Source organism: Lactuca saligna, chromosome 9 (assembly GCF_052625555.1).
Source record: "Lactuca saligna cultivar CGN05327 chromosome 9, ASM5262555v1, whole genome shotgun sequence".
In the NCBI taxonomy this organism is placed as follows: Eukaryota; Viridiplantae; Streptophyta; class Magnoliopsida; order Asterales; family Asteraceae; genus Lactuca; species Lactuca saligna.
Genome location: NC_136425.1, coordinates 92,840,991 through 92,913,079, shown reverse-complemented (window position 1 = coordinate 92,913,079; position 72,089 = coordinate 92,840,991). Strand labels below are relative to the sequence as shown.

Genomic DNA, 72,089 nt, shown 5'->3' with positions numbered 1-72,089 from the left:
AAAGTTGCATATGTAGAGGGACTACAACATAATCTCATCAGTGTATCTCAGCTTGTTTGAGGTACTGGTCTCAAGGTCTCGTTCGATGATGAAGGTTCGGAAATTATTGAGAAGAAGACGAACAAAGTTATTCTCAAATCAAATCGCAAAGGTGAAATGTTTCCCCTAAATCTCAAACCAATCAAAGGAAACCCAGCCATCTGCCTGTTATCCAAAGCACAATCTAATGAAAGCTGGCTATGGCAACGAAGACTCTCTCATCTCAACTTCAAAGATATCAACAAATTTGTCACTGGAGGTCACGTTAGAGGTCTTCCATTGCTCAAGTTTGATAGAGACCATCTATGTGCTGCATGTGAAATGGGGAAGCAGAGTCGTCAAAGTCATCCATCTATAATAAACACTAAAGTTGTTGAACCACTAGAATTACTTCATATTGATTTATATGGTCCATCTTCTATAGAAAGCATTGGTGGTAGCAAGTATATTCTTGTTATTGTTGATGACTTTTCACGTTTTACATGGGTGTTCTTTCTGAAGCTTAAATCTGAAGCGACTCACAAGCTAAAAGTGTTCATCAAGCAGATTGAAGTACAGCTGAAGAAGGTCGTTCGCAATATCAGAAGCGACAATGGGTTGGAGTTCAAAAATAAAGAATTTGAAAAATTCCTGGAAGAAAAGGGAATCAGTCACAACTTCTCAGCTCCCTACACACCTCAACAGAACGGGATTGTCGAAAGACGAAACCGATCCTTATGTGAAGCTGCCCGAACAATGCTAAGTTTTGCTTCCTTACCTTTATATTTTTGGGCTGATGCTATTTCTGCTGCTTGTTTTACACATAACAGGTCGTATCTTAACAAGCGCTTCACTCTCACTCCTTATGAGATCATCAACAACAGGAAGCCAAATGTGAAGTTTTTCCATGTGTTTGGTTCCAGGTGTTTCATCTTCAATTCCAAAGAACACCGCAACAAGTTTGATGTCAAAGCTGACGAAGGGATATTTCTGGGTTATTCTCTTACTTCCAAAGCATACAGGGTGTTAAACAAGCGTTCAAGGAAAATAGAAGAAACTTACTACGTGACTTTTGATGATAGCTATGTTAAAAAGCTAAAGGCCAACGAAGACACAGCTGGAGAAATCTTTTCTCAAACTGGCCAAGTCACAGCCTCGATCGCTAATCTATTCGAGAACTTCATGGAGCTTTTTGATGAACCAGAGAAGGCTACTCTTTCTGAAGCCAGTGCAACAGACAACAGGGTAGATCACTTGAAGCAACTTATTGACGATGCTGCAAGAAGAATGAATGAAGAAGAATCAGGTTCAAAAGACCCTCCCCAACACAATGCGTCAGTCGAGGGGGAGTGTCCACCATCAGTTGAGGGGGAGGATCCACCTTCATCCCAGCCAAGTTCACAAGTTGAGGGGGAGCTAAGGTCTCAACCTTCAACCGAAAGCACATCACCAACCGAAAGTGCCTCACCAACCGAAGGTGCATCAACTCCCGAATGCCCAACACCACAAGATACCAATGTAGCTCAAGATTCACAAGACATTCCTGTAAGATCATTTGTTGAGGACGAGCATACGGATATGTCATACGACTTCAACAGTCTGTCCGAACCAGAAGAAATGATAAATGCTGAATTAGATCCATCTTTTGATCCAAACTTCCCTCCTCTCACCAAATGGACCAGAGATCATCCTGTCTCTCAAGTTATTGGTAATATCTCAGAAACAGTTCTGACTCGATCACAACTCAAGGAAAAACAAGCATCCTTGTTCTCAAAAGTCGAATTCTGCATGTTTAACTCATTCGTATCAAAAGTTGAACCAAAGACAGTTAACACTGCTCTTGATCACTCCGATTGGGTTCAAGCTATGCAAGACGAACTGAATGAATTTGAAAGGAACAAAGTCTGGCGTCTTATTCCAACTCTTCCAGATGCATCGGTTGTTGGTCTCAAATGGGTCTTTAGGAACAAACTTGACAAGGAAGGGAATGTTATAAGAAACAAAGCACGTCTGGTCGTAAAAGGATACTATCAGGAGGAAGGCATTGACTATGAAGAGATTTTCGCTCCTGTAGCTAGGGTGGAATCAGTGAGAATATTTCTTGCCTATGCTACTCACAAAAACTTTGAGGTCTTTCAAATGGACGTCAAGTGTGCATTTCTCAATGGCGAACTCGAAGAAACTGTGTATGTGGAGCAACCTCCTGGATTCGTGAATGAAAAGTATCCCGATCATTGTTACATTTTGGATAAAGCCGTGTATGGTCTGAAACAAGCACCGAGAACCTGGTATGAAACGCTGACTAAATTTTTAAAGATGTCTAAATTCAAACAAGGTTCGGTTGACCCAACCTTCTTTCGCAAAAAGGAAGGTAACCACCTTATGATCGTTCAAATTTATGTCGATGATATCATCTTTGGCTCCACGAATCCTACCCTAACAGCTGAATTCAGAAAGCTGATGGAGACTAAATTTAAAATGAGCTCGATGGGTCCCATTAACTTTTTCCTTGGTTTAAATATTAGACAGGGACCTGAAGGCATCTTTATCAACTAGGAAGCTTACACAAAGAATCTCTAAGCAAAATTTGGCATGATGGGAGATTCAAACGTCAAAGTCCCAATGGCGTTCGACACTAAGCTCACTCCATCCCTGGATAAACCAGCTGTTGATCTTACACTTTATCGTCAAATGATAGGCTATTTAATGTATCTTACTGCTAGCAGGCCTGACATAATGTTTTCTGTTTGTTACTGTGCTCGGTTTCAGGCAAATCCACGGGAGCCTCACATGCTTGCAGTGAAGAACATATTACGTTATCTCAAGAGAACTACCTCTTTAGGCTTGTGGTACCCTTCTAACTCAGGCTTCTTCGTTCAAGCCTACTCAGATGCAGACCTTGGTGGTTGTGGTCTCGACAGGAAAAGCACCACTGGCGGCTGCCAATTCCTCGATGGAAAGTTGGTTAGCTGGCAGTCAAAGAAACAAACGTGCATATCTTTGTCTACTGCTGAAGCAGAATACATTGCCGCTGCTTCCTGTACCTCTCAAGTGATTTGGATCCAAAGTCAACTCCGAGACTATGGACTCAATATGAAAAAAATCCCACTATATTGTGACTCTGAAAGTGCAATTAGGATTTGTCATAACCCAGTGCAACACTCCAAGACCAAGCACATAGCACTGAGGTATCACTTCATCAAAGATCACGTGGAAGATGGAAACGTTGAAGTACACTTTGTTCGAACCACTGATCAGTTGGCCGATGTCTTTACCAAAGCTCTTCCTGAAGCGACTTTCAACAAAATTCTACAAGGCTTAGGTATGATGGTAGGAGAGTCGGTCCTAAATCAGGCTATTTTCCAACACTCGGTCTAGAGCTACCTTACTCTTCTCATTTGAAACATGAGTTACTCTGCTTTGTCTCACTTCTGTAGCAGAAGGTACATTCGGTCTCTTAACCACCTCCTCAAATTCTACATTTACCTTCGATTCCCTAAAGTAACCCTTGATGCTTTCGGTCTTTACCACTGAAGCTTATGGTTACACAACATCTGTGTTCATGATCTTGGATTCGCTTACCACGTTCCAAGTGAAACCCAACATCCAATACCTAAAATGAATTGACAGTGCATGATATACTCAAGATGTTACTTGGAAATCTCATTTTCTTTTTGCGTGATCTTTTATGAAATCGTCTCTACCTAAGACATTTCTTCCCAAAGAGGTCTAGTTTATTTTTTCTTTGAGATTTCTTTTTATGCCATGCTTGTCACAAGATAATTCCCACCTACCTATTCAACATATCACATCGGTCTCACAGGTACCTCTGCCAACACTCAATTTTGTGTTGAGACTTGATGTTCGGTTAGAGGATAGCCACCCCACAGCTTATGATCAAAAGATGCCTTTCATTGTTTATTGACAGAGAATTGATCGTATTTCTCGGGAAACCACAAAAGCACTTCAAGTCTCTCTTGGCCTTGAAGGTAGTGATTCTTGCCCGGAATCCTCCGCCTTATGTCTTCATCATAGACATCACTCACATCTCCAACACCTTTGATTTATTTCTTTATCTTTCATACTCTTATGCACGGAAATTAATTTTTCCAACATTCTGATTGCTGTTTGGTATGTGGTTTTAAGTTTCAGTTGTAACCAAACAAGGGCACAAGGAATTTCAAACGGTACAAAAATATGATTTGGGCGCGTGCAGTTGATTGGTTTCACACCCACGTGTGCTGACGTTTTCCTGGGATAAACCATAACATCCAATCGCGCTTTTTCAGGCGACGTTTTCGCTCCATAATCATCACGATTTTCTCTCTCCAGTGAACGGTATAAATAGAGGTGATCGTGTTCCTTGTCATTACCACACACGTATCTTCTCTCTCTGAAAAAGTTTCCACTGTTCATCTTCTTCTTCGATTCAACAATGGCGACTTCTTCTTCTGTGCATGATCAACTGCATCTTCATCTTTGCTTTCCATCAAGCCTAATCAGAATATGATTATCGAGATGACCCCTTTCTTATATGATGCGTACATGCTCCATGTGGTGGAATGTCTGAAATATTCCCCATTACTGTTGGCTCTCACGCAGGTGGAAGCCGTTCCGATGTCCCTGCTTTCTCAAGTCTACACATCAGCAAGTTATGACAAACACAAAGATCGTATCTACTTCACCATCCATGACAAGAAAACCTCCGTCTCCAAAACCAAGTTTTGCTCTCTTCTAGGGCTTGCCGTTGATTCTTCCGTCATCTCACCGGATTTTGTCTCAACTACCCAGCTTTTCTCGATGATGTACGAGATGGGTTATACCGATGTTCTTACTGTTAGGTTTTATACAAACAATCCTATGTGTGCATGCAACCCTAGTTTGGATCTATGTTTTCACTATAAGACATACAACTTTATGAACACAAAATAAACCCTAGCATGCTTCTATAATTTTCGAAATTTACATAGAAGTGTAGAACACATACCTTTGTTGTTATATAGCAATAACAACTAGTTTCCTTGATCTCTTGAACTCTCTAGAACTCTTGAAAGCAAGCACCACAATTGTAGTGCCTCTAATGGCTCACAAACACCTTGAAGCAAGAAGGCAACTAAGAGAGAGAAGGGAATGATGCTAATTTCGGCCCTAGGGTTCCCTTGGAATCAAGTGGCCTTAAATTGAAGCATAGGGTATGTATTTATACTATAGGGTGCTAGGGTTTCAGTCAAAACCCTAATGGACAGCTTAGCCACCAAGCAGCCCAAGAAACCTTATGGAATGAGGCCTTGGACGAAAATATGATGATCCTTCATCATAATTTCGTTCCCCCTTAGTCCATTAGGTTTCCTAGCCCAAAACTCAACTATCACACAATTGACAGTTTATACCCCTTTATTTAATTTGTCTCTTTTAGTCACCAAATTAATTCCTAATTAATTTATGACTAATACTAATCAAATAAATATGATTTCTCCTTTAATATATTATTCTTATAATATATTAATAAATCATAATATCTCCTCTCTCATATCAAATTACCTTGTCAAGTTGCTTTGGTGAAGGCAACCCAAAAGGACCATGCACACTCGGGTCAAGTATATACCAAATATGGTTACTGACTTAGACATTAATCCAACAGTCTCCCACTTGGATAAGTCTAGTAACTATATCTCACGTATTACTTCCGAACCCGATAGCAATCGTAGCTTTCAATAGCCGCTGTCAACTCTGACCAATAACTTGTCCTTTAGATAAGGGATCGTATAATCCTCTGTTCTAGATATCATGCTAACAATAATTATTGTCTAGCATTTTATTTCTTGATCTCTGATTCGTTCGACATAGAACTCAGTTGAACACATCAACTTCATCTTGACCGGGCCCGGCACATAAGTCAAACCAAATCATCAAGTGGCCGAGATATCGCTTTTATCCTCATAGAATAAAAGGAACAGAAAAACGTCGACTAATATGCCTTTATCATTTACCAGTTAAACCATACACAATAATGCGTTTTATGACAACAAGTTACTGATGCGTTTTCGCATTATCAATGTATAATCAACTAGCAAACAATAACCATATCTCTAGGTTTAAAGATTATATGATATTATCATCTTGCGATCACTTGTGATGACATTCATGAAGTAATACCAGCAAGTGTGGGTCTGTTCCAATGCTCAATACTAATTTCATAAGCACTCATAAACTTTGTAGCAAACCTTTGCTATGTCTAAAACTTTTCAGACAATCTACAAACAAATTTATGACAATCTTTCTTCATATCTACTTCCAACATATGAGCGATTGTGGACTGTTCGAATAATCTCATTATTCAGGAAGTCAAAACATGCAAAAATCGGAAAAATAGATAAATAATCAACACATGATAGAAACTTTCTTATAAATAACACACTTTTATTTAATCATCAATTGTTGAGTATGACATTATCTATTACAAGTTTCCTACTTATCTAATCTGAACTAATATCGTCCTTCAGCCCTACGCTTCTAGCGTGCTGAAAATGCTTGACCCTACTCAGTCCCTTCGTAAGGGGATCTGCTGGGTTATCTTCTGACGATACCCTCTTCACAACGAGGAGTCCCTCTTCTACCCGATGTCTAATAAAATGGTATTTCCTGTCGATATGTCGAGATCTGCCATGATCCCTTGGTTCCTTGGTTAAGGTAACCGCTCCTTCATTATCACAGAAAATTTCCATGGGCTCCTTTATGGATGGCACAACTCCAAGGTCTCCAATGAAGTTCTTCAACCATATAGCCTCCTTTGATGCTTCACTCGCCGCAATATACTCTGATTCGCACGTTGAATCAGCTACGGTCTCTTGTTTGGAACTTTTCCAAGTCACTGCTCCTCCATTTAGGGTAAAGACCCAGCCCGACTGCGATCGGAAGTTATCCCGATCCGTCTGAAAACTAGCATCACTGTACCCTCGTACCCTTAAGTCATCACTCCCACCGAGGACTAGAAACCATTCCTTGGTCCTCCGAAGGTACTTAAGAATATTCTTAATTGCAATCCAATGTGCTCTACCAGGATTCCCCTGATATCTGCTGACCATGCTTAAAGCGAAAGCCACATCAGGGCGAGTACAAGTCATAGCATACATGATAGAGCCTACTGCGGAAGCGTAAGGTACTCGGCTCATATCAGCTATCTCTGTCTCTGTACTTGGGCTCTGAGTCTTATTCAGCTTGGTATTGCTTTGGATTGGCAACTCCCCTTTCTTGGAATTTTCCATACTAAAACGCTTTAGCACCTTTTCCAAGTATGTATCCTGACTGAGTCCTATCATTCTCTTTTCCCTGTTTCTTACTATTCTTATTCCCAGAATATAAGCAGCTTCTCCGAGGTCCTTCATAGCGAAGCATTTCCCAAGCCAGGACTTGACCTCCTGCAAGGTTGGGACATCGTTTCCTATGAGTAGTATGTCGTCGACATACAATACGAGAAAGCTTATTATACTCCCACTGGCTTTGACATACACATAAGATTCATCTTCGCTTCACAGAAAGCCAAACTCTTTAACCTTCTCATCAAAACAAAGATTCCATCTGCGAGATGCTTGTTTCAATCCATAAATAGATCTCTCAAGCTTGCATACTCTATTCGGATGCTTCACATCGACAAAACCCTCTGGCTGATTCATGTAGACATCCTCAGCCAACTTTCCGTTAAGGAAAGCGGTCTTTACGTCCATCTGCCATATTTCATAATCATGAAACGTAGCTATGGCAAGCATCACCCTAATAGACTTTATCTTCGCAACTGGTGAGAAGGTCTCATCATAGTCAACTCCGGGAGTTTGAGTAAAGCCCTTTGCAACCAATCGCGCTTTATAAGTATGCACTTTCCCATCCATGTCCGTCTTCTTCTTGAAGATCCACTTGCACCCGATTGTCTTACGACCTGGTACATTATCAACCAAATTCCAAACTTGGTTGTCGTACATGGACTGAATCTCGCTGTCCATAGCCTCTTTCCATTTTGCAGACTCTGGGCCTGCCATGGCTTCCTTATAGTTGCTAGGTTCATCCAAATTTACTAGTGTACTATCACTAATAAACGTATCCCCTTCAGTAGTAATATGAAAACCATAAAACTGGGGTGGAACACTAGCCCTAGAGGAACGTCGAAGAGGTAAGGACACGTCAACAGGTTCAACAGGAGTTTCCTCCTCAAGTTGAATGCCAGTGTCAGAGGTTCCTTCATCGCTTTGATCTTGAATTTCTTCAAGTTCAATTTGCCTCCCACTGTCTTCTTGGCCTATCAATTCCTTTTCTCGGAAAACTCCTTTTCTAGCAACGAAGACAACATTGTCACTCAGTCTATAGAAAAGGTAGCCAAAAGACTTCTGTGGATAGCCGATGAAATAACACTTCTCACTACGAGGTTCAAGTTTGTCGTGAGTCTCTCGTCTTACGAAAGCCTCACAACCCTAAACCTTAATATGTGCCAACGAGGGAGCCTTCCCTGTCCACATCTCGTGAGGAGTCTTGGAAACCTTCTTAGTGGGAACTAAGTTAAGTATACGGGCGGCAGTCTCTAAGGCATACCCCCAGAAAGCTATTGGTAACGAAGTCCGACTCATCATAGAACGAACCATGTCCAACAAGGTCCGATTACGTCTCTCAGCCACACCGTTCAATTGTGGCGTTCTTGGAGGCGTCAATTGCGAAACGATTCCACATTCTTTTAGATAGTCGTGAAACTCAAGACTTAGGTACTCTCCTCCTCGGTCTGACCGAAGCATCTTGATTTTCCTGCCCAGCTGATTCTCCACTTCACTCTTAAACTCTTTGAACTTTTCAAAGGTTTCCGACTTTTGCTTGATCAAGTAGATATATCCATATCTGCTATAATCATCTGTAAAAGTCACGTAGAAGCGGCAAGCATCCCTTGTGGTGGATCTAAAGGGCCCACACACATCAGTGTGTATGAGATCCAATAAACCCTCACCCCTTTCACAAGTGCCAGTAAAGGGTGACTTGGTCATCTTCCCAAGTAAACAAGATTCACACGTATCATCGTCCCTAAGGTCGAATGACTCCAACACTCCATCCTTTTGGAGTTGGGCTATGCGTTTCTTGTTGACATGGCCAAGGCGACAGTGCCACAAGCATGCTGTGTCTAGACTAGTAGACGAATCAATATTCAAAACATTATTTCCGAAATTATCAACAATCATCACAGATTCATAAATCCCATTACAAGGTAATGCATTGAAATAAAAGACACCATTCAAATAAACATTAATAGAACCATTACTATTATCAAAAGAATATCTGAAACCTTGTCTAAACAACCCGTGAAAAGAAATAATGTTTCTTGCCATATCTGGCGAATAACAGCAATTCTCTAAATCTATTCCTAACCCATTTCTCAACACTAAAGAATAAACACCGACTTTGGTCACAGGCGATGATCTTCTGTTTCCCATAATCAGGTTCATCTTCCCATGCTCCATTTCCCTACTTCTTTTTAGGCCCTGCAAATCAGAACAAATGTGGTAACCACATCCTGTATCAAGAACCCATGAAGTAGCAAATGATGAGTTATTAGATTTAATAGAATACATACCTGCAAATGTGGGCTTGATCTTCCCATCTTTTATGTCCTGCAGATATTGTGGGCAGCTTCGCTTCCAGTGGCCCTTTTGGTGGCAATAGAAGCACTCTGCTTCTTTAGGATCGGAAGAGGGTCTAGCGGGGCCTACTTTGGTTCCCCTTGAGGACGAACCATCACGGGGTTTCCCCTTATGGTGGCTCTTACATGGAGCCTTCCTCTTTTTACCCTTTCCTTGACCTATCGCCATCACAGGAGCGGCCACAGCAGGGGACGGTGCAACGGATTTGTCTTTGAGGTTGCTCTCAGCAGTCCTCAAGAGTCCTTGGAGCTTGCTCAAGGAGACCTCCTCTTTATTCATATGGTAGGTCATCCTAAACTGATTGTAGCAGGAGGGCAAGGAGTGGAGGATTATGTCGATAGCCAAATCCTCATCAAACTTAACATTAAGTTTGAGAAGACGATCAACATATCTCTGCATTTTCTGCAAATGAGAGGTTAGGGATTCTCCACTCCCCATCTTAGCGGTGATCATGTTAGTAATGATCTCATAGCGCTCTTGCCTCGCGCTCTGGTGATACCTGTCCAGCAAATCCTGATGCATTTCATATGGATACATGTCCTCATAGGACTTTTGGAGTTCGGGGTTCATGGTGGCCAGCATGATGCAGTGAACTTTCGTGGCATCACGCTCGTGGGCCTCAAAGGCGGCCAATTCCTCAGGAGTAGCAACATCTGGGATGATCTTCTCAAGCTTTTCATCGAGGACATATTCTTTGTCCTCGTAGCGTGTGATCATGCGGATATACCTCATCCACTCGGTGAAGTTTGAACCATCAAATGTCACTTTCTAACACAAGTTCATCAACGAGAATGACCCAGAAGCGTTGTTGTTGTTGTTTGTTGACATCTGAAAAGGAACAAAGTTTGATTAGAAATGAATCCCTAATTAAACACCCAAATGAGTAATTAGGGCTAGGATCCAACAACATTATTTACAACTTAGAAAGGGATGCCGTACTCTAAAAGTAAATAATTTGAAGGTAAGTGAATGACGATTCACTAATTCTCACCATGAAAAACGAAAAAGCAATTTAGGTTTTAAATGTATTGAAAACTCCTAGATCTTTGAGATTCATTGAACTTTTCAATGGCATGTTTAAATCTCGATATGCATTTCAAATTTGCGACTAGGATGCCGAGGATCGCAAACAAATTTGTGAATAACCATGCGAATCAACGCGGTGCACTCAATGTCTTTATCACCTAATCAATGTGCCGGTGAACCACACACGCTCCATTGATCTATGACAAACATCGAGTCACCCTTCGCTACCAATGTCATCCCCAAATTGATGTGCCGGTTAACCACACGCGCTCCGTCAACGTTTGACAAGGGTACGAAGTGTAATTCCACGGATTAGCATCATTTTCACATTTTACCCTAAAGTAACTAAGAGTGGGAATTTGTAAAACAATGTAGTTACTTTAATATTTCCATTATACTTTTAATGAGGAATTAAGTGCCCTATCCTATCCGTTCGGCTAACGACCCTCCACCAGTCAAGCAAGCGGTAGATGTGAGTGTACATCCATTAAGCGCCATTTTATAGGCAGCAACCTTATACCCACCTTATAGACTGGCTTCGTGAATGAGGCCTACTAGCGATAAGACTAGCTTATTCTTATACATATATAATAATTAATCTTATAATATCATAATTGTATAAGGGTGTATTTTAAAACATTTCAAAAATACTAGTATCTTAATGTGTATTTAAAATTTTCGGAATTAAGGCTATTTAATTTAAAATTTTAAACACCAAAAAATCTTTGATTTAATAATTATCAAAATCAGACAATTAATTTGAAATATTAAATCTTTAGGGATTATCATAAAATTAAACTATTAATTTATTTAATCCTTTTATTTTTAAATATATGGAAAGGATAATACAAGATCTTCAATTATCTAGTTTAAACAATTAAATTGATAATCACAAAGATAGTATTATCCATATCCCTAAAATCTTGGGATCTTATCTTGGGGACAAGGGATTTTCGAAATCCCTAGGGTTTCATAACCCTAATTTCGAAATTTGGAGGCTAGGCAAAAAGGTTTCAAGAACCCTATCAAAATTCGCCAACTAGGGTTTGGCAACCCTAATTTGCGAAAATCACCAAGCCTTAGGGTTTACTTGCCATAAACCCTAATTTGTCAAGTTCATAATATGCATCAAATCCAATTGAAAACAAAAAACCAATGGCTCTGATACCACTGTTAGGTTTTATACAAACAATCCTATGTGTGCATGCAACCCTAGTTTGGATCTATGTTTTCACTATAAGACATACAACTTTATGAACACAAAATAAACCCTAGCATGCTTCTATAATTTTCGAAATTTACATAGAAGTGTAGAACACATACCTTTGTTGTTATATAGCAATAACAACTAGTTTCCTTGATCTCTTGAACTCTCTAGAACTCTTGAAAGCAAGCACCACAATTGTAGTGCCTCTAATGGCTCACAAACACCTTGAAGCAAGAAGGCAACTAAGAGAGAGAAGGGAATGATGCTAATTTCGGCCCTAGGGTTCCCTTGGAATCAAGTGGCCTTAAATTGAAGCATAGGGTATGTATTTATACTATAGTGTGCTAGGGTTTCAGTCAAAACCCTAATGGACAGCTTAGCCACCAAGCAGCCCAAGAAACCTTATGGAATGAGGCCTTGGACGAAAATATGATGATCCTTCATCATAATTTCGTTCCCCCTTAGTCCATTAGGTTTCCTAGCCCAAAACTCAACTATCACACAATTGACAGTTTATACCCCTTTATTTAATTTGTCTCTTTTAGTCACCAAATTAATTCCTAATTAATTTATGACTAATACTAATCAAATAAATATGATTTCTCCTTTAATATATTATTCTTATAATATATTAATAAATCATAATATCTCCTCTCTCATATCAAATTACCTTGTCAAGTTGCTTTGGTGAAGGCAACCCAAAAGGACCATGCACACTCGGGTCAAGTATATACCAAATATGGTTACTGACTTAGACATTAATCCAACACTTACGACAATCGCAAAGGTCAAGAAATCTTGTCTTCCTTCTCAGTGGAATGGCTTGCTTACCCTGTTAATCAAGGGTTTAGCGGAACGCTGTGGTGGTTCTGATACCACGAGCAAAGGATTTCTCACCATTCTCTATGGGCTTTACAACGGCATCAACTTAGATTATGGCTCCATAATCTGGTCTCAAGTCATTCAGAGTCTAAACACCTCAACCCGGTACTCCGAGATCTCTTGCGGACGTTTTTGGACGCTCATCACGAAGAAAGCCATGGATTCCCTAGAAATCCCCGTGATGAAGGATGCTCTTCTCGCTTCAATAGCTTCTTTCCACACTAAGAAGATTATTGTTTCTGATCCGAGTAAGTTTCTACATTATGGATTAATTCCTGAATTCCTGAATCCATGTACAGGTGTGTCACGCCTCATAGCAAGATCATGGCTGACTACAACACCAGAACTCCCTTGCCTCCAAGGGTTCTGTCTGACGAACAGAAAGCCGCCTTGGAAGCCCTAGATCAACCTGCCAACCGTGGCAAGAGGGCTGGTAAAAAGGAAAAACAAGAGAAGAAAGCATCAGAACCGAAAAAGGAGAGAAAGCCAAGATCCTCCAAGCGAAAACATGATGCAGATGAACCTTCTCAGTCAAAAACAAAGAAGGTTAAGAAGATGGCTAAAAGGGCCAAAGGATCCCCTTCTCCTGGCTCTGCTCCAAATGACCAATCAGACGCAAAAGTTGCTGCTCCTCATGCTTCCCCAACAGAGCCAACTACTACTCAGTCTCCTCAACAACCATCCTCTCCTACGGATACTCATCTTCCCTCTCCACCAGCATCTCCCAAAATTACAAAACCACCCACTCCTCCTAAAATTCCTACCCCACCCCATCACCGAAACAGAAGGTCCCACTTTCTGTTCCTATCATCATCCCTCCCACTACAAAAGAACCAACCTCTTTACCAACTTCAACCATTCCTTTCTCTGTTACTATTCCTACATCTTCGATCCCTACTCCAATCATCACCGAATCTGTTACTACCACTTCTTCCCGACCACCAGTAACTGTCAATGTATCTGATACAGGGGCTACTACTGTCGTCGAAACCCCTGTCATTAACATCCCACCATCACCTTCTCCATCCTCAACCTCCGGTGCTACTTTGGGTGGTGATGATGAAGAGTACGATTCTCTTTATTATAGCCCATACCGGATTCCCACAGATACTGATGCAGATACCCCTATTACCAGTCAGCAGCTTCAAGAAATTCACGACAAACTCGATAGTTTGTTGGCTGATAATAAAGCCTATGGGGGTGTGGTACTGAAAGCCTTTATCGAGTCTGCAATCAAGACATATACTGATGCTCTGGATCGTTCCACCGATGCCATTGACAACTCAGCTGCTTCATGCTCCAAAGCTACAAAGGAAGTCTGTAAGGTTGTTCACACAACTCAGATTTTTCTTGATTCTCTCAAAGCACATGCTGATGCTAATGCGGCCAAGTATCAAACATATGTGGACTCCTTTTCGGCTACCCTTCAGGGTGAAACCTCCAAGTTTGAGGCTCTGCGTGCTGACCTCAAAACTGAATCCACCTCTTTTCTCCAATCTTTGGATTCACGTTTTACTTCTCTAGCAGTAGAGAGCACTTTAAAAGAAGATCTTGTCAAGCATCAGGCAACTATTGACCTTCAGAAGATACAACCGGCCCAGGCACAACAAGAAATCTCTTTGCTGAAAACTCAGCGGGCTGTTCTTCAAGGTTGCGCTGGCGATGTCAAGAATATGTTGACAACTGTCCTCGACACTCATGATCCCTTTCTTACCCTTACCATCAGACAGCATCTCTAGGCTAAACTCCTTCCTACGATTAACATTTTGAGCGAAATGAAGGGTGTCTCGGAGAAGCTTGTTCTTCCAAGACAAGGGGGAGAGGAGGGTACACCAAAGATAGAACTGAAGGTTAATTTAGCTTCGGGTTCTGGAAAACAATTACTTGTTGAGAGCGAGTCAGATACTGATGAAACTATCGCTGAAGCTCTTCAATGAAAGAAAAGAGACAAAGAGCTGGATGAGACACTGAAAATAGCTCGAGAGGCAGAGGCCAAAGAAAGAAGAATCAAGGAGGATGAGGATGCTCTACAGGCCAAGAAGACTCTGTTCCCAGAATGGGACAGAGACACACTCATTAATCAAGCGATTGAGTTTCCCTCCATGTATTGGTTGGAACCGATTGCATCTTTTGAGTGTGAGAATACCAAAGACTTGCAGTTTGACATGCCAATCACACGAAAGGCTTTTACATTTCATTGCTTCGATGTCACTGCTGATGTCCCTCATCCAAACTTGAAGGTTGACAGAGAATTAATAGATTTTTATTTGAAGTATGGTCAACCACAGTACTTGACATGGAGTGCACAGAAGATAATAAAGGTCAAGGTACTGAAACCAACACAGGCTGGGAAATTTGTGAACGTTAACTTCAAAGTCAACAGAGGAACGGCCAACACAGAACATTTTATTTCTCTGGCAGATCTTCCCAGTCTGAATCCTCATGATTGGATTCTACTATACAACATTCTTCTCTCCAATCAAAGAGAGTATGAACCGATTCTGAAACATCTCAAAAGAATGTGGGCTTCCTATATCCATGAGGTTGCCACTATGGATCAGGAAACAACAAAAATAATGAACAAGAAATTGACCGTCAAGCCTACTTCCAAGACAGGAGATGTGCACAAAATGAAGTTAGGGCAAATTGACTCTTCAAATCTGACGATCATGTTCACAAGAGGCGATAGGCACAAGTTTCTGTTTGCTTTGGTAGACAAGCATCTATTTTCAACAGATTGTCTGGAGCATATCATAAACATCATTCACCAATGCAAGCAGAACTCTACAGCTGACAAGAAGAACTTCACTGATATGCTTCGGTGGTATATCACTTTCAGGCATCACATTCTAGCCATTATACCGAGGATTTTTGAGACGGTGAAGAAACCTTCTGCTGTTAAAAGGGAATGAAGCCTCTATGCCAAAGACGCAAAGGGGGAGATTGTTGAAGATTATTGTGTTGCGTCTTGGGCCCTTTTTGTTTTACAGCCGGATTGGGCTTGTCAATCCGTAGTTATCTAGATTAGCCTTCTTTTTCTTAGAAAAACGGTTAGGGTTTTAATATAAATATATGCATGCATGTATGCGTATATCGAAGCGGTCGTCATTCTTATTGATCATTGTAAACCCTAAAATCCTCTACAGTTGATGTTCTTTATCGAGCTCTTCTGAGGATTGTTTATTAATCATTCGACACCTTTTGATCCATTTGCTTGTTCTTATTGTTTATCTGGTTATTTCTCTACCTGTTTCATAGATCTAATCGATCTTCAAGTTTATTTTTAAACTCATCAGAATTCATCATGACTAATAATGAGACGATAATATCTATGATCTTGAAACAGAGATATATGAGTTGTAATTTGCAAGTCGGCTATACATTGGTGATACGAAAACGCATCAGTAACATGGTGTTATAAAACGTATTGTCATGTATGGTTTAATGAGTAAAAGATACAAGCATATGATTCAATGTTTATTCATTCCTTTTGCCCTAACGGGAAAAGCGATATCTATGGTCCCCTCGATGATTTGGTGTTGACTTTTGTGCTGGGCCGAGCCACGACTAAATTGATGTGTTCGATAAGAAGTCCTATATCATCACAAATCATAAATCACGAAACATAGATTCTAGCCAAAGAGATTGATTGTATTCCATGTCTTATGTCTAGGGATATCTAGTAGAACGAAGGGTCATGCGATCACTTATCTTGGGACACGTAACTGACTGGGTCAGAGTTCAACAGCAGCTTTTGGAAGCTACAATTTACTGGTCAAATTTAGAAGTCATACTAGCAATTATAGTTATAGACTTATCTAAGTGGGAGAACGTTGGATTAGGTGTCTAAGAACATAACTATAATTGGTATGTACTTGAAATGATAGCAGCACAGTCCTTTTGGGTTGCCCTCAAACCTAGCAACTGGACAAAGAAATTATGAAAGGAGAGATATTGATTTATTATAAGATTAATAAATCAATATAAATGATTTATTAATATGTTAAAAGATTAATATATTAATTAGGAATCATTATGTTTAATTAATAGTTAGCCAGAAATTAATCAGAATTAATTTTGGGGTTAAAAGTATTAATTATAAGGTGTAGGGACTAGTTTGCAATTATCAGATAGTTGAGTGGAAGGCTCCAGAATCTCCTTAGAAGGAGGTGGACGAAATCTATAGGGGAAACCCTAAGGATTTCATCCAACGGGTTTTAGATAAGGCCCTTGTCTTTGCTTAGGCCCTAAGCAAAGGAGCATTAGGGTTTTCCTAAACCCTAGATCCCTTAACTATATAAGGAGCCTCCCAGCTCCTAAAATCGGGCACTCCTACCTTGGAACAAACCCTAGGCTGAAAATTGCATAATCCCTCCCTCTTTCTCCTTCTAGTTTCCTTCCTGCTAGTTCTTGGGTGTGATTCCATTAGAGGCATTACATTTGTGGTGCTAAGCTTCAAAGAAGATCAAAATCAAGATCAAGAGGATTGTCAATTGTTTGTTATAACAATTGAAAGGTATGTAACTCCTAAACCATATTTTGTAATTTTCGAAAAATACCATCTCTCCTCTAGGGTTCTTATTTTGCAATTCAAAGTTATATGTTCAATAGTTAAAACATAGATCCAAAGTAGGTTGCATGTGAACTTAGGAATTGTTTTTCTAGTTTATTTGTTTTACCTAAAACCCATCACCATGTACTAACGTCTTCCTCCAAACCCTGATTTAATCTGCAAGCCATTACTTCTTTGTTACAACTCCAACTCCCACCATCCTTATACCTATGAAAAGGTATCCAGAAGCCCTACCTTATTCTCAACTCATACCAGCCATAAGATACTCCGACCGAACATCTAGTTCCCATAAAATCCCAATTAACAAATTACTGAAATACCCCTTTAGCTCCACATCACGACCGAATACCCGGTTCACCCAATACATCATTCACCTCCAAATGAGCTCTAAAACTAACTTCTTCGATGATTCTAACCCTTCTAATACCCAATCTTTGATTGTCGTTTCGAGATGAAAATGACCTGAAATAGGATGTTACAATTAATCATCATCTCTTTCTGGAGTTTTGTATCTTGATTTTCCTTAAGTCTTTATTTACTTTGGCTAAATTACTTAGATATATCTCCATAGATCCTTACATTTTGTATGTTTCTTATTTCTCTTATGTCTTTCGTAGCGAGCAATTCTTAAACCAGGACAAGTTTTTACACTTTACAAATTAAAATATCATTTCCTATGAATTGTATATTATCTATGTATAATATAAGGGTAACAATAGTGCTCCCACTAGCATTGACATATATATATATATATATATATATATATATATATATATATATATATATATATATATATATATATATATATATATATATATATATATGGTTCATCCTTGTTTCTTGAAATTCAAACTCTTGAATTCTCTCATTAAAACAAAGATTCAAATTTCCCCTACTAGCTTTGACATATATATGACTCATCTTAGTTTCTCAAAATTCAAACTCCTTGAATGCTCTCATTGAAGCAAAGATTCCAATTGCGAGATTCTGGTTTCACTTTATAAATGAACTTCATATGCTTACACATCCTTCATAATGTTTCTTTTTTTCAATATGTTTTTGTTCCTATCTATAGTTGTCATCTTCTTAACCATCTACTTACACTTACTATTTTAAGGCCAAGTGTTTGATCAACCAAGTTCTAAATGCACGTTGACCAGATCTCACTCTCTATAGGCTCCTTCTATCTTGCAACCTTTAGGGATTTCCATAGCCTCTTATTATATTATGTTTGCTATCTACCAATGACTTATTTATCTTAGTAATATAGTTTTTATATAACTAGGTGTATGACGTCCTCTATCAAATCTTTAAGGAAAAGATTGAGATATCATAGTTTCCTTAGTAGGTCGTTCAAACTCAAATTGAATGCTAGATCCAGGTTTAGGTTCTTTGTTGGTTAAATCTTAAATCTTATCAAGATTAATATGGATCTCACAAACCTTTTGGATAACAGCTCCTTTTACTTCAAGACTACCCTTTTAAGCAAAAAAAACAAAAAAAAAAAACAAAAAAACTCTCTGGTCTGTGGGGGGTTTATTAAATAATAACCCTAAAAAACTTGTTAGGATATCCAATGAGATAACTCATCTCTGTTGTAAGTTTTAGATTTGATCATTTCATGATAAGCGTAGCCTCATAATCATATACTTCCATATGTGCTAGTAAGGAGTGAACCTCACTCCATATCTCATAGAGTGTTTCATAATCCTTTTTAGTTGGCGAAAGACAACGACTCATGTGCCTTCATTCTAGTTATTGACGTGTAAAGGAATAAAGAATAATAGAGATAAAATTAAATACCAACCCCCTACTTTTCTCTTTTTTTTTTTCTTTTAAAAATTTTAGAATATGGGAGGGAAGAGAAAGAATAAAAGTGCATTCAATAGCTACAAGACTCAAGAAATCCTTATCATGTTCCATGAATCCAGTATGCATTTCATTCCGGTAAAGCCATCTTTTTCTCAACAATTCCTTTATCATTTGTGGCTAACTCCCATGAGGTAATTGTATGATTTTCCAAGGTAAAAGGTCATATGATAAATTACAAACCAAAAAAATAGTAACATAGTTCTAATCAAAGGAACTCAAGAACCATATTCTTCTCTAATTTGAGTTTTATTCACATCTTGAAATAATATTCATGGTACAGTTAATAAGTTGTTTGTAAGCATAATACAAATCAAACAATGATTTTCTTTCTCTTTCCAGCTACACAACTTATACCAATGTTCTGGGTATATAGTTTTTGAAGCTCTTTAAAAATTCCTTATATGATCAATAAAGTTTTGACTAAGATGCTCACTATCCCTATTGAGTCTAAGTATCTAATTATATTGCCCACGTAATTCTTAACATCGTTTTATGAGAGTTCTAAACACCTTAAAAGGTCTCAAACTTATGTTTATTTATATAAACATGTTCATATGAAGTTTGTCTTACCATTTATTGTGGTTAATTTGAATGGTTTATTCATTGTCTTATATGGACAAATAAGGTTTGGATTTATCATAATACTTCTCCTCAAATAATTACCAAAATCCTATAGAATTGGATATTTGGTAATGTATACATTATCCATGAGTCCAAGATTATGATCCCACAAATACACTTCACTTAAACCTTTTGGGTGCATTTGAATCAGTAGGTATTGTGGTCAAGCTGAACGGTCTATTAATTAACTAATTCCAACATATATTGACACCAAAAGATGGTTATTTTGTCAACAATATTGACAAATAAGACTTGTAATTATCAAAAGACTTGTGGTTAAATGAATTCCAAAATACTATTTGACTGGATATTTGTTAATATAGTTCTCATTCAAGTGTCCAAGAAGATGATTCAATAATGTGATGTGGCACTGATTCTTGGTCTTCACAAATCGAATTTTTGACATTACTAAATGTTCTTCGGATTATGATTATTTATCTTCAGACTCTACATTTTGGGATGTATCATTTGTGTTTGCATCCGGATCAAATCTTATGATTTCTCGTGTTTGGATTTGTGATATTTTGAAGGCGAAGATTATCTTGGCGATGTGACGTGGCAATTATGTTTGATTTGTGGATCAAATTTCTGGCATTGCTAGACCATGTCTTCGAACTTACATTCTTTATTATTTAGAATTCACTTTTGGATACTTCACATTTTCAGCAGGTTGTTCTTCAAATATTATTTGGTGCATTATCACTCGAGTTCAGAATATTGAAGATGATGTGTGATTCGAAATTATGCTCTTCGGTTCAAGAGTCGAGGGGGATATTGTGAACATGATTGGTTTTTGGGGATTGATCACATTCAAATATTGGGATTTCATATTTTATTCATGGTTGGTTACTTTATATGTTTTTTGATGCTAGAGATTCCATTGTCAGATTCTGAGAACACCACAACTTCAACTTTTCTAATACACTTCAGCACCAGACCTACCAGACATGTGTATCAAATGTTCTGCCTTTTATTACTGCATTACACTCACCATTTCCGAGCATTTAAGGGTAGATTGTTAGAGCATGAAAATGATCTACAATGATAAGTGTTTATTAGGTTAGAATATTCCTTTGTATGGAAAAAAAATAATCCTTCCACTAGTATATAAAGTGGAGGTAAATGGTCTTCTATTTTATTAGTGCACCAAGTAGACTTTAGAGAGAGAATTTTTGGGTGGGGATTCTCCCCATCCATGAGTGTTGTTCATGTATTACGTTGTTTCTCTATCTATTCATCACAATTTACTCACATATTATGTTCATCATGTTCATACGATTATCTTCTTGATATTATTATTCCGCACCAATCCAATCGTTAAAATGGGTTCCTACAAAACACTCAAGGTATAAAAGTAGTATTTCAATGTTACTATGAATTCATACATCTTACTATAGAATAAACATTTGGGAGAACAAGTTGTCTTTTAATCGTAAATGGTAGCAGGTGCTCATTATACATGATCAAATTATCATATCCATGTTTCAGCCTTTTACTTCCCATTAGATATATTGGGCATGTATGCTTTCTTGTTTTTTTTTTTTACTGAAACAAATATCCAATTAGAATAAGTTTCAGAATAAACCTTCCTTTTGTCCTTGGTGTTTAGGGTCGGAATTAGATATACAAATTCAAAGTGTCTTTATCCATGGGCAATTGACTTTCTTCTTCTTTACACTTACATTCACGATAGTGAATATATGAGCATTTCAGGTTGGATATTTTATGATTTTCCATGTTAGTTCGAAAAGGCCCTCAACATCCCATGTAACTGCTTCATGGACAATTCAAGGTTGTTCATATATGGATCAGAATGACTTAATTGTATGTACATGTCAGATAGTTGATACTGATAACCATAATGAACTCCTAACTTAATGAAATTCCATTTTACTTCAATATATCAGTATATAAGGTATACTTGGTATCCGCTTCTTACAAATCAAAACACAGTGGCTAGAGACACCTTAAGACATCATTCAATATTAATTTTCATTCTAGTTTGCTTTATTAATCCCTAGAAATATATTACTCTATTCAAAACAGAATAATTTAAATAAAGTTGGGATTCATATTTCACTCCATGATGTGAAGAGGGGTGTCGTAATTGTTGTAAAGAATGTTCATTGTCATCAGCTGTTGGTAATATTTTTAATAAAAACATGGTATTTTTTTGGTTGTCCTTATGTTCCATTTGAAGAATTAAAAAGAATAATGATTTACTAGAGTAATTAGTTAATTATTTTATTATGTTTCATAAATTAATTAGAAACTAATTTCGAATTATTGAGAATCAATTAATTCAAGGGTTGAATATTGATCATTTAAAAGTTAATTAATTGGAATATTCCATAAACTTTAAGGGATAATGAGGTGAACAAAGTAGATATATCCCACATGGGATGGAGATGCAAGTTGGGTAAGGATTCAAGACCTAAAAATATGGTGCTTAGGATTTCAATCTCCTTGCTCAATTTTGGGATGGACTTTGGTCTCCTTCATTTTCTTCTCTTTGTGCTGGAAATTCCAAACCCTAATTACAGTTTATAAAATTTTGATTATCTTTCTATTTATTTTTTATTATCTCTTTGGTGTTCATTGATACTATTAAAAGGATTTTGGTGTGGGTTTTATAATCTCATTAAGGTTGAGAAGGACAAGATCTTAAACATAGAGATCAATGACTAACTAAGAGGTATTTAGTTTTTCCTTCTTTATATTTTAATAGGTAGCGGTAATAGCATACTAAGCAAATTAGAGAGGTTATTTAAATAAAAAAATGGATATAAGTTAATGAAAAAAGTGACGCGACAAAGATTAACCATTAAAATACTCTTATAACTAATAACATACTAATCATTTTAAATTATATTAATGACATGCAAAATCTAGTACTTGTGTTTATTTTTGAGACAAAAGAAGTATTTCGATTGTTGCGAAAAATAATATGGACGTTATTGATTAGGCACAGGGACATATGTTGACTAAAATGAAAAAAGTGAGGGCGTAAAGTGCAAAAGAGAACATTAGTTTTGTTGAGTCACGACTTTGTAACTTTCAGTGGGAAATAGACAGAAGTGTGGTAAGGAGGTAGGCCGCACACTGACTTTTGTGAACCTCTCCAAAAAAGAAGGGGCTTTCAATCGTTGTCATAGCAACAATGGGGGACCAAAAGGAAATTAAAAGAATCTAAGACACATCGTATTCTACTATTCTATTATCATTTAATCTGAATATATTTTACATAACCTAAATGTAGAGATGAAGAATTTTGTCTCAAAACGGAAATATCGAAGAAATATTGATAAGGGAAGTTATTTGTACACAAGAGTTTTTTATCATACATAATAATTCATGTATTATTGAATTGTACAGTATAACATTTTAAAAACGAATTGTTGTGTATAGAAAAAAAAATTATTATGTAGAAATCATCTACATACTGACAATCTAGAAAACTTTAATTTTGAGATAGATTAGCGGGAAACTAATTTGTCGTTAAAAACTAAGGATTAATTTATAACGTAATAAAAATTTGTTTTTTAGAGTTCTACTAAAGTTCCATGCTCCAATGGAAATCCATTGTTTTATTAAATATCTTTTAACAATACACTTCAATTTCGTTTGACTGTACAAACGTTCAATTTTTAATTTAAACAAAACGTTTCAAATTTAAAATTTGTTTTATGTATTTCTCCTCATAGTCATCACTTATTTTATATATATATATATATATATTAAACAACTACCATTTATATAATTTTATATATTTCAAAAATTTTCAGTTAATTTTATCAACACTCAAATAACAAATAAAAAATTATAACTATGGCCGGTTGTATAGATGGGTAATAAGAGTTTGTGCATATAACAAATAAAAAATTATAGCTATGGCCGGTTGTATAGGTGGGCAATAGGGGCTTGTGCATAGGACCTAATTTTTTATGGGCCCACTTTTTTTTTTTTTTTTTTTTTTTTTTTTTTTTTTTTTTTTTTTTTTCACAGTCTAACAAATACTATGAATGTGAGGTTATTGGATTTAACAAACGAATATAATTTGTCTCTTTAAATAAAAGCAATTGATTTTACTTTAAGTTATGGGTTCTCAATTGGAAATAGTTAAAACTGATAACACTTTGTTAAAAATGACGAACATTTGATCGTAAATCAAAACTCAAACGGATCCGATTAATTAATTCATCAACATTTGGTTGTAATTTTATAATAATTAAATTAATTAGAAAAAGTTAAAACCTACATTATTAAAATTGCAATTAAGTTTTTTTAAACATCGCTATGTTTATTTTCATAAACTTAATGTTATCTTCAAACTTAAAAGTATTGGACTTCTATGCTTTTGTGGTTATTTTTTTTATTGCACATTTAATTTATTGTCAATAAAGTAAAATCAAAACTTACCCACCGAGAACGAAATCTTAGAGTATAGACTACGAAAAGTTGATCAATATATTTGCTATTAGTAATGTTAATGTTAGGAGTGCTTCACGGGTCGTCGATTAGATGTACCATATGAAATTACTCATTAAAATACTATGATTTTGCTTTGTTTATGGTTATAAAATTCATCGTCGTTTTTTTTATAAATATTTTATGTATTTTAATTCGTTACATGTTAGGTCTAAGGGCTTTTTTTTTGGTTTGTCTTAGGCATTTGAATCCTCGGGACCAACCCTGCTTCCAGCTATAGTCCTTCTAACTACCCACAACTTTATTTTTCATTCAATATAATGTAGGGAAAATGTCACATTTGCCAACAAAGTATTTTGAATTTCCCTAGCCAGTCCCAAAAATTTTTTGTTGTTTTATGAGGGAATAAACTTGAAGTTATCTATCATTTTACCCTGTAGCTTATATTAGCGGGTTTCATGTGCCACTTAAACATTTTTCATTTAAAAGTCAAAAGACAAGTTCTCAAATTCTCATCCGGTAAACATCTGCTCAGCTCAATCAATGACATCCAATTTCACTAATGCATGAGTTGCAAACGAATAACCCTATACACTTTACTCCATGAGGATTTTTACCAATTCCAAATTCAATACATATCATCTTTGTTACCAAGAGTTGCATAGATTCGAATAAGAAATTTCCGAACTACCCCTTTTGAATTACTATGGATATACCCATATGATTTCTGTAACATTTCATCAGATTTTTACGGTGTACCGGATTTTGAGTACCCATCAGAGGCGATGATGTAAATATTCCAGTTAATTGTAAGTTTAGAGCTTTCTTCCATTCTTTTAAGAACTTTTCCCATTCCATCAATGTCGAGAACAAAAGCGTATGGACTTAATCGAATGTAGAATGTTGGTTTATCACATGAAACACTTGTTCTAATATTTTTTGATAGGTTTCGTCTAATCTTTTTTATATCTCCAAAATGAAGCGTACAATAGCAGCGCTTAAGGGTACTTGAACGAGATCTTCACATGGTGGCATCAGATCCCTAAACATATGACTTTCTTAAAAAAAATGGTAAGGCGATAAAGAAGAAAAGAAGGTAATGAAAACACCACTTTTTGGCATCGATCGTCCTGTTCTTTACGTTCTTCGTTACCTAGTGTTGAAGCCATGGTTGTATTTTTTAGACTATGATTGTAATTGGAACGTGGCGAAGATTCAGGACTTTACTAGTGACGTGGCACATGAAAACTGATGGAATGTTCATGATGCGATGTCAGAGAATATGCATAAGTAGTGTTTGCATATATCAAAGTAGAAGGCAACGTTGGAGTGGGATTAAGAGAGTTTTGCTTCGAGGAGCTGAAAGATTAAGATAAAGGATTCATATTTGAAGAGTTGCTTGAGGAGTTTTGTTTCTGGGAGAATATGTTTTGGCATTGGCATGAAACAAATTGCACTGGTAATGGAATGGTGAATGCTTTAGCTCCACCATCATCGACGACTATTTTGGCGGCAACAGTGTTAGAGTGATCGGAAAGTGTGTTTTAATGTGTTGGTGATAGTTGTAGTTTTTATGCAAGTTGAAAGTTAAGTTTTAGTATTTTTTTAGCGACTATTGTAAATTCAAAATGATCAGATGCAAAGTCAAATTAGGAAATTTTCAAACAAATTAAGAAGTTAAAGTCAATTTGTTTATTGAGGTAGCAAAGAAGATGTCACTGGCTGACCCCTTCATTTTTTAAAAGATGACAAATTAGACACGACAAAAATAAGTTTATTCCCTAAAGCACGCAAATAAGTTAAAGGACTGAATCGAAAAATTCGAAATACATTGATGATGTAACATCCCGGTTCTCATGTATAATATTTAATTAATTTGCATTCATATTGTCAGAGCAACTCGACGAGTTGGATGCCCCAACTCACTGAGTAGAGGATTTAATGACCGCGTGATTTTTAGAGTCTACTCGATGAGTTAGAGGACCACAACTCGACGAGTGTGAAAACTCTAATTTCCAGGGTTTTTGTCCTGTTTAAAAGACATTAAGCCTTCATTCTCGCCTCCCTTATGACTTTAACACCCTGAGAGAAACCCTAAACGAGCTGCTATCACCTGAGAGAGAGAGAGAGAGAGAGAGAGAGATGCTAAAAGTGTATGATTTGGTGCATTATTGGAAGGAGATAGAAGAGCATAAGGCTTGGAACGAGAAGAGGCCAATGGATCCGGTGTTCTTCCAGTGCTAGCTGTCATTTGGAGGTAAAAAGCTATCACAATGATCTTTGTTTGGGTTAGATATTTTTTTAGGAAATTTGTGGGCATTTCCATTTTCCTTTTTAGCCTTTGAGTCATTTGAGCATGAAATGGAGTTGAAACTCCAGATCAGGACAATATGAGGTCCTTGTAGGATAAAGATCCAAGCTTTATTAAGCTATTGGCCAAGCTCCAAACACTAACCCTTCTATAGAGCTTATTTTGGCATTTTGAGCCCTAGATGCCATGCATGGATGTAAAGCTTGCAACATTACATGCTATATCATCCTTAGGAGGCTAGATTATGTGTTTGGTATCTTATTTCTTCTTAGAATTGTGTGAATGAGAATTAGTCTAGAGGGACTTGACGATTGAATGAGCCAACTCGACGAGTTGACTAGGGTTTACCCCGATAAGCTGGACGCGCTAGAACTCGACGAGTTGATGAGACAACTCGATGAGTTGAGTTGGATTTTCCCGATACTTCAGAGGAAATGAAAGAACACGACGACTTACGTAGATGCACTCAACGAGTTGGGTCAACATCGACTGTTGACTCGGGCGTTGACTTTTCTTGACTTTTAGGGTTTGGTCAAGACATGAGTGAGGAGACCATGGAGGGGTAAAATAGTCTTTCACCTTTTCTGAGAGTGAGGAAAGATGTTAGCCTAACTTTGTAAGAGTTCTGATTATAAGTGTTAATTAGAGATGATTAGATTATGTAGGAAGAGTCTAGACGGTTCGTGGAGTACTAGATCTATTTGCTTACTGACGAGGTGAGTGTTCTCACTATACTTACCTAATCGGTAATACTGTATGACCGGAGGGTGTTATCTGAGTTATCGACTGAAGGGTCCTATGTGCTTATACTGAGTTATGTGATATTATGCATTTTGTCTTTGTGATATATGTTATATTATTCTGTGCCTTACCGAGTTAGGATTGAAGGGTCCAAACCGAGTTGTGAGACCAGAGGATCTTCACTAAGATACAGGTATGGAGGGTCCAACTCGAGAAGTGAGACTGGATGGTCTTCTCTAAGACACATGACCGGAGGGTCTACACCGAGTTGTGAGACCGGAGGGTCCTTGCCGAGATGCATGACCGAAGGGTCCATGCCAAGCTATAGCTACGAGAGGCTTATTATTTGTGTATGTGGTATTTTAGGGAACTCACTAAGCTTCGTGCTTACCGTGTTGTGTGATATGTGTTTCAGGTGCTTCTTAGGATCGCGGGAAGGCGCTGACTTGATTGTACACACCTGTATGAGATTATGTTTGAGGATTCTGGGATATTATCATTTATTTTGTTGATTTGTGTTTTGAAAATTGATACATTTGTGGTTTTTGAGAAATGTGATAGTGAATTTTATGTTGTTTAAAAATTGAAATTTTATTTAAAAATTTAGATTGTTACAAGTTGGTATTAGAGCCTTGGTTTTAGGGATTCGGATGTACTCTCGGGTATGTTTGGACTCAAACTGAGGATTTGAGAAAAAAATATCGAAAAAGAAATGATTTTTCTAAAATGAGTAAGAGTTTTAAAGAGAAAACGAGAAGGAGCAGTGTGTACAATCAGTAAGAGCCCGAATGGTGATTTCCCAAAATACCATTTATTGTTTATATATTCTGAGATACTTATGAGATATTAGAGCCGCATGGTAGAGGATAGGCATGGTATTTCAGAAATTAGTACTAGAGTTTCCTAATTCATGATGCTTTAGCCTAAGGTATGCTATTGATTGATCTTATCTACTATTTGTTTTGTGTGTGTACCGAGTAGGGAGAAACATAGCAAGATTCTTTTAGAGAGAGTTATGAGTAATTTAGGAGAGATACCTAGATGAGCATTGAGTTATTTAGCTAGAGAGTAGTTTGATATCCGTGAGGGATAGAGTACTGTGAATTAGGATCCTAGGAGGAGGACTTCAGATGACTACATGTTGGTGTGCAAGGTAGTATTGGGCCCGTACTACTAAAATGTAACGCCTTTGTTTCTGGGCTTGCCATTTTTAGCAATGTAATAGTCTAGGTTAACCTTTGTAACCCGTTTTGAAATAATAGAAGTGTATTATTTGAGTATTATGTGTTTTGTGCTTAATTGCTTAATTATGTGGTTTGATTAATTAAGAATAAAAATAAGCATCAAAATTTAAGTGTATAATAAACTTGATATCTTTAGATAATGTTGTAATAGTTGAAACAAGGTTTCTGAAGATATAAAGAATGCCGAAATCCGAGTTATAACGAAGAAGTTATGACCTATCGAAGTTTCGCGACAGAACCGGCACCGCTGAATAACGTAAAAAGTGAAATTTACGTTAGAGCGATATTTAGCCTTAGTGATCTAAACGAGAATCGAAGATCTCGTTGTTAGTATCAAAGCGATAAAAAGTTAGGCAAGAACGGACGTCAAACGAAGAAGTTATGAATTTATAACGAAATTTTCTGTCCCGGCCTATTAAAAATAAAGTCAAAATTAGCCGACGGAGCCTACACGAAAGTTGTAGAGCGTAGTCTCACCTTCGCGTGGATATAAAGAATGTCAAAAACCGAGTTCGTATGAAGAAGTTATGAATTTCCGAAGTTTATTAAATAATTAATAATTAAATTTAATTAATAAATCCGGCCTTATCCGAAGGCGAGTCACCGGACTCATCCGGAGTACACCCCGCGTATGGCGATGGATATCGACACTCGCACTCGAGGACTTCGGATGACGCACGCAGTGACGTTTCGGAGGCAGTACGCCCCGCGTACTGCTGTAAGCCCCGCGTACTGCAAGGCATCAGCCTCCTATAAATAGGATGTGAGGGCAGCCGACTCCTTTGCTATTTTTCTCCCTTCTCTCTCCCGTTTTGCATCGTTTTGTGTGCCAGAAATACCCCAAAGCCCCGGTAATATTCCCGAGTCCCGAAGCAAGTCCCGAGATCCCGAAGATCCCGAGAAGTGCGGTTTCCGAGCCGAAGCTCTGCCCGCGAGAAGTTCGGTTTTTGTTGAGATCTTCCAGATCTGCTAAAGATTACTACTTTTGCAAGTCGTAGTATTGTCCGATCATCTTTTGATCAAGTGAGTGTATACTACCTTTCATAAACGCAATAATAATACAAGTATGGTTTGAGTGTATTAAGTATATTGTTGTTTATATGAGTGAGTGTGTTGTTACTTTCTCCTAACGTATAATTATGAAGTATTTTATACGAGATACGTGTTATGTGTATATTTTATTGTTATGTGTGTGAATGTATATTCACTTTCTTCTATCTTACAGATCTGATTATTTCTATATGAAATACGTGTTACGTGTGTGCCTCATCTGTTATATGGAAAATGTATTGATCAAGCATGCTATACAAGTTTTGAAAATATGTATAAAAATGTATGTTTTTATCTACTAATATGTTGGGTAGAACACGGGTAGATAGTAGGTGTGTAATAACCAGATGAGAGGCCTTGTTGTTGTTTTGATCCAGTCATCTAGCGGAATTTAGATGACGACCACAGACTTTTCTAGACAGTCTAGTGGAACGCTAGCAGGTTCATAACCTGTAGGTGTTAATGAACTTGGGTGTTCATTCGCTGTATTCCATCCCCCTCATGGTTGCCTTATTTGACTTATATTGTTGAGGAACCCCCGCATCATGTGTTGTCACCCCGATGAAAATATTCTTAGATTAGGTCCCTTGTGTTAGTTATTTTAGGGACATAAAGTGAGAATAATGGGAATGGGTAACTAGGTTATTGTTGGTTGATAATAATTAATTTAATTATTTATTGTGGGTTGAAAACCCTATATGCTCACCAGGCTCCCAAGCCTGACCCACTCAGTTTTATTTGTATTACAGGAAGTGGCGCAAGGGCGTAAGATGGATGAACCATCAAGTTGTTTTGTTTACAAGTCTGCATATGTATATATTTGTTTAATGACTTGTAATGTTATCGTTTATGCTTATTGGTCTGTATCGGAACATGACACCCCGAGTTTTGATTATATAATGAAAAATACATTTCGTTTATGAAATGCTTTGGTAAATATTGTTTTATCATGTTTTGTTTTTGGGAACAAATTCCGCAACTTTTTGAAATCAAAAGGATTTACTCTGAAATTATTTTAAAAGCATAAATGAATATCGGTCTTTTGTGGCCGTGATTTTGGGGATGTCACAGTTGGTATCAGAGCATTAGTTTAAGCGAATTAGGAATTTGTAGGATTTCTAGACTTAAACTTAGAATGCTAAGTGAAATTTTGAGATGTGTGTCTGTTATATTTTAGACACGAGCACTAGTTTATTTTAGGAAAGTTGCCTAAAATGCTTTATGTGCTAAATGTTATATGTTGCCATATACGATATTATTTGTTCGGATCTATGGTCTGTTGCCGAACGGATCTAGAAACTTTATGTGTGTAGGATTAGAAGCGTACGTCTACGATATTAGAACTAGCATGTAAACGTTTTGGAGCGATAAGGATGATTTGAATATCTATCGTGAATGAGGATCTAATTTCACCTTATTCGGTGTGTAGATCAAAAATGGTGAGAACAAGAAGTGGAGTTGGAAATGCTGATGAAAACAAGAATCAACCACTAGTGATTGAGCAAAGACCTATCGTAGCAGCAACACTTGAGCCAATTACAATGGCTGGTGTACAAATGATAATTCAAACAATGTTGGATCGTTAGATGGATGAAACTAGACGGTTGCTTCAACAGAATCGTAAAGAACTGTCAATTCGTGTGGAAGAGCCTGAATTAAATGAAGGGCACTCGGAAGGAGGAAACTTCAGTGGGTCTGTTGGTCAAGCCAACCCACCGATAGTTAGGCGAGACAACCATGATAGAAGGAATGATGGAATGGGATGCAAGTACAAGGACTTTCTAACTTGCAAACCATCGACCTTCAATGGAAAGGAGGATCCGATTGGAGTTATGGGTTGGATCTCAGAAATGGAATTGGCCTTCATGACTTATGGCTGCAGAGGCAAGTTGCAGACTATCTATGCAGTGCGTCAGTTCCGAGGAGGAGCCGTTCGTTGGTGGAATACTCTAGGGAAGACTTTAAGCCCAAATGAGCCACTGCAATTGACATGGGCAGAGTTCTTGGTAGAGTTCAAGCGCAAGTTCTACTCGGCTCAAAATCTATTGGAGCTAGAGAACAAGTTTCTAACACTAGCGAATGGCAGCATGTCAGTTGATGAATACACCAATAACTTCACCGATAAAATGGAGTTTGCCTTGCGTATCGTTCCAGACGAGCTGGAAAAGGTGGACCGGTATGCGAAGGGACTCCCATGGGAGTATGAGGTGCCAGTGCGTCAGGCACATACTCTAGAGGCAGCTATCTGGGCTGCGAAGTCTGTTAAGAACATGATTAAGGGGAGAACCACCAACAAGGTTGAGGTTGGTGAGAAGAGAAAGTTTGAGGGAACATCTGGTTCCGGTAAGAAAGGCAAATTTTCGAAATCTGATTCGAAAAAGTTTGGAGGAAAAGGAGGCGAAGCGAAGGTGGTGTGAAAAGTGTAAGAAAAAGCACTTTGGGAAATGTAGCGAGGATGTAACCTGCTACAAGTGTGGGAAGGTTGGACATTTTTCCAATAAATGTCCGAACAACAAAAGGATGTGTTTTGTTTGTAATGAAGAGGGACACATTTTGAAAGACTGTCCGAAGAAGGAGGCAGCTAAGCCCAACATTCCACCAAAACCGAAGGCGAGAGCATTCCAGATGACACTGGAAGCTGCTACGAATGAAGCTATGTCGCTTCAGGTACCTTTCTCATAAACACATTGATTGCCCAAATTTTATTTGATTCTGGAACCAACTACTCCTTTATATCGCATGAATTTGGTAGAAAACTAGCTTTGCCTGTTGATAGACTAGATAATGCTTTATTAGTCGAAGTTGCTAGTGGCAAGTTTGTACCTATTAGCCATCGTATGAAAAACATCTTAATCGACCTTAATGGGAATAAGTTTCATGAAGAATTATTACCTATCGAACTTAATGGTTTCGACATCGTGTTGGGAATGGATTGGCTTAGCGCCAATGATGCCAAAATTTTATGCAACAAGAAGATAGTTAAAGTAAACCCGCCTGGAAAGGATTCATTTATGGTGTATGGGGACAAACGTTGAGTGAATTCTGGAATCATTTCCCTAATGAAAGCCAGAAAGTGTTTGACTAAGGGATGTACGTTATATATAGCATTCGTGATTGATGCTAAGAAGGAAAAGAAGGTGATGCAGAGTATTCCAGTGGTGTGTGATTATCCGAAAGTATTTCCCGAAGATCTTCCTGGATTACCACCTGATAGACAAGTAGAGTTCAGAATAGACTTGTTACTAGGAACAATGCCAATTTCAAAAGCACCTTATCGATTAGCACCGACGGAGCTGATGATGCAACTTCAGGAGTTATTGGACAAAGGTTTCATTAGACCTAGTTCATCACCCTGGGGAGCTCCGGTGTTATTCGTGAAGAAGAAAGAAGGAAGTATGAGAATGTGCACTGATTACAGAGAGCTGAACAAGGCACCAATAAAGAATAGATATCCGTTGCCAAGGATTGATGACTTGTTTGATCAATTGCAAGGTTCGAGCTATTTCTTGAAGATCGACCTAAGGTCAGGGTATCATCAACTAAAAGTAAGAGAGCAGGATATAGAGAAGACTGCATTCAGAACTAGATATGAACACTATGAGTTCTTGGTTATGTCGTTTGGACTAACATATGCTCCGGCAGCATTCATGGACTTAATGAACAGAGTTTGTAATCCGTTCCTTAATAAATATGTGATAGTGTTCATAGACGACATTTTGATTTACTCGAAAAGCCAGGAGGAGCATGGCAGACACTTGCGAGAAGTGTTAGAAGTCTTGAAGAAGGAGAAGTTGTATATTAAGTTCTCCAAATGTGATTTTTGGATTCGTGAAGTCCAATTCTTGGGTCACGTGGTCAACCAAGAAGGGATAATGGTTGATCCAGCAAAGATTGAAGCTGGAATGAAGTGGGAACAGCCGAAAAGTCCCACGGAGATCCGAAGCTTTTTAGGATTAGCCGGATATTACCGAAGGTTTATCCAAGGATTTTCTTCGATTGCTACTCCATTGACAGCTTTGACCCACAAAGGAGCTACTTATGCTTGGAATGATAAGCATAAAGAAGCATTCTAGAAGCTAAAGAAGAACCTATGCGAGGCACCGATACTTTCTCTACCCGATGGAGTCGAAGACTTCGCTGTTTATAGCAATGCGTCTGGTGTTGGATTGGGTTGTGTTTTAACCCAAAGAGAAAAGGTGATAGCATATGCGTCTCGACAGCTGAAGGAGCATGAAAAGAATTACCCGACTCATGATTTGGAGTTTGCAGCGGTAGTTTTCGCTCTGAAGATATGGAGGCATTACCTCTATGGCACGAAGTGCAAACTTTTCACTGATCATAAGAGTCTCCAATATCTCTTCAATCAGAAAGAATTAAATATGAGGCAACGACGCTGGCTGGAATTACTTAAAGACTACGACTGTGAGATACTTTACCATCCTGGTAAAGCTAATGTTGTTGCTGATGCTCTCAATCGGAAAGTCAATCTTGAAAGGAAAAGGACAAGAGCATTGGGAATTGAAGTTGTCTCGACCATTGTGGAAAGTATAAAGAAAGCTCAAGAGGAAGCTTCTGAGAAGAATGACCGAAAGGAGGAACGTTTGGGTAAAACGTTGGTGTTTGATGTAAACAGTCACGGACTGAAGGTGTTCCAGGATCGGATTTGGATACCTAAGACAGGAGGAATAAGAGATCTTCTGATGGAAGAAGCTCACAAGACCATGTACTCGATTCATCCCGGTAGCACTAAAATGTATAGGGACCAGAAACCCTACTACTGGTGGCCGACGATGAAGCTTGATGTTGCAAAGTATGTGGCAGAGTGTGTGACTTGTGCGAGAGTCAAGACACAACATCAGAAACCGTATGGGAGTTTAGAACCTTTACCTGTGCCTATGGGTATGTGGGAAGACATTGCCATGGATTTTGTCACTAAACTGACCAGAACAAAGAATGGTCACGACATGATTTGGGTGGTCGTCGATCGATTCACTAAGAGTGCACATTTCATATCAGCCAGGGAGAAGTGGTCTATGGAAAAGCTTGCGAATTTTTATGTGAAGGAAATTGTGAGACTTCAGGGTGTTCTGTTAACAATTGTGTCGGATCGTGATAGTCGTTTCACCTCAAGGTTTTGGAAAAGTCTACAAGAGGAAATGGGTACCAAGTTATGTTTAAGTACAGCTTACCATCTGCAGACTGATGGTCAGAGTGAAAGAACGATACAAACACTTGAAGATATGCTGAGAGCATGTACCTTGGAATTCCTAGGTAATTGGGATGAACATTTACCATTAGTAGAATTTTCCTATAACAATAGTTTTCACTCGAGCATTAAGAAGGCACCTTACAAAGCTTTGTATGGACAAAAGTGTCGTACGCCGTCTTGTTGGCTTGAGGCTGGAGAAAAGCAGTTTATGGGACCGGAGATGGTTCATCAAACTGCTGAAAAGTTGAAAATAATTAGGGAAAGAATGTTAGCAGCTCAAGATCGTCAAAAGAGTTATGCTGACAAAAAGCGAAGACCGATGACTTTTGAAGTTAGGGATTCGGTTTTGTTTAAAGTCTCACCGTGGAAGGGACTTATAAGATTTGGTAAAAGGGGAAAGTTGAGTCCAATGTTTATTGGACCGTTTAAAGTTCTTCATAGGATTGGGAACCAAGCTTACAAGCTCGAACTACCAGAAGAAGTTAATGGAATTCATAACACTTTTCATGTGTGTTATTTACGGAAGTTCACGGGGGAAGTTCCCGACATGATTTCACTTTCGGAGTTGAGAATCGATGAGAACAAAAGGTTGATTGAAGAACCATAAGCAATTGTTGACCGAAAGACTAAGAAGTTGCGACGCAAGATGGTCGAGTTAGTGCTTGTCCGATGGAAACACACGAATGGGCCGAATCTCACCGGGGAGACGGAGAGTGACATGATGGGTCGCTATCCGCATTTGTTTGTTGAGGTGTGATTCCGGGGATGGAATCATCCTAAGGTGGGGAGAATTGTAACGCCTGTGTTTCTGGGCTTGCCATTTTTAGCAATGTAATAGTCTAGGTTAACCTTTGTAACCCGTTTTGAAATAATAGAAGTGTATTATTTGAGTATTATGTGTTTTGTGCTTAATTGCTTAATTATGTGGTTTGATTAATTAGGAATAAAAATAAGCATCAAAATTTAAGTGTAAAATAAACTTGATATCTTTAGATAATGTTGTAGTAGTTGAAACAAGGCTTCCAAAGATATAAAGAATGCCGAAATCCGAGTTATAACGAAGAAGTTATGACCTGTCGAAGTTTCGCGACAGATTCGACACCGCTGAATAACGTAAAAAGTGAAATTTACGTTAGAGCGATATTTAGCCTTAGTGATCTAAACGAGAATCGAAGATCTCGTTGTTAGTATCAAAGCGATAAAAAGTTAGGCAAGAACGGACGTCAAACGAAGAAGTTATGAATTTATAACGAAATTTTTTGTCCCGGCCTATTAAAAATAAATAATAAAAATATAGTCAAAATTACCCGATGGAGTCTAAACGAAAGTTGTAGAGCGTAGTCTCACCTTCGCGTGGATATAAAGAACGTCAAAAACGGAGTTCGTATGAAGAAGATATGAATTTCCGAAGTTTATTAAATAATTAATAATTAAATTTAATTAATAAATCCGGCCTTATCCGAAGGCGAGTCACCGGACTCATCCGGAGTACGCCCCGCGTACGGCGAAGGATGTCGACACTCGCACTCGAGGACTTCGGATGACGCATGCAGTGACGTTTCGGAGGCAGTACGCCCTGCGTACTGCGAGGCATCAGCCTCCTATAAATAGGATGCGAAGGTAGCCGACTCCTTTGCTATTTTTCTCCCTTCTCTCTCCCGTTTTGCATCGTTTTGCGTGCCAGAAATACCCCGATGCCCCAGTAATATTCCCGAGTCCCGAAGCAAGTCCCGAGATCCCGAAGATCCCGAGAAGTGCGGTTTCCGAGCCGAAGCTCTGCCCACGAGAAGTTTGATTTTTGTAGAGATCTTCCAGATCTGCTGAGGATTACTACTTTTGCAATTCGTAGTGCTGTCCGATCATCTTCTGATCAAGTGAGTGTATACTACCTTTCATAAACACAATGATAATACAAGTATGGTTTGAGTGTATTAAGTATATTGTTGTTTATATGTGTGAGTGTGTTGTTGTGTATATACGAGATACGTGTTATGTGTATATTTTGTTGTTATGTGTGTGAATGTATATTCACTTTCTTCTATCTTACAGATCTGATTATTTCTATATGAAATACGTGTTATGTGTGTGTACCTCATCTGTTATATGGAAAATGTATTGATCAATCATGCTATACAGGTTTTGAAAATATGTATAAAAATGTATGTTTTTATCTACTCATATGTTGGGTAGAACATGGGTAGATAGTTGGTGTGTAATAACCAGATGATAGGCCTTGTTGTTGTTTTGATCCAGTTATCTAGCGGAATTTAGATGACGACCACAGACTTTTCTAGACAGTCCAGTGGAACGCTAGGAGGTTCATAACCTATAGGTGTTAATCAACTTGGGTGTTCATTCGCTGTATTCCATCCCCCTCATGGTTGCCTTATTTGTCTTATATTGCTGAGGAACCCCCGCAGCATGTGTTGTCACCCTGGTGAAAATATTCTTAGATTAGGTCCCTTGTGTTTGTTATTTTAGGGATATAAAGTGAGAATAACGGGAATGGGTAACTGGGTTATTCTTGGTTGATAATAATTAATTTAATTATTTATTGTGGGTTGAAAACCCTATATGCTCCCCAGGCTCCCAAGCCTGACCCACTCAGTTTTATTTGTATTACAGGATGTGGCACAAGGGCGTAAGATGGATGAACCATCAAGTTGTTTTGTTTACAAGTCTGCATATGTATATATTTGTTGAATGACTTGTAATGTTATCGTTTATGCTTATTGGTCTGTATCGGAACATGACACCCCGAGTTTTGATTATATAATGAAAAATACATTTCTTTTATGAAATGCTTTGGTAAACATTGTTTTATCATGTTTTGTTTTTGGGAAAAAATTCCACAACTCTTTCAAATCAAAAGGATTTCTTCTGAAATTATTTTAAAAGCATAAATGAAAATCGGTCTTTTCTGGCCGTGATTTTGGGGATGTTACATAAAAGCACCGAATCTGTATGAGAACCAAGTAAGACTTTTAGGATGCTAAGGAACGTGTAGGGGTAGGTAACCGAGTGTGTGTGTGTGTATTGAGCTAGTCTCAGATGATTTTGTGTTTGCGTTTCAGAGACACTCTGGTGATTACCCGCATCAACCCTGGGAATAGTTGTACTAGTGACAGGGTGATCTGCAGGATCATTCATGAGGTGGTGGCTGCACCTATTAGAGACGCCATACCAGAGATGTTTGGGTCTATTAAGAGCACGTCGATTGAGAGATTCGATGAGTAATACGCTGCTGTCACGGAGGCTGCTGCTGCTACAGCCACCGCGACCATAGCTGCTGCGAGGCCACATGGAGGTGACTCGTTGTTCCGTGAGTTCAGCAACACGAATCCACCAGAGTTTGATGGGATGCAAGACCCGATTGTTGCCATTAGATGGATCTCTGACATTGAGGGGTGTTTCTATATGTGTTCACGTCCAGAGCATCTGAGAGTTTGGTTCCCGCTGAACCAACTTCTCTTGGGAGCGAAGGATTTGTGGAAGTTTGTGATGACTAATTTTACCCCTACATATCATGCTGCAGTGACTTGGGAGAGGTTCACCAAGTTATTCAGAGATCAGTATGTTCACCAGGTGGAGAGGGAAAGTTTGGCACCAGAGTTTTTGTCTCTCAAGCAGAAGACATAATCTGTGACAAAGATACAAGGTTGTTTCATGAAAAGGTGTTGTTATGCCCTGAGCACGTGTCTACTGAGCAGGCATGTGTGAGTCAGTATTTGAGCATCTTGAGGAAAGATATCCCGAAGTTCATGGATAACTCGTATTATTGGACATTGGATGAGTTGCAAACCAATGGTAGGAGGAGAGAGATTGAGCTTGAGATTCAGACCAAGGAGGAGGGAGAGCAACAGGGGAGAGAGTGGAGACCAGTACAGTCACAGTCGATGACAAAGCGGGCTAAGCCCACTGATTCGAGAGCTGGAGGCCAGAAGGGCCGCACTTGTAGCAAGTGCGGCAAGAGTCATGAGGGGTCTTGTCGATCGGGAATTTGCTACAAATATGGCAAGGAGAGGCATATGGCAAGGGACTGCCCCAATGGATTTTCCATTTGCTTTCATTGCAACCAGATAGGCCATCGGAAGGTCGAGTGTCCCTAGCTCACCCAGGGATCAGCCCAGGCCTCTGATCCTATTGCTTTATGTGTTACTGATGGCTAGTCGGGAAGGTCGAGCCTCCTAGAGCTTTTGGGAGAGTATTCTAGTTAACCATGGAGGAGGTCCACATAGCGCTTGATGTTGTTGATGGTATATATCTCCTCACTTATGTTATTTTGAGATTTATTTATGCTTATACTATGTTATATATAGGTACTTTTCTTGTTAGTTTTGTGCCTGCCTTGGTGTTATTTGACTCGGATGTGAGTCGATATTTCATGTATTTATCCTTTAGTCGTGACATTAGTTTCAGACGTGAGTCATTGAGTTGACCACTCAGGGTTTCCATAGCCGATGAGCATGCGGTTATTTCCGTGAATGTATTCCGAGGATGTGTATTAGAGATTATCGGTGTTGAGTTTCCAATAGATCCGGTGCCAATAGCGATGGGTGATGTATGTGTTATAGTGGGCATGGACTGGTTGAGCGACTTTCGAGCTGTAATTGACTGTAAGCGTCAGATGGTTATCATACGAGATCTTTAGTAGGGGAGTACTTATTGTCTATGGTTAGCAGACCAGGTCCGGATCAGCTTACTGCTCTGCTGCCAGGGCAAGGTAAAGTTTATAGCAGGGATGTATGAGCTTTTTAGCATATGTGATAGATATGAGAGTTGCCACAGTGAGGCTGATGGAGTTCTTGATCTATTTGATTCCAGGTGTGTAACATCCTAATTTTTTAGTCCAAAAAATTTGTTTTTAATTAAGTAATTTATAAAAATCGTTTCCTGAAAACATTGTCAATATCATATCCATCCATAAACCATCAGAAACATGTCTCAAAAAGAAACGTCAAATGGTAAGAAAAATCAGAGTACAATCCCATAACACTCAATCCGGAAATCATGTTTGTGATGCGTTGCTACGCCGCCGACTCCTTCCTCTTGGAGGAAGACATACCTAAAACCATAACTAAAAACTGTAAGCACAAATTGTAGTGAGTTCCCCCATCATACCACAAACTATACAATCATACATGCTGTCGGGCAATTCTGGGGTGCCCGACCTACCTATGTCAAGCCTTTCTGGGGTGATGACTACCCGTGTCAAGCCATTCTGGGGTTCTGACTACCCATGTCAAGCCATTCTGGGGTTCTGACTACCAATTTCAGGCCATTCTGGGGTGCCTACCTACCCTCCAGTCTATCTCACCCGGTTACAGGGATTGTTTCACCCCTACTACTATCACATAACAATCTATCATAACATACTGTCAGGCATATCTGGGGTGTCAGACCTACCCTTCGGTCCTAACAATCGATCGGGGGACTATTCCCCTCCTAATACCACTATCATATCGAACATAACATACTAGCACATAGAACATATTAAGTAATAGCAAACCAGACAATTATCACAAAGATAATCATCTAAGCTATAAACAATTACTAGTGGGTCAGCCTTGGTGCCTTAGACCCACTTCTACTGGAGGTTAACTCACCTCGTAAACTGCGTGTCGAATCTCGCAGAGGAAATCTCTAACAGCTGCTCCGATAACTCACAACTTTTAGAGACACATAACACTCAATCAAAGTCTATAACACTACTCAGGGTAAAATGACCATTTTACCCTTTGGTCCGATTGGGACATACTTAAGTCCCGATTCTGGCTTATCAATCCCAGCTCTCTTATCGCCCATTAAGGATTTCTTAAGGGCCCATTCATTGTCTAATTTATGATTTACACCTTATTTCCCCAAATGGGCCCAAAATTTCCAAGTCCAATATAATAATCCTCAAGGGCCCAATATTGGCCCAAAAAGGCCCAATACTCAAGTTTCTTATTCCTAAGTCTAAAATGATACTTCTCAGTTGGCCATGGGGCCTAAAAGTCTAGACCCAACCTCTTAGTGCCCAAAAGCCTAATTTTTTCCAATCTACATGCGTATGCGGGCGTACCCGACACGTATGCCCAGCATACGCCGACCTTGACCAAGATGGGAGTTTGACCAAGTACGCGCGGCATACCAAGGAGTACGCCCATCGTACTGGCCAACTTCTTTGGGACTTTATTCATGACTTAATTTGTTAAGTCTTTACGTCCAAACTGCAGATCCAGGTCCGTTTAGACCTCCTAAACCATAAAGTCACGAACTTCATGTGCTTGCATGCAAGGTTGGGGTAAAAACATGATTTTCGTCCATTATTCCAACTTTGAGACCATATAGCCCTTGCATGGTTTTGGCTTAACCACCAAGATCTGATTTTTATGAACCTAGGTGTTTCTAAGAGTCCAAAAGGATAGCTCTTAAGCTTTGGAACCAACAATACTCAAACACTCCCAACAATGGGGTCCAAAAAGGACCCAAAAACCCCAAATAAACAAATCTAAGCATAAAATGGTCAAGTATGGAGCTTGATTCCTCAAAAGAGTCGGAAATGGTGTCAATCCTTTAGATCTACAAGCTCTTGGTGGATCGTTGCTTCTTCTTCAAGACCCTCTCTTCTTGTCTCACTAAAATAACACACAAACACACTCTAATGGCATACAGAATACAAAGGCACAAATGGAGCTAGGGTTTTTGTGGTGGCTGGGTAAGAGTGATGGGGGGCTAAACCAACAAGGGTAATATTCTTTATATACGGAGCAAACTACAATTTTTTGGGTTTAAGAATCTGCACACGTACGTTGGGCATACTCCTGGTACACTGGGCGTAAACGCTTGGCCACCGCGCTTCCTTTCCACGAGTACGTTGGGCATACACGGCAATGTACGCCCCACGTATGCAAATTCCTCAGCCCACTAGCAAGGCCCAAAGGTCAAAGCCCAACCCAAACCACACCACACTTCAATTAGGATGAATAATAATAATACCTGGAAAATCACGGATACTACAAATCTCCCCGACTTGAATTAGACTTCATCCGCAAAGTCCATTGCCGCTGCTGAAAATAACTCGGGATAATTCTCTCTCATTTCATCTTCTGGCTCCCAAGTCCATTCGGAGCCCTTGCGGTGCTGCCACTGCACCTTCACTAGCTCGACATCCTTGTTCCACAACGTATTCGTCTTCCTGTATGGAATAGCTATTGGTCACTCGATGTAGTTCAGGATATCATCCATCTGAATATCCTTGAGAGGTACTACTATAGAGTCGTCTACCAAGAATTTCTATAGTTGGGAGACATGAAAGGTGCTATGAATCTGGCTAAGCTCGGCTGGCAGATCCAACCTATGTGCCACCTTGACCACCCGGGTGACAATCCTGAAGGGTCCAATATACATGTGGCCCAACTTGCCCTGCTTCCTGAATCGAATGACGCCTTTCCAAGGCGACACTTTCAGGAGTACCATGTCCCCGACTTGAAACTCCAGGTCCGATTGATGCTTGTTGACATAAATTTTCTGCTAAGATTGAGTAGTCTGAACCATGCTCTAAACCTGCTAGATCCTGTCTACAGTCTTGAGTACCACTTTGATACTCCCTATGACCCTCTGACCCACCTCACCCCAACATATCGGGGTCCTACACTTCCTCCCATACAACATCTCGAAAGGAGGACAAGCAATACTTGCATGATAGTTGTTATTAAAGGAGAACTTAGCCAAATGGAGGTAAGTATCCCAACTACCTCCGAAGTCTAAAACACATGCTCGCAGCATGTCCTCCATAGTCTGGATGGTCCTCTCACTATGGCCATCCATTTGCGGGTGGAAAGCAATGCTGAACTGCAGAAAAGTACCGAACTCATCGTGAAACTTCTTCCAGAATCTGGAAGTGAATTGCACATCCCAATCGAAAATCACTGAGACTGGCACCCCGTGTAGCGCCACTATTTCCCTGATATAGATGTTGGCCAACCTTTATACGGAAATGCTCTCCAGAATTAGAATAAAATGGGCGCTCTTGGTCAATCGATCAACAATGACCCGAATCGAATCTACTCCCTGCGCGGTCTGGGGAAGCTTTGTGATGAAATCCATAGTGATATCCTCCCACTTCCACAGTGGGATATTCAATGGATGAACCTTGCCGTGAGGCCTTTGGTGCTCAGCCTTGACCTTTCTGTAGGTCAGGTATCTCTCCACAAACCATGCCACATCCCTCTTCATGCAAGGCCACCAATAGTCTAGACGAAGATTCCTGTACATTTTCGTCGCCCCAGGATAGATAGAAAACCTGGATTTGTGCGGCTCTTCCATAAATACCTGGCACACACATCCATAATATGGGACCTACACCCTCCGGTAAAGAGTCAACAATCCATGAATGTGATAATCAAAGGAGGAAACCTGACCCACAATACGCTTGCTCTTGCAATGTTCCTCCTTCATGGCCTCCAGCAGGGCCTCCCGAAGCTGTTCCAATAGTGGAGTCACAGCCGTCATCCTCATACAGATATCTCTGATCGGTGCTCCCTTCCGGCTAAGCGCGTCGGCCATGACATTGGCCTTCCCCGGTTGGTAGAGGATCTCACAATCATAATACTTTACCATATCATGCCACCGAGGCTGCCTCATATTCAGATTTTGGTCGTCCATGAGATACCTCAGGCTCTTGTGGTTCGTGTAAATGGTACAACGAACCCCATAGAGGTAATGACGCCAAATTTTGAGGGCAAAAACAACATCCCCTAGCTCCAAATCATGCGTCAGATAGTTTACCTCGTGAGGCTACAACTGCCTCGAAGTGTAAGCGATGACACGCCCTCTCTACATCAATAGTGCGCCCAAACCCGAGATGGACGCATCGCAATATACTACAAAATCATGCATGCCCTCTTGCAGGGCTAAGATTGGCGCCTCGCATAATCTCTATCTCAATGTCTCAAATGTGGCCTGCTACTCAGGCCCCTAGTGAAAGACCATGACTTTCCTCGTCAACCGGGTCAAGGGCACAACTATCTTTGAGAAGTCCTGAATGAATCTCCAATAGTAGCCTGTCAATCCCAGAAAGCTCCGCATCTCAGATGGAGACCTCAAAACCACCCACCTTATCAAGGCCTCCACCTTGGTTGGGTCAACCAAAATCCCGTTCTAGTTGAGAAGGTGCCCAAGAAAATACACCTCGCACAACAAGAACTCACAACTGGAGAACTTAGCATACAAGCTCTCCCACCTCAAAGTATCCAGAACCTCCCGCAAGTTCTCATCATGTTGCTCATGCGTCTTGGAATAAACCAAGATGTCATCGATGAAAACTATCACGGACCGATTCAACATCGGTCTACACACGCGGTTCATGAAATCCGTGAATGCGAGAGTAGCATTGCTGAGCCCGAAAGGCATCACCACTTACTCATAGTGACCATAACGCGTCTGAAAAGCTGTTTTCTACACATCCTTCTCTCTTACCCTCATCTAATGATAACCTAAATGCAGGTCAATCTTGGAGAAACAAGATGCTCCCTGTAGCTAGTTAAAGAGGTCATCAATCCTCAGGAGTGTGTAACGGTTCTTCACCGTTACATTATTCAGCTCCAGATAATCTATATACATCTAATGCGACCCGTCCTTCTTCTTCATAAATAAAATCGGGGCTCCCTAGGGTGAACTGCTTGGTATAATGAATCCCTTGTCTAATAGCTCCTGTAGCTGTGTAGATAACTCCTGCATCTCTGGAGGAGCTAACCGATACGGTGCCTTGGCTATCGGAGCCGCACCAGGAACTAGCTCGATCCTGAACTCTACCTGCCTCTCCGGAGGTATCCTAGGCAATTCCTCGAGGAATACATCCACAAACTCTTAAACCACTTGCACATTGTCCACCATCGCCTTACCCGCCTCCCGAAGATCCATAACATAGGAGAAATATCCTGCGCAACCCTGCTGGAGGTATCGCCTAACTCTCATTGCTGAACATAAATTTGTTCCCTGTTGTGGCCTCTCGCCCTGAATCACCAGGTCTCCCCCACTTGGGGTCCTGATCCACACCAACTGCTGTGCACAGTCGATCACCGCCACATTGGGGATCAACCAATCCATCCCTATGATAATTTTGTTCCCCCACAAAGGTATGGGAACCAAATCTACCAAGTAGCGCTCTTCATACAACCTTAGAACAGAATCTCTAAAAACCTCTGATGCTCACACTGATAGATCGTCTGCAATCTCAACCTCTAGGGGGCACTCTAACATGCCCGAAGACTTAGGAAACCTTTTGCTAAGTGCAAGAGAAACAAATGATTGGGTAGCACCCGAATCAAACAACACCTGAACTGGAATACCGTTCAAATGGAATGATCCTGAACAGAGCACATAACATATCAAAATCACAGCGACATAATATAAAAGTTAGAGAGAGGAAACCATACTTGTCACTACATCGGGTGCGTTGCGTGCCTCCTCGGCTGCCGACCGAAATGCTCAGCTCCGCACCACTGGATCCTTTGCCTTGACCTTCCGGCCATCCGTAACTCGTGTTGTCGCTGGAGTTGGCGCCACCACTGGCGCTGCTACTGCTGCTGTCATTCTAGGGCAGTTGGCCTTTTTATGGCCCCTTTGATTACAATGGAAGCAAATCCGGTTTGATAACTGAACTGTGGGGGCGGGGGTAGTACAATCCCTGCCAAAGTGCCCCGTCTTGTCACACTTGTAGCAGCCTGACGATCCCGCTCTACAAGCTTCCTCATGCGACCTACCACATTTCCTGCAGCGGCTTTGGCCTGGATGGCCCGTCGACCTAGCGTCGGATCCCTTGGGTTCTTCCCCAAAACCCCAATACTCTGCTCTGTCTCTGCCTTCCTCTTCTTGAGGTGCTCTAAATCAATCTCTCTCTCTCTCTCTCTCTCTCTCTCTCTCTCTCTCTCGTGCCCTGCAATCATGGACTCAAGGGTCGGGCAAGCTGAATAATTAACATGCTCCCGGATATCAGCCCTCAACGTATCATGGTAATGGGTCTTCTACATCTCCTCATCCCCCACATACTGAGGTACTAACAAGGCCCTCTCCCTGAAGTTGGCGGTGATCTCCGCCACTGACTCCGTAGTCTGTCTGATATCAAGAAAATCCCTGGATAGCTGCTGAAGCTCCATAGATGGCGCAAACTCAACCGGAAACCTGGTCACAAGGTCTGACCAAGTCATCGCCTCAATCGCTGGTGATGCCAGCGAGTCACCAACTGACTCCCAAAAATCCCTAGTTCTGTCTATCAAACAACTCGTTGTAAAGCGGACCTTTGACCCTTCTGGATAGAAGCTCGTCAACTATGTTGACTTAATGTATGCAATCCATCTCCTAGTAGCAATGGGGTCCTTCACCCCGTGAATGTCTGGTGCACCACTCCCTCTGAAGTCCTTGAAGGAGAGTGTGTGCATACTCGACTGGCTAGATGCCAAATCAATCCTGAAAATCCGGAGGCGATCCTCCATCAACTCAATAATCACTTCCCTAATCGACCCGAAAATGACCAGGGTCGCCTCAAGGATACCTCTTGTAATCTCAGACGCGATGAAATCGCGTAGCCTGTCATCAACCTGCTCGGATCATGTGCCCGAGCTTGAGCCAGATCCTATCCCAGATCCTACTCCATGTCGCGCAATCACCATACTGAAACAAACACAATGATGTCAGGGTCATACATTCTCTCGAGAGATCACACACTCTCCAAGATTCTCAATTCTATCTCAACCATCCTTGATTCGAGTACGGATCATCTGCTTCCAATAGTTAAGGCCAATACTACCTTCCACATTTATCCGTACTTTCCATAAGAACGGCCTTGACATCACCAAGTCCCTTTCTACTTATACAACTATCCACGCTAATCTCATCCTAGGCTTAACCTAAGGCACTCCCCGACCTACTCCCCGCCACCAGCTGCACAAGGAGTCCTTACCATCCTTCCCTAAATAGTTTGTGTAAGGTCCTAAAATGGATCTTACCAGTGATCAAACAGCAAATACAATCAGTTACCAATAAAGAATGAGTAGAATAGAGAACAAATAATCTTGCACACGCTTTTCTATTAGAATCACATCTGGTAAAACTTGCGGTTTACAGGAGCCGAGAATACTGAGGCATCAACAACCACAAAAAGACCTAGCAAACCTCTATATATACTATCATGGACCGGGCTTAGGTTTATGGCCCTAAACTCCTTACAGTTGACCGTAAACTCCATAGAAACTATTATAAGCTATCAAATGACCAAAAGAATCTATTACATAGAAAGCCTAGACCAAACCACTAATTAGACCTTTCAATCTGCCCTTGGTTTGGTGCTAGTTGTAAGTCAATCTTTGTTCACAGTCATTATATCATCTAGCTCCATGGCTTCATTCCACATTCTCTTATTAATAATCTCAGCAACCATCGCAATGTACTCTTTCACAACCGACTCGAAAATCTCCTCAGCAACTTGGATCTAAAAATTGCTCAAGTGATGAATGTCCTATTTTCTGAACTGGAACAAATCCCTTCTGTCGTATAGACGAATGCATCCTTCCTTCAACTTGATGACAACAGATGTTGTTGTCTCATTAAATACCGAGTAAAGCATTGAACTCAAGAATCCATCTGGATAATACTGAAGCATTGGAATTTGTTTGACATGATTTGTAGCAGGCCACATCACCACCTAGAGGGGATGACTAGTTTTAGGATCAATGAAATCTGGATAGTGCTTTATCACAGATTCTACAGTTTTCATCTACGGGAATCCCTTCTTCACTTGATCTTCCAAGAAATGTTTGAAGATGGTTGCTTGTTGATTGTTTGTTGGATTTGAGAAGGGAGATTGAGATAGCTCCGAAAGATCCACCCTGGTCCAAGAATTAAAGTCATGATTGTCCTTGTAGAGCTCTGTATTACCACTCTTTCTCCTTACAATCCACATTTTCAAGGGATCATGAAAACCCCAAGATAGAATTCCCGAACTATCACCGTATGTGTCTCTAAACCTTGAGGCCTCAAGATCTGTTACAGTGATTGTGGATTTTTTCCCAGGTGCGTTTTTATTGGAACTTGTCACACCCCGTTAAAGCGGAAACGCAAGATATGACATCGATAAAGGTTTCATTGCAAAAGATAAAGATACATCACCATAGCAATATTTAAAAGTTTACAACCCATAGCTTAAAAAGAAACAAAGTACAAGTTTTCCAAAATAACATTGTTCAAAATATAACTTCATAAAATAACTTCCACACGATGCGGCATGCTCTATGATGATGCATCTTTATATCCACTTACTAATTATTTCCTAAAAAAGCATGTGAAACGAGCGTCAACTATGAAAATAGTTGGTGAGCTCACAAGTTTATAAAATCATGATTTGGAATAAGGATTTTCATAAATACAAGTACATTGATTTAATGAGTAACAAAGTTCATTACTATAATGAGAAACAAGGTTGATTGCTATAATTGATAAACAAGTTTATTGCCATAATAAATAACAAGTTTATTGCTATAATGAGTAACAAGTTTGTATGTGTATGAGAAAACAATGAGTTCTCAACCAAACCTATGACTAAAGCCCTATCAAGATCTATGCTTATCGTTCCATAGATGAATATGGTATCATGCACTCCAGCAATAGGGCGAGTGAGGAGTTGTTAATTCCTAATAACGCTATCCATAATGGTCATTGGCTCAAAGTGTTAATGGTTAGAGATAAAGAAAGGGCCTTAATACCATAAGTTCTCATGTTTCGTGTTGCATAGACATACATAGAGAGATATAGCAATAAAATAGCAATCATGTTTGATACAAATCAATTTAAAAACAACATTCAAATAATAGTTTTTTAGGACATGCTTTTCAACCCCAAAACATAAAAACTGAAAATAGGGGAGTGCATGAATACTCACAATGTTTCGAGTAGGTACGAGTGGTGCCTCGGAATACACCAACGTCTTAATACCGGGATCCTACGACATCAAACACACACTAGTGAGTTTCCATGTCGAAATCTAATGCTAATATACTAAACTCTACATATAGTGAAATGCCAATCTTATGTTTTAATATTGGATTTTATATTAATTGGTTACAATTATTCTGAAATGATGAAATTCTATAAGTCATGCGATTAAAACAATTTGGGATTTTAATTTTCCAGATCTACTAATATAAATTGAGGTTATTTCAACACATTTAAAAGTGTTTTAAATTCCTAAAAATGTAAAATATTATCAAATAGTTTTCAAAAACGGTCAAACCTTGTATTTTTATTCTAAATACAATATAGGTTTTCTAGAAAATTTTCCTTGAATTTTTGATATGGTTAACTATTTTCCAAATTTTTAAGCCTTCACAACAACATAAATTCATGAAAAATAGCATTCAATGGATAAAATTTCTCAAACTTTTTATTTTACTGTTATTACACATTACTAAATTGGGAAAAATATAAAAACGGATTTCCAAGCTGTTTAATTAAAATTTATGATTTTTGAGCATTTATTCCAATAAAAATTGAAATTAAAAGAAAACAGTTTTCAAAATTATCCAAACTTTTTATTTTACTGTTATTATACATTACTAAGCTGGGAAAGATATAAAATACTTTTCCAAACTGTTTAACTAAATTTTATGATTTTTGAGCATTTATTCCAATAAAAATTGAAATAAATAGAAAACAGTTTCGAAAATTACTCAAACTTTTTATTTTACTGTTATTATACATATATAAGCTGAGAAATATATAAAAGATATTTTTCAGTTGGTATTTCTATTTTTCTTTGTTTTATCCCCTTAAGTAATCATTAATTGAAGAATAAATAATAAATAGTAAAAATAAATTACCAAAAATTTTTGTAACATCATTTACAGTGTAAGTGATCTGGGAAAAATACCAAAAGTTATTTTCATATTGTATAATCCGGTTTTAGGTATTTATGTGTATTTAAGTGTATTTAAGTGTATTTAACCTTAGAAAATAGGAGAAAAATAGTATACAGTAAAGAAAAATCATCAACATTTTTATGTAACCTCCTAATGTATAACAAGATGTTCCGGTAAATTTTCATGAGTCTCTAGCCTCAAGTAAGAGCTGCAAAAATTGTTAGATGAATTTTTTACACTCTCTAAAGTGGTTTTGTGATTTATTAGACCCAAACAAAAAGAAAGTAAAAAATCATACTAAACTGCAACATAAATTGATGAAACTTAATAAGAGGTCATCATTCACTATAAGGGTCATCCAAGAATTCATTCAGGATTTATAGACCTCTGAAAGTATTTTATGTGCTTTATGCCTTTGTTTTCGTCTAACAATTTTAATAAATCAAGGAAAAGATAAAAACTCTTGGGATTTTCCAGATATTCATATTACCTTAATGGGAATCTGGCAAAATTTTATTTTGAATAGAAAATAAATTTTAGATATTTTTATAAACAAAATCATTTACATGCAATATTAGCAATGTACTTTGATCATCAAGCTCTTTAGCTTGGTGTTCATCACATGCACCACGGTTTGAAGACCACGCATGGACATATGTTGGTCATAGTGATGTTTTTAAAGGAAATACTTGAATGCATAAGGTGTATAAACCTTTAAAACTTGTAAAAATCCGAACTTTAGTGTTTGACATAGGTTTTGGTCCTTGGATTTCACCATCAAACAACATGCATGTTGTTCTTGGGTGAAACCCTACCACCATCATCATCAAACTCGACATTCATGAACATGTTCATGAATGTTCACAATGAATGGTGTAGAAGGATGAGAAGTACAAGAAAACCCTTTAAAACAAGAAGGAAAAGTAAGGGAAGATGAAGGATTTTCGTGAATACCTTGAAGAATAACCTTACAAGACGAAGATTTGAGTGTGGAGAGTTGTTCTTGGCTAATTATTTTCGTGGGTTTGGACAGAAGAAGATAGAGTTTGATAGTTGAAAGGGTGGAGTGGGAGAGAGAGTGAAGAGAGAAGTGGAAGTGTAGGGATTATGTTTAATGATTGAAGTTTTGGGAAGAAAGAGCATGGGGGAGAGGGGGTGCCGGATTTTGAGTTTACTAAAGGCCATCTCTCTCCTAAATTTAAATTTTATACATTTCCCTCTTCAATTTTTATACAACCCTAATTTTTATAAAGGTGTTTCTTTAAGTAATTCTTGTTTATTTAAAAATCTTGTTTTTAACTAATAAATTATGATTAATGTTTGATAATTTAATTTTTTATTTCATTGATTATAACCCATAATTTGATTATTAAAAATTATGATTAATCTTGTTTTTAAGTTTTAAAGTTTATAAATTTGGATTTTTGGCTCTTTAGAGTTTTTGGAACATTGTTTGATATTCACCGTCATATTGGAATGAAATTAGAATATTTTAATTTTTTTTAGGGTTTTATACCCCTTTTCAATTGTAACAAAGTTTGAAGTTTTATTCTAATTATGGTATTGGCATTTCCTATTGTAGCTAAGCAACTTACTAGAATCGTAAGAGTCAAGTATATTAGTCCTAGATTTTAGTTGTATCCTAGTTTATGCAAGATTTTGACATAATTTATACTACTAGGCCATAGCATGTTGTGCATGAATGGTTTTTATAAAGATGCATGAGTCCGAGAATGACCTGAATTGACAATTGTCACAGAACTCCTCTTGAATAAGAGTTGTCCCTTCTCAGCCGCTTCAGCTTTTCTGTGTCTGATTATCTTTTCAACGTGAGGAGCATGGGCAGGTTCTTCTTCGAAGCGATTCATGACCCATGAGGTATCAACAGTTGGCACAGCAATGGGGTGAGCCTGAGAGTGAAGATTAATTCTATATTCAGCTGCAATACTCTTGTACTTAACACCAAAATCTTCTTCAAGCTTCTTCTTTAGATCAAAGTAGCTGGAGGTCAAAAGATTGAAGTGAGCTTGGAGCTCAGAAATCTACTTGGTCATTGTAGCTCCATCTTCTTTGAGATCAGAGACTTGAATCTTTAAATTTGTATTTTCACTTAGAAGATCTTCAACCTGGATGTTGAGTTCAATGTTTTTCTAATCAAGCACATTTACTCTTTTCTGAAGTTTGTCGATAACAAAATCTTCATCTCTAAACTGACCCTTATTAAAAACGATCCCTTTCGCCTTAGAAGCAGTTGCAACGATTTTCTCTTAAGTAAAAAACTGAGCCAAACAAATGGAAGCTTCTTCAAGATCTGCCCTAGGGGAGAGAACCCTGGTAGTATAGAGGAGCCACTGGTTTCAAAAATGGAACTAGGGCCTTCACTAAATGGTTATGCGGTTACGATAGCCGGAGTAGTAGTTGGAGTAGTAGGCACGCCTTGAGAAAGGCCAGAATCCAGAAGCCCAACCCTAGGATCTCTTTTTCTTCTTTTTAATGGATGTTGCACATACTGGTCTGTTTGTTGATCATCCTGAAGTGGTTCAAAATAGGCAATGCATTCTAAAGGGGTGGAATCCCTGACACTGTCACCGTAGGAATTGAAGAACCAACCACTTGCTTTTGAGAAATGGGGGTTGAATAAAAAACGTCTTCCTTTTCCCTTGTCTCCGTTGCTGGGATAGCAACGTCACGAACATTATCTTGAAAAGTATTGAGATTTACACTTGTTAAGAAGTCATCATTTCTTCCAAAAGTCTAAGGAATGTCATCTTTATCAAATCCGATAAGATCAAGGTCTTCAAATTGACTAGGCTCGGCAGTGTTCTTAGATGATCCTTCATTGTAATCTCCTTCAACTTGAATATTTTGTAGGTTATGCTCCTCTGCAACTGATACAGCATGAGCAGCAGTCTCTTTTCCCTCTTGATCTGATACTGTGACCACATCTCCTTCTGAGATAACCTTTTCCGATGAAGTATGCTCTGATGAAATCCTGTCTCATGATCCATGTGACTCGGTTGCTTCGTTTGGTTCAACAAATTTTCCGAACATGACCAATGGATACAAACCCTGAAAGAACACCTTCCCCATGCGGTTTTATTTAATGAGTCCAATGGTGTGAGGACCCAAAGACTTCATATCCAGTGTTTCTCTATCCTTCACCAAATTGGGAAACTGCTTATTGATGAAGAGCTGAACGGATCGAGGGTACATTAAGAAAGTATCTCGCGTAGTGGAATTAATGTTCACAACAAACTCATCCAAAATAAACATAGAAAAGTTCAAACCGATCCCTGCAGCAAGAGAAACAATAGCGCCAGTGTTTCTTAGGGATGTATCATCAGCACCTGACCTTCTGTCAGAGATACAACCCACGAACACGTGGGCTAGAAATATCCAAATTCTCTCTCACAAAGGTCTCATCGATAACAATCTTGCATCCCTGAATGATCATACTTATAGTAACAGCTCCATTATCATCCCTTGTCATTTTGGCAGTCTGCCAGAATTAACGAATGATCATCTGGTAGACAACCGTGTTCATTGTGATGGCAGAGGCCAGACAACATTCCCATGATCCGTGAATCATCGATTTGAAGTCCCCATGGGTCAACATAGGATCAGGGAGAACCATAGCCAGATTGTGCATATCTGCAAATTTTAAGGCGACCATCTTATCTGTATTAAAACACACCAAGTAAGACAAATAATGTTTTAAATAATTTAATTTTAAGCCCAATAGTGAATTAATAATTTTTTAGAATTGAAAATTAGGTCAAAGTCCAAGTTTGCAGTCAACGAGGGTTTACGACCGTAAACCCTTGACCGAATGCTAATGATCACTTGAGGAGTTTACGGCCGCAAACACCATACGGCCGTAAGCTTCCACCGTAAACTCCGATACTTCATTTTTTGTCCATTTCAGCCTCAAAACATGGTTAATCAAAGAACGAAATGCATATTCCTGGTTGAAAACGCAGTACCTTCAAAACTATCGGATTAATTTCGCAAAAATTGATGAATTTTTTCGAGGAGAGAGAGTGTGAGAGAGTTTGCGGCTGGAATCAAGAAAATGATAAAGATTCCACCTGTGAACCTCCTTTTATACCTAGCTTTCATTTACCTGATGACCGCACAGTATAAGACAGGATCCAACACAGTCCGATATTTTTTCAAAAAATTAAAGACAAATCCTTTTGAGGATTAATATTAAAACTAAAATTAAAATTAAAAATAAAATAAAATAAAATAAAATAAAGTTAACTCTACAAAATTTAAAATTAAAACAAAAATAATTGTTAGATTTTAAACAATTAGCAAAATAAAATAATAAAAACAAAAAATAAAAAATAAATAAAAATAAAATAAATTAACTCCAAAAAAAATATACAATTTAGAATTTTAATTTTTGAGAATGAATTTGTGACGCTAGGATCAAAGTTGTTGGATAACCTTATTCCACTTGTCGGTACCCTTATCTTCACGTCTTCGTCTGATCGATCACTAGTATTGTGGTCCACTTAAACACGAAACATTTGTGACACGATTTGATTAATATTTACTCTCAGTGTTCTTCATCTTAAATCATTCAAATCTATCTTTTCTGTTCTAAATTCTCGATAACAATTCTCATCAATTGGTATCAGAGCAGGTGTAACATCCCGGAATCGCAAGAGTAGAGTTGAAGGGCTAAAAGTGTAAGTTTTAGAGGATGACTCGGCGAGTCCATGGATGGACTCGACGAGTCAGGTCACGGTCATGGTCGCGTATTAAGTGGCCTACTCGGCGAGTCCCAAGGATGGACTCGGCGAGTAGGTGTTGTATGGAGAAAACCCTAATTTTCGGGGTTGAGCCCTATATAAAGAGCATTATACCCCTCCACAGCCTCCCTTATCCCCCCTTGAGTTCCAGAAACCCTAAATTCGTGGAGAGATCATTTGTGGAGCAAATTAGAGCTTGGAGAGGTGTTGTTTGAAGAGATCTTGAAGGAGAAGTGGCTTAGATCAAAGGGCTTTGCTTGGATTCGAGTTTGGCTGCTATTGAGGCATCTTTTGTAGGTAATATCTTCATCCTTGGGCTGTGCATTCCTAGTTTCATCATTTTGGGGTTTGTGGGGAGTATGTCTTGGAATGTTTTGGAGTTTGGAGGATAGATCTGAGGCTGCTACCTCAGATCTGGAATATTGAAGGCCTAGAGTGCATTAAAGTTCCTGCGTTTGAGTGCTTAGTGAAGCCACCATGTCCCAAACCTTGGTTTTAAGGTGAATATGGCTTAGATCTCGTTAGATTCACGTAAAGTTTGCCACTTTACGTGATGGATGGATTGTAGGAGGTTGGATCTATGTTTTGGATCAATTGCATGGCCTGAGATGCTTCTGTATGGATTCAGACCGGTGGTACTCGACGAGTCACATGGGTGGACTCGACGAGTTGCTTGAAGATGGCCTGGGACTCGACGAGTTGGAAGAACAACTCGGCGAGTAGGTTGAAGATGGCCTTGGACTCGACGAGTCCATTTGGACTCGGCGAGTCTTGTCGAGGAAGTCCCAATATTTCTTGTTGAGTCGATGAATCGGTGAGTCAAGGGATGACTCGGTGAGTTGGGTGCGAGTGGACTCAGAGTTGTTGGACTCGATGAGTCTTGGGGTGACTCGGCGAGTTGGGTCGCTAATTGAGGGAAGTTCTGAGCATAAGGACTCGGTGAATCATCGGGATGACTCGGCGAGTAGGGTCAGTCAGGGGTTGGCTTTGACTCGTCCAAGGTTGACCAGTTGTCTTCCAGGGGTATTTTGGTAATTAAGGGTATTTATTTAGTTGTATGTTTTGATGTTTAGTGGAGGAGTTCGTGTCAGAGTTCGGAGCAGCGGGATCTTATCTTTTCAGCCGGCAGTTTCGAGGTGAGTTATCCTCACTATATCAACAGGGTCTAAGGCACCAAGGCCGGCCCTTTATTGTATTGAGATTCGGTTATGGTTATTATGTTATTGTTTGATGTGTCTGCATCCTGGTAGCTAGGATGGTACATGCTAGGAGGCCTTGCTAAGGTCAGTTTTCCCGATATAAACAGTGATGCTATGCTAGTGACCGGTTAGGTCGGTAACCCGGTTAGGGTAATGATATGCTATGTGATCTGCTTGCTCGGTTTGTTGACTATGACTGTTATATGAATGTATGTTTTGTGCACATGGTTGTTTGGACTGAAGATGGGTTGAGGCGGGTCCTGCTTTGTGCTGTAGGCCAAGATACCCAGGGCGGACCGGTTGTTCCGAAGGCCCAGCGAGCGGTCCGGATAGGCTGTAGGCCCCACGAGGGTGGACCAGACGTGTCGAGGCTCAGAGAGTGGACCAGGCCGACTGAAGGCCCGATGCGGGCGGACCAGTCACACTGTAGACTCAGAGAGTGGACCAGGTGGGTTGAAGGCCATTGCGGGCGGACCAACCCCACTGTAGACTCGAAGGACATGACTAGACCCGGAGGATGGATCCGTTGGACTGAAGGTCCGATACGGCAGACCAGTCACACAGTAGACCCGATATGCATGGCTGTTCTATGTTCTGTGATGTTATGTATGTTTTATATGTTTTGGACTGGAAGGTCGTAGCCTGGAAGGGCGTATACGTGGTTGGTATTTTGGGGGTATCTCACTAAGCTTTCGGGCTTACAGTTGTGGTTTAATGTTTTTCAGGTTCTTCAGGAGACTGTGGCAAGGTGAAGGCGCGATCGTACCGCTCCTGATGATTTTGTAGCAATGTTATTCTGGGAATACTTAATGACTTGTATTGAAAACCTTTTTGTAAACATTTTAGTGAAAATCGGGTTGTTTGAAAATTTTAAATTGGTTGTGTTTTTCGAATGTTACAAGTTGGTATCAGAGCCTTGGTTTGAGTGAATTGGAGGAACACTTGTGTGACTCCAGTCTCAAATCGAGGAGAGTTTTCAAAAAGAGAATTTAAAATGGTTTTCAAAATAAGTAAAGGAGGACGCGGAGGTACGATCAGCCGGAGCCAGTAAGTAACCCCAAAATACCATACATGACAATTGTTTTATTGAGCTTTGATAGAACAGCATGCTAGAGTTAGGCTAGGGATCTTCAGGATTTATTGATGAGTTGCCTGATTTATGAGGCCTGCTAGCCTAGGGTTCCTTGTGAGAGATTTCTAGTGTTCCTCTAGTTGTGAGGATAGAGCGATGTTATGTGTGTCGCTAGGGTGTTGTGGGAGTATTTCATACAAATATATGTTGGTGTGGAAGGTAGTATGGGCCCGTACTACTGAAAGCACGGACTCATACGCGTATCAGGGAAACCATGACCTCTAGGGTTGGGATGAGAGCTGGTTCCCGGGATAGTGGAATATGTCTGAGATTTGGTGTTTTATTTTCAGTATGGAGATTTCAGGGCATGCTGGGAGTGGATCCGGGTCAAGATCAGGAGCAGGAGAGGGAGTTCCGGGTGGGTCTGTACAGCCAGAGGTTGTCAGTCAGATGAGTACGCACGAGTTGGATGCGAGGATTCGTGAGATCCTGCATGATGAGGTTGCTGCATTGTTTCGGGCTGAGCTGCCAGAGTTGTTTGGGTCGATCAAGACCGCCATGGTGGAGTATTTTGATGAGCGCTATGCGGCTCTCACGGAGACGGCTGCCGCGGCGGCTACCGCAGCAGTAGCAGCGGCAGGGGGAGGAGCCAGTAGAGGTTTTCAGTATCGGGACTTCGATAATACGAAGCCTCCCACTTTTGATGGAGTTCAGGATCCGATCGTTGCTATGAGATGGTTATCAGATGTGGAGGGATGTTTCTTCACGTGCTCATGCCCTGCTGATCAGAGGGTGAGGTATGCTTTGAACCTGTTGAGGCTCGGAGCAAAGGATTGGTGGAGATTGATCACGGGGTCGTACTCGGATGCGCAGAGTGCTGCGATTTAATGGGATCGGTACAGAGAGATGTTCAGCACTCGTTATGTTCCGCAGGTCGAGAGGGACAGGTTGGCTCAGGAGTTCTTAGAGCTGAAACAGGATTCGGAATCGGTGACGGAAATCACCAGGATGTTTACTGAGCGGGCGATGTTTTGCCCTGAGTTCGCTTTGGAGGAGGCTTAGATGTCCCGGTATCTGAGTATGCTAAAGAGGGACATCAGACAGTTTGTGTCTGCGCAGAAGTGTGAGACTTTGCTGGAGTTGCAGGAGGCCGCCAGGCGGCCTGAGTTAGAGATTGAGTTACAGATGTGTGAGCTGAGGCAAGCTCCGGTTCAGTCTCAGCCGGCGACGAAACGGTCTAAGACCGTTGATTCGAGGATGGGAGATCAGGGTGGCCACGTCTGTGGAAAGTGTGGAAGGGGTCATGCCGGGGTTTGTCGGTCCGGTGGAGCATGCCGCAAGTGCGGAAAGGAGGGACACTATGCGAGGGATTGTCGGCAGTCAGTGCCGGTTCGGGATTTGAGGATATGCTATCTGTTGGGATGAAAACCCTAATTGTGATTTGATGAACAAGATGCGGAAAATAAGAACAAACACAATAATGAAGATTATGTCGAATGATCACTCGATTTATTGAAATATGAGGAATAAATTACACTTAAAGAAATAAGAATCTAACTCTACAAGAAACCTCACGTGGCGGCTACATTTTGCCTCACTCTCTTAACCCTAATTGTGAATAATACATGACTATTTATAGGGAAAAGACAAGTCTTGGGCTTTTAACCTAGAATTCATCAAAGGGGCCCATTGCCATCATCCATGGAGTGCTTTGAAACCCTACAATCTCCCCCTCAAAGTATGGAATGGATGACAATGCTTTAACTTCCAAAACAAGCATCTAGCAAATAAAAAGATCTGCAACGAGGAATATATGAAGCAATCCATGAATCTTGATTCTTCAATAGTCTTCAAACACGGGCTCTAGGATATATAAATCAAGCACTGAAGTAATGTCTTTAAACTTCATTTTCGAATGTAATCCCAAAGAATCTTCATGAAAACCAAACCCGCCATAAAAACCCATTTCAGAACAAAGAGACCGAATCACTTCTTGTCTTTGAAGAGCTCCCCCTCCAAGTCACAATGATCTTCAAATAAGCTAATGATATAAGCCATCAAAAAATATGATGTAACAACCCAAACATTAAGATTCGTAACGCCACTTGATTGAGAAAATACAAGAAGTCGGAGATATAACAAGTCCTTAGTAGAGCTCGATGAAGAACTTCTGCTGTAAAGGATACTTCTCTGTAAAAACCATAGTAGAGCTCGATGAAGAACTTCTGTTGTAAAAGCTACCTTCATAATTCTCCCACAAGCTTTATCAAAAATCTTCAACTTTGAAAAGTCACAAATCCAATTTCGAATGGCCATACCAAATTCTCCCCCGATTTATAATCAAAAACATGATTATAAAGCCTTCAAATGGTCATGAGAATGATCTTGAATGGATAAAAAATTACTAAGCTCTCCCGCGACAAAACGATATACACAATGAAGTATGAAATCCGAAAAAGTGGTGAAAAATTTGATGATATCACGAAAAACGACCTTCCGAACCGCCAAGACTTGATGGAATCATTATTTTGCTGTTCATGAAAAAATATGAGCGTTGAAAAACCAAAACTGTTCACCGGCCCTCAATGTAGTAAACTTTTCTTAATATTGGGCAGAAACTGTCACTTGCTGAAAGACAGGGGCTGGAATGGAATTTTTGCATCAATACACCCCTTCATTTGTAATAAAAACTGGAAATGGTCCAAAAATACCAAACTGTGAAAACAACAGGGACCAAAAGAGCCAATTCGCTGAAGTTTCAGGGACCAAAAATGAAACATTAAGTCTTCTTCCCCAATATATATGACTGATAAAAGAAATGCGCGACTGGAACAAATGCTACAGATCATACTTTCGTTTCAAGTACAAGCAACCGAACCTAAGTTCATTTCAAGACCGCCATTTATTCACGCGAACACAACCGAACGTTCGGTTCGTTTCTTATTTCCATATCAGACGAAACTCATTTCGCTTTCGGTTCATCCTTCGTTTTCTCCAACCATTAACAACCAAACCCAGTTTCATTGATACAAAAGCAAAACCGAGCATCACGATTAGAATAAGGAGCGAAACCTTAGCCAAGCCGAATCACAGGTTCGCTTTCGGTTCATCTCCAATTTCAGTCCCAGCATAAACACGCGAACCCAAGATCGAGGTTTGTTCCAAGAGTTACCAACCGAACTCAAGATCGATCCAGGTACATACCAAATCCCATGATACAAAAGCGAACTCAAGTCCCAATAGTTTAATTTTGACTTTCATATGACTTAAGTTCTTCCCGATTGAGTCCCGATTTCATTCATAGGTTGTTGAAACATATTCGAACACAAGTTCGTTGCGAGTCGCGAACAACCAACGTTCACAGGTAAGCTCACAATTTTAACCATGAAATCCGATTCCAATGACAGATGAAAGATGCGCTTCCGATACCTGTACTTCAAATCCGATTACACCCTTCACAGATCAATAATTCCAATTTTGACCTTTTCAATTTTGACCATCAAGAACAACCTTAAATCAACCCAGTTAAATCCCAAACACGATTTCATACGTTCGCATCATACTTTCGATTTTGACTAAAACCATGATTGCAAGACCCATTTTATTACGAACCAAAAGAACATGAAGCACACCACAATTTGATTTTATCAGGGATCATCAAACTACGAATGTATTATTCCAATCAGCAAGACAACCAATTAAGATACCAGCGCTCCGATAGCCCATGTTCCGACTATCTTCATAGCATCGCACCAACTACCCTCGATCATTTAACTCAATTTTGACTTTTCTGATTGACAATTCAAATTGAGATTCAACGCAGTGTATCATATGACTTCAAAAATTGCATTCAACCAACACCAAGTCAATACACCACAGATCGATTTCATTTATGAATCATTAGTAATTTGAAGAAACAAATGAAATCAAGTCAATCAATAAGAACTGAAAAAAAATGATGAATAAAGAATAAAGGAGTAACGAATTCAAGATGCGTCTTTTACAGATGGGTCGATTAAGCCAATCGATATTCAAACGCTTACAAACGATATCATCGGTCAATCATCGATTAGTTAATTTTGACAAGCAAGGGAGTATCGAATTGAACACTGAATGAAGATGCAATTGGAGACTCGGATGCAATATTAAAGCCAAAGAAAATTGGATCTACACAAAGCGTATGGATCATGAACAGTGAATCGGCCAAAGGATTGGGCCAGATCAAAATAAGACACAAATGGAATTAATTAGGTCAAAAAAAATGATTAAAATCAACTGATTTTTGGATTAAGCTAATGACCAGATCCAGGATGAACAGAAGAACGAATTAAAAAAAAAATACCAGATGAACAGTATAAATCTCCATGAACAGTAACTTGAACAAAAATCTTAATTCCGTACCGCCAAAACACCAATAATCTTCAATATATGTGCAGAAAATCACAAAATCAAGAACCGATACTTCAAAAATCAATAGATCTTCAAAGACCCGCTCTGATACCACTTGTTGGGATGAAAACCCTAATTGTGATTTGATGAACAAGATGCGGAAAATAAGAACAAACACAATAATGAAGATTATGTCGAATGATCACTCGATTTATTGAAATATGAGGAATAAATTACACTTAAAGAAATAAGAATCTAACTCTACAAGAAACCTCACGTGGCGGCTACATTTTGCCTCACTCTCTTAACCCTAATTGTGAATAATACATGACTATTTATAGGGAAAAGACAAGTCTTGGGCTTTTAACCTAGAATTCATCAAAGGGGCCCATTGCCATCATCCATGGAGTGCTTTGAAACCCTACACTATCATTGTCATCAGGTTGGACATTTGAAGGTCAACTGTCCACGGCTTGCTGCAAGACCGGTGCAGGCTCCAGCACCGGCTACGTTGAGGATCACAGGTGGAGATCAGGGTGGAGCGGAGCCCCCAAGGGCTTAGGGTCGTGTTGTTTTTTTCAACTTGCTGCTGCGGGTATGTTTCTTTCTGATGTTTTGAGTATTTATGATTGTTGTGGAGTATTGTTATCTGTTGGTTTCGTTGGTTGGTTATGGAATTGCATTTCGAGTTTTCCTGTGGTATCCGTTGTTCCTTGAGGGTTTGGCGAGTTGTGATCGAGATTTCGTTTTAGTATCTTTTGTTCCCTGAAGGATCGTTATGGTTATGGATTAGTACGTCGAGATATCGTTGATTATCTTTGTGAGGATTGGTGGCGGATGCGGCGTTGGTTTGAAGGCCAGTTAGATTCTGCAGTCTGAGGAATGGATAGTTGAAGATTGGGTTACTTTCGAGCGGGTTGTGCAACGTGGGAACGTGATTTGTATGAAAGTTGTTGGCGCTGGCGAAAACATTTTGAGTGCATGTGTTGATTCCTGCAAGGTTGCTTGGGGAGATCGGTGATGGCGACCGGTGACTAACTGTCAGTGTCCTAAGTGGGGGTGAATTGGAAATTCTCCAGATGATCGTTGGGCCTGAGAGGTTGTTTAGTTGCTTGGGGAATTCAGCGGTATTTCTATCAGTCGAGAGCAGGCTCGTATGGGTGAGTAACAGGCGTGCGGGGTGGACTACAGACCTAGAGCAGTTGATTGAGGAAGGCATGGGAGCAGGCCGGGATCGAGTATGTATGATGGAGATAGAGTTCGGAACCCCTAGAGGGCTAGAACGGTATGCACGAGAGGATTTCCCAAAGGGATGGTTCGGAGTGTTGAATGCTAGTTGAGCGGTCCAGATAGACTGAAGGCCGGTAGGCATACCAGTCAGACCGAATGCTCAGAGAACGGTCCAGTCAGATTAGCTGAAGGTTCTGAAAGTGGTCCAGATTGGTTGAAGGCCTGGGGAGGCGGTCCAGTCATGCTGAAGACTCTGCGAGTATTGTTGGATCGGATTGAGGTTATGGGTTGCGTATGTTGCAGTGTGATTACACCGGGAGGCTTGGCCCTGGGTAGCGATCTTGAGCAGTGAAGGTAGTACATGGGCTTGATAGTCCCTGTGATGAGAGTTAGTGTAGTGGTGATGCATGGATGTTGGGTACGCTTTAAAGAGGTAATGTAGCGTGGGATGAGCACCATGGTGCGTGTCATGGTGACTGGGCGGACGAGTGGTTTCCTTGATAAGGAAAGATGGAGGAATGGAATTCCGAAAAGGGAGTGCGAATTCACGGAAGTGAAAGCGGCAGTGTAGAGTTATGATTGGAGTGGTCCGTCGATGGTCTTTGAGTAGTGTGTTGCGGCGGTGGAATAAAAGCTCATTCGACTTGATATGTTGCTCTGGGCGCGGAGGGAATACCGCGGCGTAGAGCCAGGGAGAGGGGTTCGGAAGGGATACAGAGGGAGAGTCTTGGACTCTTAGTGTGATTCTGATCAGGGTTTTGGGTATGTATCAGCGGTTCATCCCGGAAGGATGTTTGGAGGATATCAACGGTGTATCAGGTTATCCGAACGTGAGGGTGCTAGAGCTAGATCAGCATGTGTGTCTGATTGCGAGAGGAGAACTCGGGGGAGTTGCTCCGAAATGGAAGAATGGGTCTTTCGGTCGTCATGGGATGGATAGAGTGGAATTCGGATCGGGGATCCGATGGTTCGTGGCATTATAGCCATATGAGTCAAGTGAAGGATGAGAATTGGAGCAGTAAAGCATCATGGGTAATTCTCGGTTGTTGAGTGTGGTTATCAGAGGGTTCAGCTGGTGCCCGGTTTGAGTAGGTGAGGGGGACACCGTATGGAAGGAGAAAGTGAGCTTCTAGTTCTATGGTTGTACCTTGAGGGACTTGGTTCGGTCAATGTCAAGTGGCGCGTCGTGGGAAGTAATTTGAAGATGAGATGCCGTAGGCTTCGAGGACGAAGCCTAATTTAAGTGGGGGAGAATTGTAACATCCCGGAATCGCAAGAGTAGAGTTGAAGGGCTAAAAGTGTAAGTCTTAGAGGATGACTCAGCGAGTCCATGGATGGACTCGACGAGTCAGGTCGCGGTCATGGTCGTGTGTCAAGTGGCCTACTCGGCGAGTCCCAAGAATGGACTCGGCGAGTAGGTGCTGTATGGAGAAAACCCTAATTTTCGGGGTTGAGCCCTATATAAAGAGCATTATACCCCTCCACAGCCTCCCTTATCCCCCCTTGAGTTCCAGAAACCCTAAATTCGTGGAGAGATCATTTGTGGAGCAAATGAGAGCTTGGAGAGGTGTTGTTTGAAGAGATCTTGAGGGAGAAGTGGCTTAGATCAAAGGGCTTTGCTTGGATTCGAGTTTGGCTGCTATTGAGGCATCTTTTGGAGGTAATATCTTCGTCCTTAGGCTGTGCATTCCTAGTTTCATCATTTTGGGGTTTGATACCACTGATGGGTTTTGAGCATTCTAACACTTCCTAAGTGTACATGCAACCCTAATAACCTTGGATCTATGTTTGTCTAATTATCATGCAAAGTTGAATTCCAAGGTTATATTCCTATCTAGCATACATGGGGAACAATTTTAACTTAAAGTATAGATAGAATAACTTACCTTGTTGTTGTTTGTGTTCCTTGAAACCTTGTAAGCCTAGCACCCCAAGTGTGATGCCTCAAATGCTTCACACAACACCAAATGCTCTTGGAAGAGCTTATGAGAGAACACACACTTCTCAAAAATCGGCCAAGCCCTCTTGTTTCTTAGTGTAGCCAATTTTGGTGGAGAATATGTTTCTTATATAGTGTTGACACATCTAGGGTTAAACCCTAATGTGTCATGACTCTTCATTTCCATGACCCATGGGTTTGTAACTCCCATGGAGCATCCATGGAGCATCCTATGGGTGGAACCCAACTTGATAATCCATGGAGCCTCTTAGCCCACTATACAAGATATGGATGATTTACATAATCAACCCATATATTTAATTAGTTATCTTTTGATCACATAATTAATTCTAAATTAATTCTTGATCAAACTAATCAAATAATATTATTAATATATTAGAACTTGTAATATATTAATAATCTCCAAGTGTTATTTCTCTCATTTAGTCTATCCAATTGCATTGTGCCATGCAACCCAAATGGACCATGCCGGGTCGGGTCAAGTACATACCAGAAATAGTTATGGACTTAGACACCTTATCCAACAGTCTCCAACTTGGATAAGTCTAATAACTATTACTGCAAGTATGACTTCAGGAACCGATCGGCAATCGTAGCTCTTTACAAGGTTTCTCAGAACTGAGAAGATGATGGTACGCCATTTAAGATAAGTGATCATATAATCCTCTGTTCTAGATATCAGTCGGACAAATACACGGAACAACGTCTTACTTATTGTCCAACAGTTTTTTTCCCGATTTCCGATTTGTTTGACAAAGAACTTCATTGAACACATCAATTTAGTTCTGACCGGGCCCGGTACATAGGTCAAAACAAAATCATCGAGGGGCCCAGATATCAGCTTCTAATCCAAGAAGGAATAGATAAACTTTGACTCATATGTTTGTTCTACCACTCATTGAATTACACATGAGAGCACGTTTTATAACATCGAGTTACCAATGCGTTTTCGTACAATCAATGCATACCCAACTTGTAAGTAACAAATCATATCTCTAGGTTTGAAGACTTATATGATATTACCGTCTCACAATCACTCGAGATAGAATTCCATGAAGTGATTCCAGTGAGCGTGGGTTGAGTCCAATGCTCAGAACTTATGAGCACTCATGATTGCTGTAGCCTTCTCCAAGACCTCTACAACCAAACATGACAGTCTTGATTCATACCTACTTCCGACATATGACTGACTGTGGAGGTTTGAATAATATGTTATACCAAACAAAATTATCCTGGAAGTCAAAACATGCAAAAGAAATATAGTAAACGATCGACATGAGATAGCAACATTTTACTCATAAATAAAAACATTTTTATTCATCATCAGATGTCAATTACACTTTACAAATTTCGAGGTTATCTAACTACTAAATCTAATATCATCCTTTAACCCGATGCTTCGAGCATGTTGGAGATGCTTAACCCGAGTCAATCCCTTTGTGAGGGGATCTGCCGGATTCTCATCTGATGATACCCTCTTTGCCACGAGGAGTCCTTCTTCGATCCGATGTCTGATGAAATGGTATTTTCTGTCGATGTGTCTGGATCTCCCGTGATCCCTTGGTTCCTTTGCTAAGGTAACAACACTTTCACTATCACAGAAAATTTCCATTGGCTCTTTAATAGCTGGTACAACTCCAAGGTCTCCAATGAAGTTCCTCAGCCACAACGCCTCCTTTGCCGCCTCGCTAGCTGCAATATACTCTGATTCACAAGTAGAATCTGCCACTGTCTCTTGCTTGGAACTCTTTCAAGAAATTGATCCTCCATTTAGGGTAAAGACCCAGCCCGACTGAGAGCGGAAATTATCCCTATCAGTCTGGAAGCTAGCATCACTATACCCTACAACTCTTAAGTCATCACTCCCACTGAGGGTAAGGACCCAGTCCTTAGTCCTTCGTAGGTACTTGAGAATATTCTTTACCGCAGTCCAGTGTGCCTTGCCAGGGTTCCCTTGAAACCTGCTAACCATGCTCAGGGCAAAAGCTACATCAGGTCGAGTACACGTCATAGCATACATGATCGATCCTACAGCCAAAGCATAAGGTATTCGACTCATTTGTGCTATCTCAGCCTCAGTACTAGGGCTTTGTGTCTTACTCAGTTTGGCGTTACTCTGGATGGGCAATTCTCCTTTCTTGGAGTCCTGCATGCTGAATCTCTTCAGCACCTTATCCAAGTAGGTACTTTGACTAAGTCCAATTAGTCTTTTACTCCGATCTCTCAAGATCCTTATCCCTAAAATATAGGAAGCTTCACCAAGGTCCTTCATAGCAAAACACTTTCCAAGCCAGGATTTTACTTCCTGCAGGGTTGGAATGTCGTTTCCTATGAGTAGTATGTCATCCACATACAATACCAAGAAGCTAACTATACTCCCACTAGCCTTGACATACACACAAGATTCATCTTCACTCCTAGAAAAGCCAAATTCCTTGACCTTTTCATCAAAGCAAAGATTCCATCTGCGAGGTGCTTGCTTTAACCCATAAATGGATTTATCAAGCTTACACACTCTATTGGGGGTACTCGTTGCTGACAAAACCCTCTGGCTGACTCATGTAAACATCTTCAACCAACTTTCCATTAAGGAAAGCGGTTTTGACATCCATTTGCCAAATTTCATAGTCATGAAATGCGGCTATGGCTAACAGAACCCGAATAGACTTAATCTTGGCTACCGGAGAAAAGGTCTCATCATAATCCACTCTAGGAATTTGAGAGAAGCCCTTTGCAACCAGTCTAGCCTTATAAGTGTGTACTTTACCATCCATGTCGGTCTTCTTCTTGAAGACCCATTTGCATCCTACAGTCTTTCGACCTGGTACATTCTCAACCAAGTTACAAACTTGATTGTCATACATGGATTGTATCTCGCTATCCATAGCCTCTTTCCATTTAGCAGACTCGGGGCCTGCTATGGCTTCCTCGTAGCTGTTAGGGTCATCTTGACTTACTAGTGTTCCATCACTAATAAGTGTCTCACCTTCTGCAGTAATATGGAATCCATAGTAATGCTCAGGTGCACTCCTAACTCTCGTGGAACGCCTCAGAGGTACAGATTCGTCAATTGGCTCAACAGGAGTTTCCTCCTCAAGTTGAGGGCTAGAGTTTGAAGTTCCTTCACCACTTGACTCTTGAATTTCTTCAAGATCAATTTGCCTCCCACTGTCTCCTTGGCTTATAAACTCTCTTTCTCGAAAGACTCCTCTTCTTGCTACAAAGACCACATTGTCACTAGGTCTGTAGAAGAGGTAACCAAAGGATTGCTGTGGGTAGCCAATGAAAATACACCTCTCGCTTCGGGGTTCGAGCTTATCATGAGTCTCGCGTCTCACGAAAGCCTCGCAACCCCAAATCTTGATGTGGTCTAGTTTAGGTACTTTACCAGTCCACATCTCGTGAGGAGTTTTGGCAACTTTCTTTGTAGGGACTAGATTAAGGATATGGGCGGCAGTCTCTAAGGCATACCCCCAGAATGAGATTGGTAGCGAAGCTCGACTCATCATGGAACGAACCATGTCCAACAAGGTTCGATTACGCCTCTCAGCCACACCATTCAACTGTGGTGTCCTGGGAGGTGTCAATTGTGAGACAATCCCACATTCCCTTAGATAGTCGAGGAACTGTGAACTAAGATACTCACCACCCCGATCGGATCGAAGCATCTTAATGTTCCTGCCCAATTGATTCTCGACTTCCTGTTTAAATTCCTTAAACTTCTCGAAAGTCTCTGACTTATGCTTGATTAAGTAGACATATCCATATCTACTGTAATCATCAGTAAAAGTCAAATAGTAACGATTAGCATCCCTTGTGGCATGTTTAAATGGTCCACACACATCCGTGTGTATAAGGTCCAACAAACCTTCACCTCTTTCACACGAGCCTGTGAAGGGTGACTTTGTCATTTTTCCAAGTAAGCATGATTCGCAACTATCATCTGACTTTAGGTCAAATGAATCCAAGACTCCATCCTTTTGGAGTTGGCCTATGCGTTTCTTGCTTATATGTCCAAGACGACAATGCCATAATGATGCCTTATCCAAGTTATTATTATTAGTAGAATCAATACACAAAACATTATTTCCTGAGTTATCTACAACAGATACAGCTTCATACACACTATCACAAGGTAATGCTTTAAAATAAAGAACGTTATTAAAGAAAGCATCAATAGAACCAACTTCATTATTAAACGAAAAGGTAAACCCTTGTTTGTACAAAGCATGAAAGGAAATAATATTTCTTGCCATTCCTGGCGAGTAACAACACTTATTCAAATCTAAACTAAACCCACTACTTAGCAATAAAGTATAAACTCCAATCTTGGTGACAGGTGAAGCTTTCCTGTTCCCCATGATCAAGTTTATTCTTCCTTGCTCCACATCCTCACTTCTTCTTAGTCCCTGCAAGTCACAACAAATATGAATACCACAACCGGTATCAAGGACCCAAGATTTCGAATGGGGTGAGTTATTAGAAATGATAGTGTAAATACCTGCATGGTTGGGTTTGACTTTCCCATCCTTCACATCCTGCTGGTACTTTGGGCAGTTCCGCTTCCAATGAGCTTTTTCATGGCAATAGAAGCATTCAGCCTCTTTTGGGTCAGAAGAAGGAGTAATGAAACCTTTCTTGGTTCCACTTGAAGAAGAGCCATCAAGGGTCCGAGCCTTGGTATCCTTCGAAGATCTCTTTCTCTTCCTCCCTCGACTTTTCCCGATTGCCAAAACCGGAGTTGAGTTTGGAGTAGGAGTGATAGCAACCGACTTCCCCTTAAGACCTGATTCTGAAGTCTTGAGAAGTCCCTGAAGTTTGTTGAGTGTGACCTCTTCCTTATTTATGTGATATGTCATGCGGAATTGATCATAGCACGATGGTAAGGAGTGCAAAATTATATCTATTGCAAGCTCCTCAGGGAAGTTCACATTAAGCTTCAGCAATCGATCCACATATCTTTGCATTTTCTGCATGTGGCTCGTGACGGAATCCCCGTCCTTCATCATGGTTGTTATCATGGAGCAGATGATTTCGTACCTCTCTTATCGTGCACTTTGATGGTATCTTTCCATCAAATCTTGGTGCATTTCATAAGGGTAGAAATCCTCATAAGACTTTTGGAGTTCAGCTGTCATTGTGGCCATCATGATGCAAGCCACTTTGGTATCATCTCTTTCATGAGTATGGAAGTCAGCGATCTCCTGGGGAGTTGCAGTGGACTCATCAATTTCCTTAAGCTCCTTGTCAAGGACATATTCTTTGTCCTCGTAGCGAGTAATCATCCTGATGTTTCTGATCCATTCATTGAAGTTGGATCCATCGAAGGTGACTTTCCCACACAAACTCATAAGAGTAAAGGAGCCATTAGGATTCGAGCCAGAAGCATTATTTGAAGACATCTGAAAGAGAAGAACAAGTTTAGTGTAGATATAAGAGAGTCCTTAATAAAACACCCAAATGTAATATTAAGGCTAGGATCCAATCACAATATAATATAACTTAGAAGAGGTATGCCGTAATCTAAGCTATACCATATTTGAAAGGTAGGTGAATGACGATTCACTAATTTCCACCACGAAAACCGAAATATTAGATATTAGGTTTTATTGGTTTTTAGAAATTCCTAGATTCTTTGAGATTCAATGAACTTTTCAAAGGCATGTTTCGATCTTGAGAGTGCCCTCCAAGTTTTGTGACTGGGATACCGAGGATCACTGTGTGAAGTAACCATGCAAATCACTTGGTACCCTTAAAGTTTATCACTCAATTGATGTGCCGGTAAACCACACACGCTCCACCGATACTATAATAAACCTTAAGTCACCCTTTACCTACCTTGTTAAGTCCGAGTTAGTGTGCCGGTTAACCACACACGCTCCACCAACGACTTAGACAAAGTGTAAAGTGTAATTTCATGGATTAGCACCTTATTCACATTTTCCTAAAGTAAATAAGATTGGGAATTTAATAAAACATTTAGTTACTTTATAATATTCATCATACTTTGAATGAGAGTATAAGTCCTTGTCTTACCCGTTCGGCTAACGACCCTCCACCAGTCAAGCAAGCGGTGGGTGAGAGTAGACACCCATTAAGTCACCATTTGATAGGCAACAACCTTATACCCACCTTATAGATCGGCTTCGTGAATGAGGCGTACTAGCGGTAAGACGACTTTATTCTTATACATATATATATATATATATATATATATATATATATATATATATATATATATATATATATATATATATATAATTATTAAATCATCATAATATAAGTATAAGGGTTGAATTTTAACTTTTAAAATTCTAGGGGTTGGAACTTAAAGTTTTAACTTAACTTTACTTGTTCCAAAACTTGAGGGAAAGTTTTGTAACTTTCAAAACTTTTCATTTCTTGTAACTTATGAGTTTAATAGAGTAATAAAATGAAGACTCTTCATTTTTCTAACTCTTGTGTTCTTTTAATGGTTTTAATTCATGTGTGACTCTTGGTTTTCCATAACTTGAGGATAAGTTATGGACTCCATTAAAACACGTTATGATCAAGAATTAATCTACCACATAGGTTACAAATAATTCCTATGATCATCTAAAACATCATAAGAACAAGAACATGAATATGAACACATTCATAAATTACACTTAAAACTTTGTAATTTTGATAACTAGTTGTTGTAAATGAATTAGCAAAGACATTACACCACCAAAAACAAGTTTTCAATTACCAAAACAGTTTAGGGTAATGTTTCTAATTCATTTCGAGCAACTAAATCGAAATTCTGCAATCAGTCGACCCTACTCGCCGAGTGCATGAACTCACTCGCCGAGTTGGTTGAAGATACACTTGAACTCGACGAGTCCCCCCTATAGACTCAATGAGTCCACTCGCAGACAGTAAGATTTTCGACTTTTTTTTTCAACTTTTAAGCACAAATAAAAAACAAACACACCTACGCTTTGATACCACTGATGGGTTTTGAGCATTCTAACACTTCCTAAGTGTACATGCAACCCTAATAACCTTGGATCTATGTTTGTCTAATTATCTTGCAAAGTTGAATTCCAAGGTTATATTCCTATCTAGCATACATGGGGAACAATTTTAACTTAAAGTATAGATAGAATAACTTACCTTGTTGTTGTTTGTGTTCCTTGAAACCTTGTGAGCCTAGCACCCCAAGTGTGATGCCTCAAATGCTTCACACAACACCAAATGCTCTTGGAAGAACTTATGAGAGAACACACACTTCTCAAAAATCGGCCAAGCCCTCTTGTTTCTTAGTGTAGCCGATTTTGGTGGAGAATATGTTTTTTATATAGTGTTGACACATCTAGGGTTAAACCCTAATGTGTCATGACTCTTCATTTCCATGACCCATGGGTTTGTAACTCCCATGGAGCATCCATGGAGCATCCTATGGGTGGAACCCAACTTGATAATCCATGGAGCCTCTTAGCCCACTATACAAGATATGGATGATTTACATAATCAACCCATATATTTAATTAGTTATCTTTTGATCACATAATTAATTCTAAATTAATTCTTGATCAAACTAATCAAATAATATTATTAATATATTAGAACTTATAATATATTAATAATCTCCAAGTGTTATTTCTCTCATTTAGTCTATCCAATTGCATGGTGCCATGCAACCCAAATGGACCATGCCGGGTCGGGTCAAGTACATACCAGAAATAGTTATGGACTTAGACACCTT

The 72,089-nt window shown here is 39.6% G+C and overlaps 1 long non-coding RNA gene across 1 annotated transcript; it reads left to right on the top strand.

Moving 5' to 3' along the window:
* The first annotated feature begins 24,792 nt into the window (after nt 1-24,792).
* On the top strand, nt 24,793-25,966 carry LOC145018220 (uncharacterized). The gene is made up of 3 exons (XR_013666889.1): nt 24,793-25,107; nt 25,281-25,394; nt 25,483-25,966. It is a non-coding gene; the product is annotated as an uncharacterized LOC145018220 (long non-coding RNA).
* The last annotated feature ends 46,123 nt before the right edge of the window (nt 25,967-72,089 follow it).